A 62,252-nucleotide genomic window follows, 5' to 3' on the forward strand; every position below is an offset into this window, starting at 1 on the left:
GGGGGTACTGTATCGAGTATGCGTAACTCAAATACGATTAGCAGCCTCACCTCTATTCTTTTCATGCGGTTCAGAACCTCTCTTCTCTCCTTCTCCTCCTCTTTCCTTTTCTTTCTTTTTCTAACTCTCAGGTTAATACTTCAATAGTTTATATTTAAATCTTTTTGAACCTAGTATTAAAATATTAAATTGTAAAAAAAAAATACAAATTCTATTAGAATTTAATTCTAGTGGTTTGCAAGTGTACTAAATATTTTAAAAAAATTTTTATAAATATTTTATAAAAATTAAAATCTCAACTATTGAAATATGTTAATCTAATAATTAGGAAAGGAAGAGGCGGAAAGAAGGCGGAAAGGAAAGAAGAAAGATTGCAAACTGCACTCTAACTATTCAATCACAGTAAGCTGTGTTTGCTGAATGCTTATTTATAGGCCGTTTGGCCAGCAACAAATTTTGCATGCAAAGCACTTTTTCCTTATCTAAGCATATACTCTTCATCTTGCGCTGCCCTCTCCTGCTTCCTCTTTGTCATGGCCAATGTAATTCCCTACTCAGCAGATTATTTGGGCAACCTTAAATCTACACCATCTTCATCAGTTCAGTCATCAAATTCAAATCCTTATTCTGCTTCTGACGATGAGATACCGACTGTTGATTATTCTCTGCTTTTCTCTGATGACCCTCTTCAACAATCTGTGGCCCTAGAACATCTAGGCCAAGCGTCCTACAACTTCGGTTTCTTCTACGTGTGTACACCTACACCGATTTGATATTAGTTTCTCTCCTTACAATTAAGAAGTCACAGTACACGTAGTTCAACTTATTTAATTTACTTACATATATGAAATTTTGATTCTTTTGTATGCATGCAGGTGGTTAATCGTGGCATTCCAGACAGAGTGCTGGATACTCTTTTCAAACGAGTGTCTGAATTCTTTGATCCGATGAATTTAGATGAGAGAAGAATGTATCGGAAAAATGAACCGGGGGAGCAAATCAAATGGGACATACACTCCTCGAGATCTCATGGAGAAGACAGGGAATATCTAAAAGTGATGACGCATCCTCAGTGTCACTTTCCTTCCAATCCGTCTGGCTTTAGGTACATGCACAAATTATATTTATTTATTTAAGTCAGTCGTGATTTAATTTTGTATCCTTTCTAGCTATCTCTCATCCTGAACGATAGTCTAACTACATATATCCATTTGGAAACGGGGTCAATCAATGATTGGTGAATGGATATCAGTGGGGTTCTGAATGAATACCATAAGGAGATGAGGAATATAGTGGTGGGATTAGCAAGAGCAATGTCCAGGACCTTGGGGTTTGAAGAGAATTATATTGAGAAAGCATTTAACTTGGAATCAGGATTTGACGTGTCGGCCATGAACCTTTATCCACCAAACCACGCATCCAAAAGTCACTTTGGCGTCGTTGATCATATTGATCCTGGCTTCATCATAACCCTCGTGCAAGATGTGAATGGAGGTCTCCAAATACTATCTCACAATGGAAAATGGATCAATGTTTGTATTCCCCACCATGCCATTCTCATCCAACTCGGCGACCATCTTGAGGTACTTTATCCACCAAAATAACTAATTGATCCCTTTAATGAAGTGATATTTTTGGTCGTCTGTTAACTAACTTGAATCCCTAATCGCGTGTGTGTGTGTAGATCTTGACTAATGGGAAGTACAAGAGTCACGTGCATAGAGTTGCTGTTGGAAACAATAAGGTGCAAAGGTTCACGGTGGTGACGCTGCATGGGCCGTCGATAGACAAGTTTGTAGCACCGGCTCGGGAGTTTGTGGATGAAGATCACCCACAGGCATATCTTGGAATGACCTATAAGCAATCCTTGGAAGCCAAGGGCCACAATGAGATTGATGTGAAATCATCGCTTGATAAAATCAGGCTTCCGAATGCTTAGGGAGTGTGTTGTGTCTCCTCATCTGTTGCTTAATCGATGTTCTATTATATCACGCTAATAAATCAGCTGGCGCTCAGCCACTGACCTTCAAATGCATGCGCCCAGCTTAGATTACGCTTTGGAAGACATGCAATGAAGGAGGAATTTGCATATGTATTGTTCTGTGTTGTCATGAATTTTATGTTATAAACCTATAATAGCGTTTGCTTTCTGGTTAAACTGCTATTGTCAGCTCATATTTTATGGTAACTAAATTAACTAACATTCTCACGCATCATCGATATCTCTGTAATACCAAATCGCCAAGCCGCCAGAGAAAAATGGCTCTTCTCCCAAAATGCTGTTCACATAGCCATTTAAGATAATATGACTGCCTGCTTTAGCATTGGGCATGCGTCTCAAATGGCAGAGAAAGGCAGCCAAAGATTGTACCAAGGGAGAGGTAGCAGCAGGAGGCAATGGCAGAATGAATAAGAAGACCTGCATCTCTCCAACAAGGCTCCTCACTTTATCTGACGTTTGGATCACTATAACATTTTGAAATACCAAGTATTAGTTATTAGAACCTAGAAGAGCTTTCCAAAATGTAGTACCACTATCTTTTCTCACTTCGTCGTCTGACATATATTGGCATAACGGTGTAGTAATTAGAAAAAGTTTTGATGTTTTCTCTGAAATTATCACCTTGTCATCAATTAAAAATGCAGACTTGGAATTGGAATAAATATCAGAAACAGTAAAAATAAGTCATTTATATATGTGCAATATATATGCACGGGGCTTTGAGTGGTCAGTGATGACTAGTAAAGCCAAGCAAAATGATTGGTCGTCGCCATTATAAGGGCCAGCGGAACCCCCCCCCCCCCAAAAAAAAGAAAAAAAAAACTGAATCTCAGTTGAAATAATCAAGTAACAGGGGGCCGGCAATGTTGACAATTAAATAGAAGATGGGAGTTAAAATTAATTTTAAAATTTTGACAAGCAAAAAGTCACTATGAAAAAAGAAAATGGTACAAAAGGAAGTTGGAAGCGTAGGGTTAGCAAGCACCTCGCTTCACCCACCTTGAATCGGTCACTGCTGACATATCTAAAAAAGCTCGTCATGATCCAATTCCATTCTATATTTCTTTTATTCGATTGGTTGAACTTGTCTTTTTTAATGGTTTGTTGCATGTGATCTCTGATTCTCTTACGGCTCAACCTCATTACGCACGTACCGCTTCTGAAATAACATGTGTTAGTGTGTCTCATTAATTTTCCATCATCTTACGAGGCAATGTAATAATAATATTAATCACCAAACATCAGTTTGTCGTTATTAGGGAGTAAAACTTCTAGGAGGACGATAAGGGGATAGGTTGCCCTAATTAAAGAAAACTGATGAGATGCGCGAGCTACGTATACCCTGCATGCGTATACAGCTAATATACGTCAATGTGAACTTATAATCTAATTAACCACAACTTGCACAGTATAATAAACCATATTATTACTAATTAAAAATGACCATAACACTTGAGGTCTTCTCTGATACTTCGCCTATAAATTTATAGGTACACACACTAATTTGTGCCTGCATCTCTTATCATCAAATTAAAATTAAAATACATAGATATCTTCATATCTCGGATATTTCTCAGGCTTGTTCAGTTTCCGATGGCTGAAATAGCTTCACCACCATCCCTTAAACCCTATACTGATGAGTCTTCTCTCACAGGTGAGGCTGAGTCTTATTCGGCTAAACTTGTGGACGATGAGATTCCCACAGTTGATTACTCCATGCTCTTCTCTAATGATCCTGATCAAGCATCTTGGCTATAGAACACCTTGGCCAAGTATGCCAAGACTATGGCTTCTTCTACGTAAGATATATCACGCATGCACGCAGCACCAAGGCTCTATGATTTTGCACGGACTATATATATCTGCGTGTGTGTGGTGTGTAACTCGCATTATGCATGTCTCAGTTGTGAAACGTAATGTTCTATATGTGATATATTGCATGCAGCTGGTAAATCATCAAATCCCAGATGAGGTGTTGGACACTCTTTTCAAGGGAATTTCTGAATTCTTTGATCCAACGACGTTTAGAGGAGAGGAGGACATACAGTAAAAAGGATCCAACGGACCGAATTAGGTGGGGCCTAAACTGTTCTTCTGGAGAAAATAGGGAATATATAAAGGTGATTGCACACCCCCAGTATCATTTTCCTCCCAACCCATCAAGCTTCAGGTACACTTTTTTTTTTTTTTTTAAAACTTCTTTCGATCGTGTTGTCCAGATGGTATATATCGTAAATGTTTTATCGATTAATGGAATGGTTTTATTTTTGAAATGGGATGTTCTCCCATGGCAGTGACATTTTAGGTGGATACCACAAGGAAATGAGGAAGGTAGTAATGGGATTGGCAAAGGCAATATCGAAGACATTAGGGCTTGAGGAGAGCTACATAGAGAAGGCATTTAACTTGAAATCAGGTAAACAACAATCATAATTAATAAACCCAGTAAATATCTTATTTAATGAATCAATGTTTGTAATGAATCAATGTTTGTACCTTGTAAGAGAAATAATTATATATAACCCTTCTTTCTTGAGGGTGATGACAAAATCCCAAGTATTTCTTGAGGTGACAAAACGAGAGGGCGTAACATTAATTCATAATAATTAACCTTCTTTCGCGTCTAAATAACATTTTTTAAGATCCCATATATGCATTCATTCATGACTAACTAATAGTCATCTCTGTCTAATTCGCCCTTTCAAACACAGGGTTCGATGTATCGGCCATGAACCTTTATCCACCAAATTATGTATCGAAAGGCCGCATCGGTTTGCCTGATCACACGGATCCTGGCTTCATTGTAACACTGGTGCAAGATGTGAATGGAGGTTTACAAATATTGTCTCACAAGGGAGATTGGATTAATGCTTATATTCCCCGTCATGCCATCCTCATCCAGCTCGGTGATCACCTCGAGGTGCATATATATATATATATATATATATAGATGCTTTAATTTCCTCAACCATGCCCAGTTAGTGAAAGCGAATCCAGACTAAACTTACTTCTCATTTGCTGAGTCATTATGTATGTAAATTAATGAATGGTTGATCGTGCAGGTCTTAACGAACGGGAAGTATAGGAGTCACATTCACCGGGTAGTTGTTGGCAACAACAAAATGCAGAGGATCTCGGTGGCCACACTTCATGGGCCATCGCTGGACAAACTTTTGAGTCCAGCACCAGCATTTGTTAACGAGGAACATCCACAAGCATACCTTGGCATGACCTATAAGCAGTCCTTAGAAGCTAGCGGAGCAGACGAGATTGATGTGCAGTCATCTCTTGACCAAATCAGGCTTCTCAAAGTCTAATCTGTTGGCCTTACGCGCACTTCTGTGTGTGGTGCGTGCGTGCGTGTGTGCATAGTATAGCATAGTAATTGCACTGCATTAATAATATCCACCGCCCTTGTTGCGCCGTGTTGTGTATGATTAATTATCATGATAATTAGTGAATGAATCAATTAGCGTTGTCCTAATTGTATGTTATATATATGCACCTTCCATATATAACATATATGCATGAGAGTGATCTTGAAACATTAACCATTTGGTTGTCTGTGTCTGGGCGTGTTTAATTACCTAATTAATCTTCAACTCATGCGCTTGCAGACCATTTGTGTCCTACTTTAATAATCCAAACTACACGTTGGACGAAATACTTAATGTGTAGCAATAACAGCAGATGCATACTATTCACACAAAGTTGAATTTAAAAATTCAATCTTTTAATTGTATGAACGAAACTAACGAACTTGATTTGACCCAGAAAAAAGAATTCGAGCACGCCACGATTTATACATGGCGCTAATTAATATTAGACCAAAAAGAAGGATTTTGATTAATATGTCATCAATTAGGCTCATGACTTATTAAGTAATGCAGTAGTTATAAATTAGCAACTTGAGCACACGCCCAAGGATATGCTTCCTCAAACTGGAACGAAACAAAGATGTTTATTACAACATACTCTTCGGTCCTAAATATAAGTTACTGCAAAAAAGATCTTATATTTAGAACGAGTATATAATTCAAGAGAGCGAGAGTGGAATATTATATATTTGCGTGCAGTCTAAAACAAATTTTTTTAACGATAAAGTCAAAAATGGGTTAAGATTATCTAAACTGGGGGACATGTGAGTTTGTAGATGGATGAGATGTTGCCACGTGGGAAGCTTTCCCGACCCATGCATGTGCTTCTTGATCCCGCAGGCGATCAGGCGCTGAATTTGGCGTATGCGTCTTGGGGCAGGCTGATGAAGATTCTGGTTTGTGGGCTCTTTGCAGGCCTTTTAACTTCCATTAGGCCAAGCCCAAAACCTTCCCTCCTCCCACCAAAAGACAATAAGATTAAGATGTTAGCGAACCAATATTTAAATTTTTATTGAAAAAGATGTTTATATTTAATGCGTGATGATATCTCAAATAGAATTATTTATAATAGAATGATACATGTATTTAGGGGGAAAAAAAAGAATGAGATGCTCCAATATCATCAAGGCTTGGTCTCATTGGATCAACCTTTTGACAACTTTTTTTTGGTTAAAGTATAAGTATCCTCCTATTAAAAGTAATCCTATTCGAGACAGTGTCGGCATTAAATATGGACACCTCTCTCTGCAAAAATTTGAACATTAGTTTGTCACATCGTGAGAGACTAGTTTTTTTACAGCTTAATATAAAAAAAAAAAACATGTGCATCATCACAAATTAATGGCCAAAATTGCCAAAAAATGAATAAACGGAGGAACAAGCGAGTGTGTGTTCGATAACCCATATTTTAAAGGCACAATTATATATAAAAAAATATATATTTTAAAGGTACATCAAACCGTCGATTTGATGTGGATGGTGGAGGCTTTTATTGTTTAAGCAAGCAGTGCAAATGTTAGTTAGGCGAAAGATAAATGTTTGCTCTCCAGTGTCTATCAAAACTACAATTTGGGGAATAAATAAACACAGCTGATTTAATCATAAAACCAATCAAATTAATATACTAATTACACTAATTCACGATCAATTTAAAAAATTTGGAAAATGATGGTTCACCCGTTCATTCATTTTTTATCAGTCTAACAAATGCACCTCATTTTCAAAATCATAATCTTAGAGACTCTGTTATCAATCATTAAAAAATTATGACCTGGCTGTTATTTTACAGGGAGAAAACTCGGCGTCTATTGGCCAGAGAGAGAAGTCGGTGTTAAGAATTCTTATCGCGGAATCAATCAACAAAGTGAGCGAACTTCTGTTTCGCGCATGTTGCTTCCTCATCATAAAAACTTGCTGTTTGGACCTCGGAGCTTCATATTTCAGGAGATAGTACTGATACATAAATATACACATACATATATATGTATGTATGTATTAAGGGGAAAAAAAACTGCTTTGTTAAGGCTGTGTTTGTGAAATTAAAAAGCAAAGCATACTGTTCACTTTGTAATTTGCTGCGTCTGTATGGGCACGGCCGAGCTTCTTTTCCATCTGATGGATGCCATATCCCTTATTTCCGCGTTAGCCTTTTGGGTTTGCCAATCAGAAACCAGCAACTGCCCACGCTCCTCTCTCTCCTGCATCATTATATCCATCCCGTTACTCAATCATCATTAGCTGTTCATAACTACAATTAATTTGTTAAATGTTAATCGCCTTCACATATCACTCTGCAGCTCCCAAAGTCTTTTCTCTCAACAACTCTCCTTCCTTTCTCTACCAACCACTTTAAACTGACCCTCTCTTTATCCACCCTCACCAATTCACTGTGCCATTAGACTTTGAGGCACAAGTAGTCCGAGGGGAAAATGACCACTCTCTGTGAACAGTTCGGAATCTCTCATGAATTTAAGAATCCATACGCAAAATTTCCATCCTCGTAAGCACTCATGTTTCCTTTTTTTTCTTTTGATCTAAAGTCCCCCCACGATTAGTAACTTCTGAAATTTAAAAACTAGATGACTACATCATTAATGGACGAAGAATGAAAAGGATTCTCAGAATTACTTCCTCAGTTAAAAGATGGCTTTAGGCCAGTAAATGTTTCACAAGACATTAGCTTTCTGTTATAAGAAAGCTTTTTAATGATCATTTCTGAATCACCGATAGAAAACAATGGAGTTTTTTTTCAATGGGTCCGAAATTACCTGCTGCTGTTTCTGCTGCTGCCGCTGCTACTGCTGCCTGAGCTTTTAGTGCTTCCGCTGTTGATACTGGTTGCGCCACTTTCACTATCCCCGGAAGCTGCTGAAGGGCTCTTCTTCCACCACTCCTTATCCACAATACCTTTCAAAGATCCTTCAGATATCGATGGTCTCAGAGTCGCCTTTGAACCTTCGTTTCCCGATGACTCGCTCTTCTTCTTCTTCTTCTTCGTCGTCGATCCCAGAGATGGAGGAAACATCATCATCTTCAAATAGAACCCTCCACTCTGAATCTTTCCACTTCTCATCGCCGCCGCCTTCTGATCAACCTTCTACCACTGCTACTCCCACTTCCTTCCCTCCTGTAGGCGTTTTTGTTGATTAAATTCTTCTCTTCTTTCTCATTTTCTTCACCGGCTTGAAGCGTGGGCTTCTCCACCAGATCTTTCAGGGTGAGCTCGTAGGTTGACTCGGGCATATTCCGAACCATTTCCATGAGCTCCCTTTGGCCTCTGGCAATGGCTTGTGTTCTTGACGAAGGCGACAGGCTTTGATAGTAGTTTTTGTCAAATTGTGGGCTTCTGGTGGGCTCGTCTTCCACAAAGGCGGCGAACAAATACCAGAGTCGTTGTCGTCGTCATCCACTTGTTTTGAAGCCCAGAAACCAGAGCTCCTTCTATCTTCCCATCTGCCATAACCATGGATACTACTTCCGGTTCTGTTCGGTAACTGACTAGAATTTGCGGGTTGATGTCTTGCTGGATCAAGCATGGCTGTTTCTGTTTTTTCTCCCGGAAATTTTGGACCAGAGAAAGAATAAAAATAAAAAGTGTGTTGTGCGTGGTTCTGTCTAGAAACCAGAGGAGGAGAGTAATAAAATGAATATCTTCACCGGCGTAAGCCTTAAAAGTGATCAATACTGATAATTTCTTGTTAACTAAGATTTTAATAAGCAAATGATTGAGGTCGAGGATATGAGGCTCCTAAAAGTCAAGGAAGTCTAGACGGTGGCTGTTAGCCCTGTATTTCTTTTTTCCCCTTTCCTGGTCCTTCAACGTTTCCTGTCTTCAAGTTCAAAATATTTCCACCTCAAATGTTCACACTTGGACATAAATATATTTCATATATTTGTTGAAGCCTTATAAGAATCAAAAGGTTCAGATAATGGAGAGGGGCACCAGGAATGATTAGAAGGGCATCAAAAGCCCCACGTCAGGTGCCGCACCAAGTGGCGAGAAGTGGATCATAAAGCCATCATTCTCGTCTTTGCCTTTCATTTATTATCATTGTGTTGATCATAACTAATCATATTGGATGTCCCCCCAAGCAACCAGCACATCCCATGATACTGATGTGGTTGTTGGGAATTACTAATTTAATACAAAATGAGTGTTTTTTTCAATCCTCAATTTTGAGCTGTAGAGTAACCAAGAAGCTCTAAAGCCTATACAAAGTGGCACACTGATCCATAGGGGTAGTTTTGGTTGGTAAATGTGACAATCAGTCTCTCGCAGTCCCAGTTAATTGTGCTCCAATCCTTGACAAACTTGGCCTTAAAATACAAAATCAAACGACGCGTTTGAGGGTCCTTTGCTTCTAAAAAAACACCATTTGGGTGCTTCTCAATGGATCTTGAAGTCAGCTTTAAGTTTTGCATTCTTAAATAAATGACTAACAGCATTAGTTAAGGTGCTGTCATCGGCGTAATATTTTGAGGGAGGCGGCCGGATTATTGAGCAACAAATATTGTGAAACAGAGCATACTTTATAAGATCTGTGCCTCTCCGAGCAACTGCTGTACGCATAATGAAAAGTAGAATGAAAAAGAGTAGGAGTGAGAGAAGAGCCAAAGAGGGAAGGCAGAAGGCACTAATTAATTAATAGCGGTAATTAGTTGAGTGGGGTTCCATTACTACTCGTGATGCTTTGATTTTCCACCTCAGCAGTACCCATCAAATCACGTTGATTCTGTCCTACTCAACATCCCCGTCAAAATCAAACGCTCTTGATACGTTAGGCACTTGTACTCATAGTTATAGCCATCTACTTTTGTGGTTATGCTTGGTGCTTGATTCATGTAATACTCTAACGAGTAACTGCACTGTGCTGAGGATTGAAATGCAAGTTTTGTTTTGTTTTGCAAATTTCCTCCTTGCTTTCTAGAAGGGGGTAGCGTGAACATTCCAACCAGACTTCTTAATGGAACCGGAAAGAGAAGATCTTTAACACGCTTGCTTTGGCAAGTCATGGAAAACAAATTGCTGTCCACAAATATGATACCCAACAAACAGTTGTAGAAAGTCATGCACGGCCTCGATGCTTTAAACCCCAAGTGCACAAAGTCAGCGTTGTCTTCAAAATTTCTCACGTCAGATTAAGAAAATTATACTGCCCACGCGTTGCACAATTATGCCCTCACGCATACCTCCAACCGCTGCTTTGTCTGCATCTCATTTCTCATCATAAATGCCGGGAACGACATTTGTTGCTTCCCCTTACAAAACTAGATTTGTTAGCTTGATTATTTTTTTCCCCGCTTTAATTTTATTCTTCATTTTATTTTTTAAGTGCATATAAAATTGCATAAAAAAATCATTAGTAAAATTACACCACTAAAAAATTAGGTGATAGGTGCATCTGAGAAATAAGGTCATATATAAAATTACACTTTTAATCTTCTTTAAAATAAAGAATAATATTTTTCCAGCTTAACTTTGGGTTATGGTGTCAGTTTCTTTATTCTTAATTTAATCAATTTCCGTGAGATCTCAGCATCGGTAACATTAAGATATATTATATTCAGCTAACATTCATTAACAAAATTTTATTAAAAAATTAATAAAAATATTTATTAACATCAGTATCATCTTTCGCCGACTACCTATACCAATACATAAAGAGTGGGACTCTGGACTCACTTAGTTGTGCAAATATTAAATAAGATAGCAATCAAACAAATATTAAATAAGATCAATCAAACAAATATTAAATAAGATATTTATTCACAAAAAATAAATAAGATATTTCACTTCTTCTATTTAATTTACCGAGCCCATCAGATTTTTCTTGTCAATTTCTACTTTTAAAATCTTATACAGTAAATATCATTAAAAACAAAATATTTTACTTCAAATAAATTTTGAAAATAATATTGTGTTCCCTCGCCGCACCTAGAAGCGCCCGATTAAGATTAACCATCTACTGTCTATTCCCGCTTGCGGACGCGACGATGACAGTGGGAACGGTGCCCACAAACACTGATCTGCTACAGAATATGATCTATCTTCCTAGTATTCGAAACCTATGAGCAACGGAGTTGCAACAATAGAAATTCCAGGAATGTCCCTTCAAGAATGTAATGCATTATGTTTTATCTGAAGTTCGGCGTTTAATCGCCTTCCGTCTCATAGCATATGCATGTACTCATATTTAAAGCAAGGACAAAGTCCTCAAAATTCAGTCTCTTGGTTTTCTGCTCTTTTAGACTATGCTTATCCGACAAGTCTCTAAAATTTAACAAAGTTATCCATGCCCAGCTGATAAAATTGGGTTTCCATGTCTACACCTATTTGGGTAATCGCTGTCTCGATCTATACTCCGAGTTTGGTGGGGTAAGTGATGTCTTGAAAACGTTTGGTGATATTAGTTATAAGAACTCTACATCCTGGAATGTCTGCTTAAAGGGGTTGCTTCGAAGTGGTCATCTTGAGAAGGCCAGCCGTTTGTTTGATGAAATGCCTGTGAGAGATGTGGTCAGTTGGAACACGATGATTTCAGGTTATTCTTCTCATGGGTTTGGTGATCAAGCTTTTCAAATTTTCCTTGAGAATGCAAAATATTGGCACGAGGCCAAGTGTATTCACTTACACTATCATGGTGTCACTTGTGTCAAGTCCCTGTCAGGGTAAGCAAATTCATGGAAGGTTGATCAGAAGTGGGATGAATTTCTCAAATTTGGTACTTGGGAATTCTTTAATAAATATGTACGGGAATTTTGGTCTTGTTGATTATTCTTTTGGTGTGATTTCGACCATGAAGCAGTTGGATATTATATCTTGGAATTCTTTGATCTGGGCCTGCCATAATGCAGGACATCAAGAACTGGCATTAGAGCAGTTCCATCGTATGAGAAGCAAAGAGTTGTCCCCTGACGAGTTTACGTCTTCAATACTGATTAGTGTGTGTTCTAACCTGCAAGATTTAGAACAGGGTAAGCAAATTTTTGCTTTCTGTTTCAAGGTGGGATTCGTTTGTAATAGCATTGTATCAAGTGCAGCTATTGACCTCTTTTCCAAATACAACAGATTGGAGGATTCCGTACAGCTTTTTAGAGAACAATATCAATGGGACCCAGCTCTATGCAGTTCCATGATTTCAAGCTATGCTAGACATGGTTTAGGAGAAGAGGCATTAGGACTTTTTGTGCTGACCTTGAGGAAGGATCTTCGGCCTACTGAATACATGGTTAGTTGTCTTCTGAGTTGTCTTTCCAGTATGTTACAAGTAGAACTGGGCAATCAAATCCATTCTTTGGTTCTGAAACTAGGTTTTGAGTCAGATGCAATAGTTTCCAATTCACTTGTTGAAATGTATGCAAAATTGGGATTTATTTATGATGCCTTGGATATCTTCAATGAAATAAGAAGAAGAGATTTGATATCCTGGAACACCATATTGATGGGTCTAACCTACAATGGTAAAGTGTCTTTGGCTATGGACCTTTTCAACGAATTAATTAGCGAGGGTATACCCCCAGATCGAATAACTCTAGCTGCAATCTTACTTGCATGCAACTATGGAAGTTTGGTTGATGAAGGAATTCAAATATTATGCTCCATGGAGAAGGAATATGGGGTTAAACCAGGGGAACAACATTATGCTATTGCGGTGGAGTTGTTGTGTCGTGCTGGTAGGCTGAAGGAGGCTATTGATATTATTGAAACAATGCCATACAGAACTGCTCTTATTTGGAAGTCAATCCTCTCTACATGCACAATACATGAAGACCTGGTATTTACTGAAAGGGTAGCAAAGAAAATAATGGAGATGGAACCACAATCATCCTTACCTTACTTGGTCTTGGCTCAGGTATATCAAATGAGGGGCAAGTGGGAGAGCATGGTTCGAGTGAGAAAGGCAGTGGAACATAAAGGCGCCAAGGAGTTCGCAGGATGCAGTTTTATTGGGATAAAAAATCACGTGTTCTCTTTTGAGGCAAATAAATTACATCAGTATGGAGGGAAAGATCTTTATCTTGTATTAGAGTTACTGCAGTGGGAGATGGAAACTGAAGGTTATGCCTGAAAAATGTTTTGATAAAAGAAAGTAAAAGTTGTTGCTATCGCGATGAATATTGATGGTGGGCTGGAAAAGAGTGATCACCTGAGATTGTTTGTTGCTCGGTAATGGTTGAGACAGAGAAGTTATAATATGCGTGGCTGGTGCAGTTAGATAAAATCCCTTCACATTATGATCTCAGGACGTCATTTACTGGTATCTAGACCGAAAAATCAAGCGTTGAAGCTATACGCTATACAGGATACATGGTTTACTGCTCTTAAATTCAGTAAAAGATTTTCTAAATTAGGCCAATCTTTGATTAGTCTAGTGCCTGTGACTTGCGAGTTTGCACTGGCAACCTGGTTACTGGGAAAGTGGAGAACCTTAACAAAAGCCGGCCTTCTCAATCAAAAGCTCGTCATCCATTACATGTGCTTCATTTATAGTGCCATTTGCTGAATGTGGCGACACACCTCGGGCATTACTGGGTTGCAAATCATCTACATTTTGCTCCTCAGATCACGAAACCGCCTAAGCTAAGGCACAGTTTGACATCAAATCAGCGCGCACAAAGACGAGGACAGTCAAGTAGCCATATTAATTTCTTCATTAAGTCTGTCTTTTACAGGCTTTTTTATTTTTTACTTTTTCAATCATTACTTGGGGTTGAAAATGGCTAGCCAGAGAGTTCATTATTAAGCTCTATCGGGCTTACGTGTCATTGAGGACAAACAAAACAGATTTGAAAATCTATGATCGATCTCGATGCTTATGTAATAGTTTTAATACCCTCTTCAGGGGACACTAAGATTGTTTACCGTTCAGTTTGGTGCTGAGTTCGAAAGGAAGAACGAGCCGTTGTGCCGTTTCAGAACACGTGCTGCTAAAAGAAAATGGAGAGTGAACTAAATCTCTGTTAGAGTTGTTTCTTTTTCGTGCCAACTCACCAACCGGATGGTTTGTTCTGGTCGCGCGTGTTGCGAATGGACAGATTTTGGATTCAATTGTAATGGTCTAGGACGCTTGAAATCTAAAGTCTTTAGCGTGACTTAAACTTGTCATAGCATATTTTTAGGTTTTTCTTCCCTGCCTACTCATATTTTGCCCATACATAAATATTATATATTAACTTTATTTAAATATTATATCTCAATGATAATTCAATACATTATGTACTTGTTTAGAGTTGCTTACTATAAGCATATTTGTGTAAATTGAGATCAAATTTTCTTACATTCTTATTATATTTTGTAAGTTATAATTGAAAAGTTACTTTAAAACTCCAAATGACCAATTGCAATTTAAACTAGTCGTAATTTTATTTTCAAACTACAATCTTTTTACTCTGTAATAGAAGTTTTGACATACTTCTCAAATTTAGAAAACGCATTATATGTGTGTACGCGCTAATGGTGGCTAACTTATCAATTGATTTGATTTGATTTTCGGCTTTTTTTAATTACATAAATATTAAAATCTTGCGACGTCCGTAAAGTATAACGGTAGGAATAATGTGCATGATATTCCCAACATGTCCTATCAGAATTTAGGGTGTCAATTCATTAAATTACGTAAATATTTCAAGATTCGGTTGAACTTATTCCCGTTTGTTTGTTTTTTTTTTTTTTTGGCTATATTTTTTAATACATTTTCTTGATGAAAATTCAGTTCAGACTTCAGACGGCTGTGTGGCATTTAAGGCGGCATCACAGAAACAGAGAGGCGTGAATGGGAGCTTGCGCGGGAGTAACGGTTAATTGAAAATGATTAGTTTTAGTGTTGACAATTGGAAAATAAGAGAATCTAGGATCTCAGGAGGCATGTCAGGTCTCGAAACCTCTTCGTCGTCAAGTTCCCCATACTCTTCCTATTATCACTGTTGAAGACGGCAAATCTCCTGCCATTTTTTTTTTTTCCTTTTAGAGAATATCCACAGAATATTATTCTTGTATTGGTCGAACCTTTGTCGTCGGTATAGGAATTCGGATAGGGAAGAGGAAGCTTCTTTGCAATTCCACAACACCTCAACTGGATCAAAACTACAAGCTTCAGACTTGGTCCTCTCATCAAAGGCGTGAAATTAAAATAATTTGGAGCAAAAACATGTTTTTTCTTTGAAGACTCATTTGTTGGTTCTCTCAATGGATAGCCCTCCTCCAACGTCTCATGTCATCCTCGCATGTGATGCTACTAAAGATAGCAGTGAGCATGAGATCAAGTCCATTCTTGATCACGTACGAAGTAGCAGTGGCATTCTATATGCAGGTTACAAATTGTTAGTGCTCGGCGTCTTGCATAAAGTGCCACACCCCAGTAAGTAATACACGAATTGTGCCAATGGATATCCTTGAGGGTACTACCGATGCCGTTGCAATCTTTTAATTCTGCTCGGTCCCTTTTTTTGCCCCGTCTTGGCTGACAACTTTTATTTCACATGCACACTAATTACTGCCCTGCCAAAAGAATTTGTAATGTTTATGCCGGATTGTATAGATAAGATGTTTCAGCATTTTGATTCTGTGCTATGACGAGTTGAAGACTCTATATGTGTGTTGCATTTTCCAGAAATTTATCAAGATTCCATGGTTATCTGATTGGTTCTGATAAAGCAAAATTTTATTATGTAAGGATAAGTTTTGATACTTATGAGTGCGACTTGACATTAAGATTTTATTCTATCATTATTAACAAGAAACCATCATGATTTTTTTCTCGCTTGTTTTCTTTTTACAGTTTATGATCTTTGTGAGTATAAGTACTGAAGAAAGGTCACTTGCATAATTTTTTCTTTAGCTTGTGGTCCACTCACCATGTCACTCTTCTGTTGCCTTTTTTGGGATTAACAGTGGGGTACCAGACATTACCGTGCCCTGAGTCTTTTGGTGGCACGAATTTTCGTGCAATGGATGAAGTGGTTGGCAAGAAACTTGATTCATATGCAAATATGCTTTTGCCGATATATGAAGATTGGGAAAATGCAGGGGTACTAAACTTTAATGTGTTATTTTCCTCATAATTACTACATGTTTAATTACATTCTTATGTTAGAATCTAAGTTTGTTTCTTTATTCTTTTAAACTTATCCCCAGATCAGCATCGAAGTCAAAGTCACTGCAGGTTTTCCGATCAGACAGGTTATATTGCAGGAGGTTGCATGCTATAATGCAGCTTGGATTGTACTTGATAGGTATTACTTTCTCTACACTCGAAAATGACACTTATACTTTGCCAGATGAGACCTATGATTGACTACAGAGGACATTGCCTCTTTCTTTTGGAGAATGTTTATGGTTTCTGAAATTGCTTGTTAATTGTGTTTAGGCATAACGCGGCAGCGGGCATATTTAGCAGTCACCAATTGCTCTGTGAGAAAACTAATGCCTTTTCCGTTATGGAAACTCCACAGAAATGACCTTGATGGCAATCCTTACAAAGAATGCATATCAACACTTAATTAAGCTATCGTATAACTTTGTAGACAAAACGAAACGGCGAAAATTATTGGTTTCTGTTATAGTCTTCAGTAGTCAGTTATATGGAAGCTGTTCCCTGCGGAGCTTCATAACACCTTTTTCCTTTAATATTTCTAAAATTCTTTGTTCAATATGTTAGTTCCCAGAGAAGATGATTTTGTACAAGCCTGAAATCGCATCCGTCTCTTCCAAAACTGTGGAAATAGATAAATTCTGGCTCATAACATCATCTTTATCAAAAACTACAGTAACAAGCCTCAATCTCACATTTGTGGGGTGAGCTGGATGGACTCTGAATAATCATAAGCTATCCCTAAGATACTCTGTTGCGCTGGTTGTTTCTTGTACTGATTTCAGGTGTAACTGGAAAATTGAAACAGGCACCTTCGACGGGACTTGAGATTCCTTAACAAGATACCATGCAAAGTTGCATTGATTAAAGATGACTTGTTTGTGGAAATCTGGAGATCTCATCAATCACTTGAAACAGATGTCACAGAAAACAAGCTTGCTTATTCTTTGTCTAAATTTGTTTCTCTATCGGATTGTCAAAGTGTTGCAGACATCGGGCATTCTGTTTCCTCTTTCAAAAGCTGTCCCTCATCCATGGTTTCTTCTGACAACACAGGGACAGTTAGCAGTGGTACAAAGCACTCATTTGCATCACGTGAACAATTCTTCTCATCAGATCCTGGGTCGTCAGCTAAATCAGGTTTGGAGCCTGTCTAACATTTTTTATCTTGTCATATCATTTATATGCTTTCTGTGCATAAGCATTTCTTGCAGCAGTACCATCTACGATTCACTATGTTGGCAACTGAACCTTTATTACAGACTTTTCTGGGATGATTGAGCTCATAATACAAAATGACCTTCCTGTTCTTTCTTCTTTGAGCCACTACTTAAAACTATACAAGACAAAATGATCGAACTTCAGATTGAGATGAATAACAATCCAATCGTTTGCCAGGTCCCCTTACTTCTCAGATTGTCCAAAAGCAAAACAAATATGGCTTTATATCAAAACCTTCAGATGCACCAATTCTTTGTGCTGGCTGTGGGATGAGGACTGAATTATATACTAAGGAGTCGACGAGGTTCAGCTATTCTGATATACAGGTTGCAACAAATGATTTTTCAAAGGATAACTTACTGGGTGAAGGTGGCTATGGTCACGTATACAAGGGTACTCTCGGAGATGGACAGCAAATTGCTGCAAAGGTAAGAAAAGAAGAAAGTACCCAGGGTTTTTCTGAATTTCATTCTGAGGTTTATGTCTTAAGTTTTGCTCGACACAAGAATATAGTGATGCTGCTGGGGTACTGTTGCAAAGAAAGGCAAAATATTTTGGTATATGAATATATTTGCAACAAGTCGCTTTACTGGCATTTATTTGGTGAGTATGTAGGTGTTTGTTGGCTGTAACGTTTGTCTTTCTAACCCTTGCACGACTGTATCTCCACTTGAAGATTTATAACCTGAGAACCAAGAAAACAATTTTGCAGATAAAGATGCGACAGTTCTTGAGTGGCCCCAAAGATATGCTATTGCTATTGGAACTGCAAAAGGATTGCGCTTTCTCCATGAAGAATGCCGTGGGAGCCCCATTATTCATCGAGATATGAGGCCTAGCAATATACTTCTTACTCATGATTTTGTTCCCATGGTAAAATTTTGTTCTCTTTTTCGGTAACTTTTTATTCTGTTTTCATCCACTTCTCAGAAGAATAGATCATCTAGTGTTTATCGTAAAACTTGAATTGCAGCTAGGTGACTTTGGCCTTGCCAAATGGAAGACTGGTAGCGATGAGACTATGCAAACGAGGATAGTGGGCACTTCAGGGTGAGGCCCCCATTTTTTTAGATAGTCACATTAGTGTAAAGTTCACATTGCCATCAGGTCAAATCAAATATTTTCTATTCCAAGTTCATAAATCAGCAATCATGAACATACTTTTCGTTTATGTAGATACCTTGCTCCTGAGTATGCTGAAGATGGCGTTGTTTCTGTGGGGACGGATGTGTATGCTTATGGCGTTGTTCTGTTACAATTAATCTCAGGACGCAAGGTGGGCATGTCCAGTAATCCTGAACAACCATCTTTCCGTCAATGGGTATGTAAGTCTATCATTTATGTCTTCAGATGATCATAATTATAAAACTTATAAGAAGAGGTCACCTGCCAAAATAGAACTACAGTATATAAGGTGATATATGCCCAAATGGTAAAGGCTGGAAGCAGTTAATTGCAGTTCAGCCTTTCTAAACATGTGCCACAGCCCTGCTCTTTTCTTACTTTACAAACTAATGACCTTGATGGAATTATAATACGTGGAAATTTCAGGCTGAGTCATTGATTGAGAAGTTGGCTTTACCAGAACTTATTGACCCGCGTCTTGGGGAGTCATATGATACATATGAACTATACCTTATGGCAAAAGCAGCATACTTCTGTGTGCAAAGAAAGCGTGAGATGCGACCATCAATGGCAGAGGTAACTGAAAATTCATTGCTACAGATTTCAATTTTGTATAGTCTCGTGTAGAATCCGTCAATGTGATTTGTCAGTTTCCTAAGATCTCGTGTTTCTCCAGTTGATAAACATTAGAATCTAAAATGACTGGGCGTCTCTATGATTGTACACGCACCTCAATTAAGATGTGTGCATGAAATTCTGGCCATAGGCACCAAACATTTTGGAAATCTGACATGATTTTAAATTGTCATTATTATAGTACTAAACACATTTCTATGCCACTTAAAGATAACTGGGACCTTAAGTACATAAACAGAGAATTTTACAGAGAAATAACTGCCATCCTTGGTGTCTCACCAGATACTGCAGTATTTCTATCCAAGTGTCTGCTTTTACTGCTTCCATTTCTCTTTATACGATGTTCCATACCAATGAATAGCTTGTCACTTCAGGTTGTTCGCCTTCTTGAAGGACAAAATGATCACTTCCATGCCTTGGAGGATCAGTTCGTGCCTAATTACTATCAATGAAGAAAAAGGTTTGTGTCCAAAGGGGAGGAAAAAGTGAAGAAGATGTTGACTTGTAAGGAGCATATTACGATTATATTAATATTTTGTTTCTCGTTTTTACAATCTATTTTGCCTTATCCCAATTTTGGACAAGGGATCGAGTTTACATAGGGCTTGAAGCTACAGTTATGCAGAAAGTCCTTGATAATGAATGGAATGATATGTGAACTGTCTCAATTTATTACAATAAATCATTTCGAGCAAATTCTTGTTTATATCATTAATATTTTGAACATGGTTTGTTTAACTTTGAAGAGACCTTACTTTACAGTTTACAGTGATGAGTTATTTGAATTTCAGATGATTTGAATTATCAGAATTTGTTTCAACTTTGAAATGATTCATTTTCTCATACAAGTAGAAATGTTCAGATTCTAACAAATGCATGCTATAAACAAAACTATATGTGTGTGTGGGTACCATGCTATAGCAAAATGAAGACTTCATTAAATTTCTTCTACTATGTAAATAATTTCCAAACAGAACAATTCAAAAAATGATGATGATTATTATTACTCTTCTACTGCTTGTGATTATTGCCCGATAAATATTTGTTCATCTTAGCTTATACTCACTGTGAAATTAGACCAAACAACAGTGGTCGCCGTTGGTTGGTGATAGATAGATGAGAGAAGGAATGATTACAATTGCAGAAAATCTATCTGAAGATGGAGACAGAATATGGATTAATGGGTTGAACCATTAAAAGTGCGTGGCAATCTCTTCCCTTTTATCGTGTTCCCCTTTTACCACACAATTAATCAAGTCTTGAAAATGGAAAGAAGAAGATCCCTACACGCAGTTTATTGCGTTTGCTGATACCCAATCAATCAGTACCAATATTTCTATCCAAAAACACAGTTCATGAGGTGACAGGATACACACATACGTACTGTTATCAAGTAAGCTGAAGGGGATTTTATGTGGAACAAACTGAATTTGTGAGATTGGTTGAATGCTGCAAAGTCTTCTCCTCCCAAATGTGGGGAGCAAGAAAGATTGAGATCCTTATCATTGTTTCTTTGGGTTGCTCCTCCACTTTTGCCTTTCCCAACCACTCCAAAACACTGCTTTATTTTCGCGCTCCAATGACCTTCCTTTTTAATTTCTTGCTATCGTGACTTCTTTTGGTTCTGATCTATTGGTCCCTGTTTTCTACAGTCACAAAATGGTTTCTTTTTTAAGAAATAGCCAGAGGGAGGGCACCAATTAATTACAAATGAGGAAAACTGTTTGGGGGCTTGAATTGTTAATGTTGGGTGGATTGAAAGGGGCATCCAATAGTTATAAATATGTGATGGGATCTTTTGTGAAAGCAACTCAACCATTAATTCAACGCACATCTCTTTTTGGAGTGACATTGTCTTCATTAGCAAAAGAAAGTGATGTGTGGAAATTGAGCCCCCCCTGTTCCGATTATACTAGTTGGATTTGGATTGAATAATCTACAGTATTTAGCAACTTCCAATTGACTGCTGCCATGCGAGTCCTATGAACTAGAGGAGAAAATAACGGTTACGAGTTTGCAAGTAATTGCAATAACTAATACTATTTCCAGTCCTAAGTATAAAAATTAGTTGATTAATTTAAGTATATTAAAAAAAATAAGTTAAACTAGTTATTTATAATAAATAGACTTGTCTCTCTTAAAGTATCTTTATTAATCAAATTTATTGGCTAGAACTACTATTATTAGAAGGACTATCTTGAAAATAAATAAATAAATACAAAAAATAAAGTACATTGAAGTTTTATATTTAAAACGAAAATAAAAATAAATAAGGCCTTATATTAGAGACATGAGGTAGTATTACCTTCTATTCTAGATATAAAATTTATAGTTAAGACAGGAGGTAGTCGTAATTTTATAAATTTTCAAAATAATTAAATCATCATTAATATTTCTTGAAATTATTACTATTTATATTACTTGGGATGTGACGCTATGTTCTACTTGCGTTTTGTCACCGTCAGAATACCTCGGTCTAGACATTTTGCCACCAGACAGAGAGGAGGGCAATATGATCAGCTTGGTCGCCTTGGCATGTATGGGGAAACGAGGAATCCCGAGGGAGTCTCAGGGTGTGTTTGGATTAGCGATAGAGAAGTAACTTTTTTTTAATTTGACTTTTACAGGAGTCAGATTAGATAAAAGCAGCTTCTTTAAGCTTATTGTGTAAGGGTGTATTTGGATTAGCGGTGGAGAAGTAACTTTTTTTTCAATCTGACTTTTACAGAAGTCAGATTGGAGAAAAGCAGCTTTTTTGAGTTTATTGTATAAGTCCGTTTCAATGACAGAAGTCAGATAGCCCCACCGCAGATCCAAACATGTAAAACCACAGTCACATTAAAAGCCAGATTGGGACGCACGTTTGGGGGTCCAAACGTGGTCCCAAACGGACCCTAAGTCCGTTTCAGTGACAGAAGTCATATTGCAAAAATGTGATTCCAAACACATCTTAAATAAAAAAAGCTCCTTTTGCCAGAAGAGAAGTCAGTTTGAAGTTCCAGATGTGATTCCAAACACACCCTCAATTTTATGTCGACCTCTAAAAAAAAAAATCCATGGAAATAATGGCTCTTTTAGAATCGACAACTATAATGTTATTAATTTTTTGAAGTGTTCATAATTCCTTTAAAAAATCCAGATGTCATTTCTCCTTAATTATGAAGCGCAAGGCTTTGTCATGCACACATGATCTCCATCTCTTCCCCCGGAATAAATAGATAAGTAATCAAGGAAGAAGAAAGAATATGATCCCAGTACTTCCTGATCTAATTATAAGACTTTATTTATAGACCATAAATATTATCTTATAATTAAAATCCGGAGTAGTATTTAATAAGCTGAAATAGGCAACCTGTGGTTTAAATACTTAGGCTCGAAATAAATAATTGATTAGTATAATATTAAAAGATCAGCACTGATTGCATAGGTCAGGCTCTGGGTGAAATTCCTGGAAATTTAATATTTCCATCAACCTGTATTAGATTCACATTTTCAATTACATTACTACTTGTATTTTATTAAATTTACTTGTATGCCGGACTAATATAATATCAATATAAAGCGTGAATACTTTTGCCTACATTTATGTGGCGGACAACGTGGAGCAAAATAGTATTACACTATATTCGGTTCTTAATACAAGATGTTATTTGATTTTTATTTTAATTCTAAATATAAGATTCTGATTCACTTTGTTTTTTATATTTATTTATTTTTTTAAAGATAGTCTTTATAATAATAATAATAGTTTTAACCAACATACTTTATTAATAAGGATACTTTAGAAAAAATAATATTTATTTATTATAAATAACCAACTTAACTAATTTTTTTAATCTACTCAAATTAATTAAATAGTTTTATATTAAAAAAATAGTATTGTATCTCATATTATTAAGTAACGATTACTAATATGCTTCTCGGCAAGCAAAAGGGTGAGCCAACAAATATTCTTTTCATAAGATTTATTAAAATATTAAAAATAAAGCAGTATTTTCTAGTTTTCATTATAATTACAATTACAAGGTTAAGATGGGGTAGCATAAGAATTACTCCCTCCGTTCCTTATTATAAGAGATAAATAACCGAATTACGTTGATCAAAAAACAGTTAAGTTAGTTAAGAACAATTAATGTATAAAAGTATAATTTTTTTCCAAAAATGCCCTCATTAATAAGGAGAGAGAGCATGAGAGAGAATAATTAAATTATTAAAAGAAAGAGAAGTGGGAGGGAGAGAGAGTGTGAGTTGGAGATAATAAATATGGGTAAAATAGTAAATCAACACAAAAAAATAGAGACAACTTGTAAGTGTCTCTTATATATAGGAACATGACATAAGCATCAAGTGTCTCTTATAATAAAGAACGGAGGGAGTATTAAAAAAATAAAATCAAACATCATGTTTCAAAAACTGAATCCAAACAAACGCTAGAGACGATGGCCACGCCCACGCGCAGTAGAGTAGGGGCAGAACTCAGGCGGGTGTTTAGTGAGGGACAATGACACGTCAATAACATCAAGGGGCGTCCGAGGATACCGTGGTCATTTCAGATCGGAGGCTGGCGTCCAATGTCCATAGTCCGTACCCGGATGAAGACGACAAGCCCAGGACAGGCCCGCCGCACCTCTTCCTCATGCCCACCCCTACAGCACACAGCGAGAGTGCAAGTCACGCTCTCCGTGGACGCTTGCCCTTTGTTACCGCAATGCCTCACAACCCGCCATCTCATCACGGGGAATGAACCTTCCCTGATTCCTCGACGCAAAATCCACTACCTCACGCGCCACCTTCTGCCCACTGAAGCCACCTCAACCACACAAGGGCTCGGCCGCCGACTCACATTCGTATGTATCAACATAGAATCTATGCATGTTCCCGTAACTAGAATTATCACTCTATTGCATGTTTAGATACATCACTTTCTTTTTTATTTGGGCCCAAGTTTATCTGCAGCACTTGGACGCCATGATGATATTTTTTGAATTTTTTTAATATTACAATTATAATAAAAATTTATAAAAATGAATTTTGTTAAATAATTAAATTATACGACCACTCCCGTGTTCCATTTGGCATTTATTCTTGAGAGAGAAAGGGGGGGAGAGAGAGGTGAGTGGGATTCCAACGTCGAAAGCAGAGCAGAACAGGCTGCTTCTCACAAAGCGCCCTGTTACTTCCTCTGATATTTCCATCTCTCTCAGGGTGTCGTCTATATAAACACGTATCTGAAGTCTGTCTATGCTCTGTTTCCAGGACGTGAGAGATTGATCTGTTGGAATCCTGGAGGAACTTTTCACGGTTGCCTGTTTCGGTTAAGGTACGTCCTTTCTCTCTATCTTCTTAGTGAACTGCGATTGTGTTCTGGTTATTAGGATTAGCCCCGATTCTTCCCTAATCTGAAACTTCTCTTTCAAGCTCCCCTCCTGTGCTTATTTTCACGTCGAGCAAACTCGTCGCTTCCATTAATTCATTTTCCTTTATCCTAATAATCAAACAGTTTCATCCCGCCCATCTTTGTTTTCGTGCCGTTCGAAGAAATTTCTGTTTCGGAGGCCGTGGACCTGGAACCTTTTGCTCAATCCCTCTCTCCCCCCCCCCCTTCTCTGACAGAAGAATAATACATATCACTGTGGCGGAATGAAAACGCCGTCTCCCCTTGAAATCGCGCAGCCATTCACTCCTGGATTGGTTTTCTTGTATTGACATGAGATTTGAAGATTTGCGGTTCGGCTTCAAATCTTCAATCCTTGTTTCTTCTTTGGTCTTTCGGCTATCATGCACCTCCCACCCTACGCTTGCTCTCACATGGTTCTTATTATTAATTAGTTTGCCGTTGACTTGTGTCTATTTGGGCGGAAAGTGATTCCATGTCGAAGCTTGCAATTCTTTTTTTTTTTTTTTTAACACAACAAGTGTGGTTGACAATGTAAAATCTAGTTATCAAAAGATTTTTTTTAAAAAAATCATTAATCTTAAAGCTATTTAGTACAACTCTCATTTTTTTAATATAAGATCTCATTTGATTTTTATTTTGGTTCTAAATATAAGACTCTAATTATTTTGTCTCTCATATTTATTCATTTTTTTAAGATAATCTTTTTAATAATAATAGTTCTAGCCAATAAACTTAATTAGTAAGGATATTTTTGCTCAAAAAAAATTAGTAAGGATATTTAAAAAAAAAATCTATTTATTACAAATAACTGAATTAATTTATTTTTTTAATCTATTTAAATTAGTTAATTAATTTTTATACCTAAGACACGAAGAATTACTTTGTGTCTTCTGTTTTTGGAAAAATTCACTCTAGTCTCACGATATGCGGCACGCGCGAGCGGGAGAAATATTTTCTTTATCTTAAGATTATCTTAAAATGGAATTTTCATATTATCAGTAACTTAATTAACTCGAATAGTTTTTTTTTTTTTAAAAATCAAAGCGTAGCTAACTGTTATTATTATTGTCCACAGAATACTGAGCTATCATTATTCCGTAATTATGACGCCATTGCCAATTTAATACCCAAACGCTGATGATTGTGGAATGTTACTTTATTTTCTTTTTCATGATTATTTTTCCTTTAAGAACAATAGGGGAAGATGACCTACAGACTCGTTTTCTTTTTTTTTTTGCTTTTCTGTTTTCCCAAATTACTACCTCTGGTCCTTAATATAAGACTCTAATCTATTTTGTCTCTCATATTTATCTATTTTTTTTTTTCAAAATAGTCCTTTAATAATGACAATTCTAGATAACAAACTTGCTTAGTAAGAATATTTTAGGAAAAACAACACTTATTCATTACAAATAACTAACTTAACTAAGTTTTTTAATCTCTCCAAATTAGTCAATTGAGTCTTATAATTAAGACCGGAGGTAGTATATTTTAACGATCATGTTAGTATTTTACGGATGCCATCGGTCACATGGAAGTCCCTTTGTGGCTTTATGTGATGGTTAGGGCCACCAAGACATAGTCATCTGGGAAATCTCAAAACAAAAGAAAACCACAGAAAGAAAGTGAAAGAAAACAAGTGTTCTGTTTAAATCGGAATAATATCATGATCCATGTCACATTCAGGTCTCTTTTGGTCTCTTTATTTTATTTTATTTTTTCTTTTTTCCCTCCCCGAGATTCTTGCGTCGCGGACCGAGTGTTCGCTGTTTTGTTACAACTTACGGGTGCGCAAGAAAGTTCCATCCTTATATTTCCTATCCAATTGCATCAGACCAAAATGGAATCCAAAAGCATTTCAATGCGGAATTGCCTACTGTTTAACACTACTTCCCTCCGCCCCCTTCTTGTAATTACCAACTAATGTATGCTCAGTTGCCAAAAATATATTAATGCTATAAATAAGGATATAATTCACGTCTGCTCGAATCTGGCTGCCTGTAAGATGTATGTCTAGACGCTCAGAAGGTACAGTTAGCACCCACCCAGAAAATCAACCATTTTGCGTTTTCTGATCCAAAACATTTCATGTTATGGGATTTTTTAGGGATTTAGTGCCTAGCTCGAAACTCAAAAGTAGATGGTAAGGGAAAAGTTTCCTTTTTTTTCCCCCTACTACTCTAATAAACTTTAATGGGTTTAGTGTATCCCTTTAAATTTTACGCCGAAAATGTCTCCTTTTAAAGATGATGCCTTGATTCTTTGGGCATTATTTATTCTTCTTTCTCTCTCCCCGCATTTCCTAATCGACTGGACACGGCGCGTTCAATATCTGCCTTATTTCTTAAAATCTCGGTCAAAGATCCTTAGAGGAAGCAGATTCTGCAATGGCACCATAATTTAACTGGTGCTTTAAGCTTAGGCATTGGCCACGTGAATGATTGACACCCGCAACATAAAAAAATTAGAAATTAGAAATAGTACTAAAGTCATATCATATTATGATGTATTTAGTGAAGGAATCTGTGCAACAGTGCAATTACTTGTTTGTTTACTTATTTTGTCTTCTCTGCTGATAATCTGTACCATGGTCTAGTGCAGCAATTTTGTCCACTAAAGTTGTATGAAAAACCTTGGACCAAAAGAAGCAAATGAAAAATTAACATTTGGATCAAAATCCTTTGTATAGTCTGGGTGTCGGTTACTCGGTTTCTTCTTTGCATACGTGGATGCTGGGGTGATGTGAACTGTTTTATCTGAAGTAAAACAACTGCAAAGCAGGTAGCAACACTTATTCTAACTAGGAACCGCTAGATTTGGGTAAGCTACGATATTTGAACTCCACAGTACTTCAGTACGGAATCGTAATGGTTGTTAATCAGACAAGAATTTCTACTTGTTGCGGGTAAATTAAGGCAACTTGTTGACTGCAGAAATTGAACTTGCGAATGGCTACAGTTTGCTGGCCATATTTTGATCCTGAGTATGAGAACTTCAGCAGCAGAATCAATCCTCCGAGGTATGCTATTCCTTCCTTTGATATGATGCTTTTTAACTGTGAGCTGCAAAATTAAAAGCCTCTTCGGGATAATATATTAAAGGAAAAGGATCTAAAATCGTACATAGCCTTAATATGCCTTAAAGTAAATCCTTACCGTCAAAGTTCATGGATATTTAGGTATATTTTACAGTGTTAGTTAGCTTTAGTTGAACTTAAACCCTAGCTAGACCCTAAAACCATAGCTATGAGGAAGTGATCATTCACTCAATTCTTAATGAGTCAGAGACTCGGGTTGAGTGCCTTGATGAGGACTTTGGGTTTATATTGGAAATTTTAAAAACCCAAATAGAAGTAACTTGTTGATGGTAAACTATGTTTGCACTTCGCAGGGTCTCTGTGGATAATGCTAGTTGCCATGATTGTACACTGATCAAGGTATAATTTCTCAAAATAACAAGTTACGAATTTTCATGGCTCCCATTGTCAGTCCTGATCTGGCTTCCTGATCTTTTCAGCAACCATAGCATCTTCAGCTTCAAAAGTTACTTGAACACTAAAACCTTTTTTTCCATATCGAATTTAGTATAATCTTACATGAAAAACGAGATTTTACCTACCCTCGGTGAATTCTGTAACCTAAAGAAAGGCTTTGGCCAAATTTAATGTGATCTAAGAATCCTTATTGCCTACATGTTTTTACATAAACTACTACTTAGCTATAGCATCTTCCTTTTCTCTATGAATAAGGCTCATGTAAAAAGAAGTAGGTCTTTGCTTATTAAAAAAATAAAAATAAAAAGTAAATGAATGAATAAGGTTCTGTATAGGTTGGGAAGAGGAGAAAAAAAAAATTACACATTTATACCCTCTCGTTTCTTCACCCGTCTGCCCCTTCATATTGCTTTTATCTCCTGAGACTTTGCACTCGTTTTCCTAGTGTAGACCTGGCCCCAATTCTCACCAAGCAGTTTATAACACCCCTCTGGCTGTAGACGAGGCCCACTCTCACTGGGGCCATCATAGGCGCAGTTTTTAGTCAATAGCATCTTATACATATGTAAATCCTGTTAAATCCTCATCTTGCCGGGGCTATACAAATTTTTTATTCCTTTTCGGTCATGCACAACATGATGCTACCCCCACAACATCATCATGGCTCATATACTCCATATTTCCTGGGGAAAAAAAAATCAGTACTGTTGTTATTATTAGATGAAATATGCTGATGGTGTGATATCAGCCTGCTTTATTAATGGATTATTATTTCGAAAAATTGCAGGTTGATAGTGTTAACAAACCTGGAATTCTGCTGGAACTGGTGCAAATTCTAACAGACCTTGACTTCATCATCACTAAGGCTTACATATCTTCAGATGGTGGATGGTTTATGGATGGTATGTTTCTAACTATGATGAAACTTAGTAATGCTTTGACAATGAACACACGGATATACTTTACCCATTCATGTTATTATAATCCGTATTAAAATCAGTAGACTATAGTCCATAACATTGGTTGTTATCAGCATTCTCTTCATTATTATGATACAATTATTGGCTAATTTGAGTTTTTACATGAAATATTTTGTGTCTGCTTTTGCATCTCCGAGCCACAATAATGCAACAATGCAACATGAATTTGACTGAGTTTACAGCCAAGCCAAGCCCCATATCTCCATTCTCTCTCTCATACCCACACATGCATGTACAGTTAAACACCCCCATACTTTCACTCGCATAAAATATCCAACCATGTGCATGTCCATGTGTGCCTGATCACCCCACCTTGATCAAGTGTTTAACATGTTCAATTAATGAAATTAACAGTTTTTCATGTGACGGATCAGCAAGGAAAGAAGATAACCGACATCAAAACCATAGACTTAATAGAAAAGGTATAATTCTTCTTTCTCCTCTATATCTGGTATTTTCTTTCACCAGAATCTGACATCATATCTGTATAACAGCCAAGTAAAGGTTTTCCATTACTGATTCATTTAAAATGCTGAGATAATAGAAAGCTTTCTTGGAGAAATGATACCGTTCGTTTTGTTAGACAGAAGGGCATCTATTGAGCTAAAACTGCGCATATCAAACACTTAGAGCTAATGAACCGTTTTCTTTTCTTTTATTTTTTCCCCATCATACAATAGGCTCTAGGACCCAAGAGCCAGAGCACGGAAGGGGTAAAGAGTTGGCCTGCCAAACGGGTTGGGGTGCACTCCATTGGTGATCACACAGCTATTGAGCTCATAGGCAGAGACCGCCCAGGTCTTTTGTCTGAGATCTCAGCTGTCCTTGCCAATCTCCAATTTAATGTGATTGCAGCTGAAGTTTGGACTCATAATATACGTATAGCATGTGTTCTTTATGTCAACGATGCTGCCCCCAGGGCCGTTGATAACTCAAACAGATTATCTCTTATGGAGGAGCAGCTCAAACACATTTTACGTGGATGTGAGGATGATGAGAAAGTGGCTCACACCAGATTCTCTATGGGTTTCACCCATATGGATAGGAGACTCCACCAAATGTTGTTTGCTGATCGGGACTATGAATGTACTGGAGTAACAGCTGAGATGGATTATCCTCCTTGTTTTAGGCCGAAAATAATGATAGAACGTTGTGAGGAAAAAGGGTATTCAGTGGTTAGTGTCAGGTGTAAAGATCGGGCAAAACTGATGTTTGACATTGTCTGCACTCTTACTGACATGCAATATGTTGTTTTTCATGCCACAATTTCATCTGATGGCCCTTACGCATCCCAGGTATGCCGTATCGTCTTATTTACAGCACTCCATTCTGGGAGATAGCACTTTGCCATCAAATTTTGCCTGTTTTGAAAATTTTCTGAAAAGCAGAGGAAATTTAAAATTGTCTCTGGAGGATTTCCTCTTCAGACTTAAAATAGACCTTAGAATATAAATCATTCTTCTTTAGATGAAACTAATGTCTTGATCCTTGAAAGCCTCATGATTTCTCAACTCCCTTGCATTAGTTTTCTTAACTGAATTATTGTTGTATTTGCTTCATGCACCTGATCCTTATACAACAACAATTGTGAAGCATCATTTAAGGTGTTCATAGAACAAGAGATTTTTCATTTTTATGTTGCTGTCCGAAGTCTGAACTGTGTGCGCGCATTAGGAGTACTTCATTCGGCACATGGATGGATGTACGCTTGATACTGAAGCGGAGAAGGAAAGGGTCATTAAATGCATTGAGGCTGCTATTCAAAGAAGAGTAAGCGAGGTATTGCGTTTAAAATTGATTTCTATGTTCTTCTGTGATCCTTTCAAAAAGAGAAGTCGGGGATGAAACGAGCTCTTGAGTAAGTCTCACCATACTAATGATAAGCAATTTCCTAAACTGTCTAAGCCACTGATTTCTGTTATCCCCTTGGCATGAATGTTCCCCTGGTCCCTGGACTTTCTTTTGACTCCATCTTTTCTTGTTTCAGCCAGTTTTCTTTTCCTATCTCTTCCTTAGGGATGTTTTTTTGTCTTCTACTTACAGCAGCAAGCTTTCTGAGTTTAACCGAATTAATGCATTTTGGATCTGCAGCTATCTACTTGTATTGTTGCAATGGTACGGCAGATACATGGGGCTAGGTTTCCACTCAGATTGTATCTGACCATCATATCCACTAATCAGTGGCAGTGGTCTTTTGCCTTCAATAGAGCTTAAGAATCTATATGCTCCATGTAATATCATCCACATCCCTATAATCTTAAAATAGAAAAAATGCAAATGAAGGAAGAAGCTTCTTCTGTAATTTGCGAGTGATAAATTGATCAGTTGATTATCAGTCATATCGTATGCCGGCTCAGCAGATTAAATTAAGTCTACTTCATTTGGTTCTTGAAGAAACACAAAAGATTTTAGCACTGATTCTGTGATTTATGGACGCAGGGTGTGAGCCTTGAGCTGTGCGCAAAGGATAGAGTGGGGTTGCTATCTGAAGTAACTAGGATTCTCCGAGAGAATGGCTTGACGGTTTGTAGGGCAGCTGTATCCACCATTGGAGAGCAAGCACTGAATGTGTTCTACGTGAGAGATGCTTCTGGAAATCCAGTGGACACGAAGATTGTTGAAGCACTTCGCAAAGAGATGGGGCAGACCATGATGGTGAAGTTGAAGAGAGTACCAACCAACACCGAGGCGCCTGAGCCCCGAGGGTGGGCCAAAACAGGTTTCTTCTTTGGGAACCTGCTGGAAAGATTCTTGTCGTGAACAATTGCGTTCCCTATTTTTGGGAAGGAGGCACATCATTATATATATAAGAATAAATCTGATGTGTACTGTCCTTTGCCACTTTCTATCAGACCTATGCTCTGTAACTTAACCTTCCTCCAAAGTCCAAACCTTGCCCGCCTTTCATTTATTACTGTTTCTTCGTTTATCTCATAGCCCCTTATTTTAACATCTGACGCATCAACGAAAAGATAATCAAGAAAAATAACGCCCACAGGCATTAAACCACCTGATGCGCGCTCGTGTCTTGCCTTGCGACCACACATTATATAGTAGGTGGCATTAAATATTATGAACGCCTATATGAAACAGACGTACAATCACCATCCGGCGTTAAAAATAACAGAAGAGTTGTGATAAGAAGCAAAGTTGAGCCGAAAAATTGCATTGGTGAATGCAAGGCGATGATATAAGATACAAAGATAAATAAGAAACTTGGGAAGTTCCTTGAATTAAGGGATTTCCGCAAACAAGAGTTAAAAAAAAAATGAAGAAAAAAATTGTGCAAAACAAAATGTGCAAGCAACATAATACGTTACTTGTTTTAGGTTTAATGATTATTATATGCTTTTTAAACATATTATTATATGTTAATCGAATACGTTAGAGGTCACGACTGGATAATACTGGATTGAAACGCAAGACAGTACAGGTAATGGGCGGAAACACCAAGCAAATGAATTTGACTCGAGAACGGATTTCCTTTTCTGGGGAAAAAAATCCCACAGCAAATAAATTCGTTTTACGTAGTTTATAGTGCTTGGTGATTTTTAACTAAATATCTCGAACTTGATAGAATTGGAGCCGAAAGGACAAATGTTTGAAAAATTACTGGCTCCATTGCTCCGAACAACGACGACTTGAAGGCGATCTTTTTGTCTGCTGTTTCAATAAATAATTGGGATGAGCCACAGTCACAGTCGTCCCCAGCTGGTTCTTGTCAAGTAGCAACCAAATTGACCCGAAAAGCTTCATGGCCACAATAAACCAGATAAAACTGAGAACTGCATTTTTCTTTGTTTGCCTCCGCTTCACGAAGTTGCATATTTGGCTACTAGGGAAAACTACAAAATCTGATAAACATAAAAGGTTAAGAAGTCTGAGCTGGATGAATGTCAGCAGAAGAAAAGCACGGGAGGCATTTTTTGTGCGTTCTTTATGGATAAAATTCTCTGATAAGTGATAACACACATATAGTGTGTGTGTGTTGGACAAAAAGTTATAACACAACTAGTGCCACGTTCACATCACACCTCAGCTTATACTGTTTTGGTCTTATTTATAAAGCAGAGAGATAAGATATTTTTTAGTTTTAATTTTTTTTTAAATGGATGTACAATTTTAGCTTTCTTTTATTATTATGTTAATTTTATTTACATGAAGTATAACATATATTAAATAGGAAAAAAATTGATAAGTTATTGAATTTTAAATGAAAGTTAACAAAGTTTAACATTTTTCTTAATTTGTATGAAACATATTGAAAAGGATTTATAAATAGGATAAGAAAAGTATGCGTAGATTTTATCAATTCAACCCCGCCATCAGTGGGATGCTTTTTTTGAGATTTCATATCTATTAAAATAAAAATAATTAAAAATATAAAAAATAAATAATAGTATTAAATTTATAGCATTCATTATTAATGTGAACATTTTTTGTTTTGGTTTGCCAATATTAATGTGAACAATCTTAGACATTGAAAGTTTGAAACTCTAACCAAATTAATGAAAACACTGCGAGGCAGGGAGTTTGATTTGATAAATGAACGCTTGAAGAAGGCAAAAAAAGGTTTAGCATTCAATTAAATTTATTTCTGTTCGTAAAAGCTTAATATTTTTCAGATATACTCACTCATTCTTATATTTATAAAATACTTTGAATATATTTCACACAAGCTAAAAAAATTTTAAACGGTATGAACTCTTTCTCAAAATAATAATTTTTTAAATTTTATTTATATTTAACATATATATTTTTCAAAAAATAATTATACATTATAATAAATAAAAAATAAAATAATATATTCATACTAAAAATTTATTTTAATTAAAAAAAATTTCTGTCTCATAAATATAATGAGATGGGAAGTACACAAATATTTATCACACAGGTAACGACACCAGCTCAACAAAGCATTGATGATTTAGTCGTGTCAGATGTTTGATGATGATAGGAACAAGGCGTGAAGTGACATTTTTCCCGTTATCCGTTTCGCAGTCTTCAAATACGAAAACTGATTATTGATTAATCCCGGATTTATTACTTGATTAATAACATTAATTGCCTGAAATATATATAAAAAATAAATAATTAATAGAGCCCTCATTGCGGGGCTGTGAAACCGCTCCGAGGTGCGGTTTCGGATCTAAAGAATAGAAACTTCTACACAGTTCTTTGGTCATCACCAGTCACGACCTTTATTCTCGTCCCTTCCCTTCCATCCACTCCAATTTCTTCTCTCTCTCTCCAGATGTTCTTCTTCCACAGTTACGCCGGTTCCGTTTTCCTTTGTTGTTCAAAAATTATTTTTACGTTTATGCCCCCATATTTAGCTTAAAATTAATAAATTAATTCAAATATTTTAAAATCAATTTTTTTTCTCATTGCCCGTTTTTCTTGTTAATTTTCTTTCTGTTTGTGAAGAGTTACTCACGAGAACCAAATTGTAAGCTTAAAAAAAAAGATCTTTTATGACAAATTTTTAGTATCCAAGAATTTTAAATTTATTATGAAAAGCCTCTCTTATAAATGATAGACAACAACTTGTAAATTAAAGAGGTTTTTTTTAATTTGTACAAAATCACTTGTAACTATTTCTCATAAAAGAAATAAATTTTTTTCCCCTCTTTAAAAGCCCAGAGGGATTTTGATCCGTTGGCCGGGGGGGGTTTTGATCATTTTATAATTATAACTGTGCCTCATTTTAAATTAATTTCTAGTAAGATCATTATGCAAATTTATGGTTCTTAGTGGTAAATGTGGTTATTATTTATTCGTCAAGAGCAATTTCCCTTCTTTCTTTTAATAATAACTGTGCCTGCATTATGGTACGCCTGCAGAGGGGACCCACATAACTGCTGCATCACTCAACACGTGGCCTAGCACGCGTCGTTCATCCTTGCTCCCGCAAGGTGTCATACGCTTCTCCTCGGCTTTTCTCCCCATCGCGTACGGTCATTGATCTTCTTCCCTCTTTTCAACATCTATTTTGCATTATTTTATATATCAGGCCTAGCTCTGTGCTTTCCTATTTAGCTTTATATCAGGCCTTCTCCTCTTGCTCTTTGCTTTTCGATCAAATATATTATACATAGCCTTCGCCTTGCACGCAATTGAACTGTTCGGGGTATTGGCAGAGCCGGGCAGTATATTGTCGTTGTTTCTCTTCTCTGGCTGTAACGGTAATGATCTCAGCTTCACTATCTTGTTTTCTCTCTGATTATCTGTTCCGAAATTTTTTCCCTTATGTTGATTGGCAACTGCTAAGGGATATATTGCTCCATTTTTTCCATTTTCGTTTCCTGATCTTTTGGTCCTTATCTTCCGGTGTTATGCTCATGACTAAAAGCTGCGATTTTGTTTTGCTCAAGCATGCTGTGATCACTCATCATCTTCCCTAAAAATTAGAGCTCCTTGATTAATTGATTACTCGATTTATTCTATCGTTCCAAATTTCATAAAGGGGTTCTCTTTCTGGGAGGAGTTTGATATTCTCTCTGTTTTTTCTTGAGTCCTTTGCAATCTACAGCTGAATAGCCTGTGTCAAGTTTTGTACTCTGCGAGCACGTAATTTGGTAATTGGAATTTTTTGAGATGGCTATGTATGTAAGGTGTGGAATTATCCTAATCAGATAGGACACTTACAAAAGAAGAATCATCCTTGGTTGCTTTCTGTGCCAACTTGCATATTGCCTTGGGCCGTGAACTTTCTCGGTTTTTGGTTATCATCGTTTTGCTACAGCTGTTTCTTTTCTGTAACCCACAGTCTGAAAATTTTGTTATTCCTATATGAATATACATAACTTGTAATTTGGAATTTCTATGGTATAACTTATACTCAATTTGGTTACGGAAACGAGAGGCTGAAACACTTATCTGCTTGGTGAAGGGCGGTTGGGCTAAAAGTTGAAATGATTGGCGAGGAGAACTTAAGGACGGCGGACTTGAACTTATGCTTTGAGCAACTTATGATGGTTGCAGGCGGTGGTAACGGTGGAAACAATACTGGAGGAGTGAAAATGGAGGCCGGGGTGATCACCGAATGGAAGGATATTCCGGTGGAGCTTTTGATGCAGATTCTGTCCCTTACTGATAATCAGACTGTGATCGCAGCTTCTGGAGTCTGCCGTGGATGGAGAGATGCTATATGCTTCGCCCTTACCCGCTTGTCACTCTCATGGTATATCTCTATTTTTCCCTCCCAATCTTTGTTTAAGAGTGTGTTTGGATGAAACCAAACCGTGGTTTTAAAAAGTGATTTTGGAGAATAGATTCTGGAAGAATAAATGTTATGAAAAAGTGATTTTGAGAAGTGAGAGTGCTTGAATAGTTGTTATCAGAAGCACTTTTTATATATATAAATTACTAAAAAAAAGACATAAGTTAATATGATAATTACAGAAAAAATAGATTTTATGATATATTTTAATTTGAAGGAATAAAATTGTTAATAATATATTTTTATTAACATAATTAATAATACATAATATAATATAATTAATAAATAATTAATATGTATATATATTTTAAAATATAAGATTAAATATGTTTATAAAAAAATATGTTTATAAAAAAAATAACAAGATTCATATCTTATAAGCTCTCACACTCTCTCTTTTTTCTCCAAAAGCAAAAAATTTCTGCTTTTTTCAAAACCATGGTTTTGGAACCAAAACTATAGTTTTAGTCCAAAACCACGGTTTGCCCAAAACCAGTGGATGTTTGGGTGACTTATCATCCAAACTATGGTTTGGGGTGTCACCCAAACGGAGCCTAAATTAGGGTGCTTTAGTCTCAACTTCTTTCTGAAGGATTACTCATACTGAACTGTTAAGCTATTAACAAGGCTGAGAAAGTCGAAGTTTCCTAGGAAGTAGGAATCACTAGGCTGTCAGACTCTGCACCTTGGTGTATGTCGTGGGACTCAGTTTCAGATGATGAGCACCAAATATAGGCCGTCCCTGTTAAAATTGGATAGTGTTACTTTGTTTTCATATTTTTAATAGTCCTTTGTTTTAAAAGATGCAGACTCTAAAAGAAAGATAATATTTTAACCGTGACTCTTAAAAAAATGAAATTTATTATTTAAAAAATTGTAAATTCTAAACTTTAAATTTGGTTGATTTCATATCTCTGCGATAATTTCGAATCGGACCTGTTAGCTTTGTAACATCAATTCAGAGTTTATTAAAATTCTTCTCTTTCTTGTAGGTCTTGGTTAGCCTTTTATGGGGTCTATATTATACTAGTGATCGCTTTGTTGAGAATTAAGTATCTTTACTAGTTCCTTTCTTTTTCCCCTCAGTGGTCTCGTCCTCTCTAACAATCTGTACAATTATTGGTTTTCCAGAAGTTTTATTATCTAGTTACATGTAAGTTATGACCATGTATTGATATTATTTTGAAAAAACTGATATATGCTTTTTCCATTGATTTATTTTAGTTCGTGAGATGACTTCCATCATAACAACATGATTACTTAACTCCTCTTTCTTCAGGTGTAGCAAGAACATGAATGACTTGGTCCTATCGCTCGTGCCTAAATTTATAAAACTACAAGTTCTAATCCTCCGTCAAGACAAACCTCAGCTAGAGGATAATGCTGTTGAGACTATCTCAAATTGCTGTCCCGATCTGCAGATGCTGGACCTCAGCAAAAGTTTCAGGCTTACTGATCGGTCTCTGTACGCCTTAGCCCGTGGATGTCCTGATCTTACAAATCTGAACATCAGTGGATGCTCGGCATTTAGTGATGTTGCTCTGGCATACCTAGCCAGTTTCTGCAGAAAATTGAAATGTTTAAATCTTTGTGGATGTGTTAGAGCAGCATCAGACGCAGCATTGCAGGTATAATTTAAGACACCAGCTGCTTGCTGTTACCATTTTACTATTTAAAACCAGATGATTACCAGATTCCATTAGATGTTGCATATAAAATGCAGGCTATAGGACATTATTGCAACCAATTACAATCCTTGAACCTTGGATGGTGTGAAAATGTTGGTGATGATGGAGTGACAAGTTTAGCGGCTGGTTGCCCTGATCTTAGAACACTTGACTTGTGTGGTTGTGTCCGTATAACAGGTACAAAAAATTCTATAAATTCATCACATGGATTATTACCTAATGTGATTAATTATGGTATTAATATATCAGTGTCTCTGCTTGGCTTGCTTTGCGATTCATTTCTCAACATTTCATCCTTTATCTCTCCTTATTGAGGATATCTTTTTTTTCCCCCCCTACAGTCGAAGCGGGTATGCTCTTTAAGATGTGTATAAAAGCCAATCCGATAGTCACGTGGCCTACATATTTAGCTTTAGTGATGGTTTAGGATTCATAGTTACCGCAGTAAGCAGTTGCTTTATGTATGCAGTGTTAGCGAATGAGGATGGGTTGAAGGCTTCGACGTCTCCTTAATAACACAATTCTGACTTTCAAATGTTGTCATTGCAGATGAGAGTGTGATTGCTTTGGCAAACGGGTGTCCCCATCTGAGGTCCCTTGGGCTGTACTACTGTCAAAACATCACAGATAGAGCAATGTATTCATTGGCCCATGGCAAAGTGAGTAATAGGATATGGAGATCTGTGAAAGGAATTAATGAAGAGGATGGGCTAAGAACTCTCAACATTAGCCAGTGTACAGCGCTTACACCCTCTGCTGTTCAAGCCGTGTGTGATTCGTTCCCAGCTCTTCACACCTGCTCCGGCAGGCATTCACTCATCATGAGTGGCTGTTTGAACCTCACTTCTGTGCATTGTGCTTGTGCTGTCCATTCACATCGAGCATTCACCTCCCTTCCATATCAAGCTCATTGAGCAGAGCTCCATGGGCTATACTTGGATGTTCCAGGAAGTGCGCTTCCACGGCTCAGAGAAGTGAACATTCCTCTTTTTGTATATATTTGTGTGGAACTTTATAAAATGTGAGAGACTTCGGCCGCAAATTAGCAGCCTTATGTTGTTGGAACCTGCAGACTATGTAGAACAACTTGAACTTTGTATCTGAGTAGTTTTAGTTTCCAAGATATCGTGGAAAGCGTCTGACATTTTGACTGCAAGAGCTGGGGTGTTCCAAATTGGTTGAGAGACGGTCTTTCATGCGCTGTTACGCTTTTAACTGAAAGGTTTATTTCCTGTAAGTTTCTGTCCACCTGCCTATTAGCAAAATGAGCTTATTATTATTGTTGTTATTGCTGCTGCAACTGTTACTACTAATTGGCGTCATGGATTCGCTTCTTTACGGCTGTGAGAGATGAGGGACTTGAAATGGTAACAGAGGAATGAGAATAATATTACGTATTTAACAAGGAACGGGGTGTGGTTCTGACAGTTTCTTCTGACTTGAAATGCTTTATGGAACACGAGTGAGTGCGACGTGGATATTCGGTTGGGGAGATGGGAGGCTGGGCAGTTGAATAGAACATGACTGCTCCGTTTATTGGATATGAAAATTGGACATGACGAATCTTGGAGAACGTACCACGCAAATAGGGACCGCTATTTTCCGTCTTTCGTTTTTCTAGACATTTCTCAAGACTCGAAATGAGATTCCTCATGCCCATATCTCGTTGAAGTTTGATTTGTTCCCAACGCATTCGAGTATATCCCCTGTATACGTTTCAGTTGCTTGGCACGTACTGTAAGCCAAAAAATATGAATGCTTTTTTTAAAATTAATATTTGAATAAGGAATAAATTAATGTTTTATTAAATAACTCCTCATTTTATCTCTTACATTTGCTCGTGATCTACTCCCTCCCCACTTCTCTCACCCCACACACACACACACACACACACACACAAGATTAGTTTGAGATAAAAAAGACTTGAAGAAAAAGTAGTATGATGAAAACGATGCGTTTTTAAATGATTACACCAATGACAAATTACACATGGCTGGCACCACAGTTCCTCCGAAACTCTGCAAGACAGTATGACCTTTTACTATAACTATCATCACGAAAGCAAAATGCAGAACAAGGGCTGATATTCTTGTTTCACGAACCTCAGCGTCAACATCTGGCATGCATCATTTGCTTATGAAAACTATCCGTCATCCTCATCAAATGCTGGATTACAGAGGCATTTGAAGAGCTTTTCTATACCCTGCAGATCATGGGGAAAATGAATTTGTAGATTCCGGTAATCAACGTTTCTATGCGAGGCACAAATTAAGGATAATAAAAAGGCCAGAAGGCGTGCCAAAAAAGGAAAGTGATCTATAACATGCCTGATTGAAAAATGAAGCTCTGGGTGATTCATCATCAGATGAATCAGAACTATTTCCTTCATCATCAGAATCAGCGACAGTTTTCTTCTTTGATTTTGTACCTCCTTTCGATTTCTTTTCCTCAAATCGTAATTATAGTATTCATTTAGAATATAAAATACACAAAAGACTTCATTCTGCAAATAAATGTAAGTAAGCTCGAGCATATGTACTATGGACAGGAAAAAAATAACAAAAATCTGCTGACAAATTAATTTTACTGTCATGGGGAGTAACTATAGCGATACTGAGAATGCAATTGACAACCTGCATTAAAAGAACGAAAAGGCAAGACTATTTCTTATCGTGCACCTGAAATATCTTCCCGAGAATTTTGAGGGCTCTAGCCCGAGCTTTAAGTTCTTCTTTCTTGACATTGTTTTCCTTAAGGACCTACACAAAACAAATAATCAAAATCTCGTTAAGAATTTCATTGCCATTATTAAGTGTCCTACCTAGTGATAAAATTACCAGAATCTCAAGTGAATGTGGCGAAGCAAAGTAAAATTAAAAAATTTAAAACGGATAGTGGGGCCTTCAGACATTTCCAACTGCAACTTCTACATAATGGATTCCAACTTCTATAAACTACCTCCACTTCTTAATATAACATTTAATTTGTAATTTAATTTAAATTACAAACTAGATCATATATTAAGTACATAGTATTTTAAATTAAAAACTCACCATTTGACACACATGTACTAGTGTTACTTCTATGTCGACCACATTTAATTTCCACAAGGAACTCATCAACGTATCCTTATTAAGGCGAATATGGGACTCAACATTAATTTCAGCGCCACTACCATCCATTTTAGATTGCTTGCGGACGTCCTCTTGAAGCTGCGGTAACTGAAAAGAATCTAAATTTTGTGTAGTAAGTAAAATTAGATACGAATGACAATGTGGAGCACTAAAATATATGAATGAGTGCCTACTTAAGGGAAAATAATCTGAAAAATAACCTTAGTATCACATGCATTGGGTAAAAAAAAAAAGCCATGTTAGTAGAGCTTCCTCCATTTGGATTCTAATTTGACTCGACTTTGCACTAGATGCAGATTGTTTATTTAAAGAATTAAAGAAAGCCAAAGAAGAAATGGATCACCAAAATCAAATCATCACAAAAAGCCCAAAGAAACAGCTAGTAATAAAAGGAAGGATCACTAACAGTTGCCCGTAAGGATACCTTTAGCAGCTGTGGATTGTGCCTTCCAACACTGTCCTTTGTTCCGAACCCATTCTCCTAAAAATGGCACGCCAAGATATATAGCCTTTTTCCCTAGTTCTTGCGCTGCCTGTCTGGAGTATATATAACCGATAGTATGTAACATATCAACTCCAAAAGCTGCATATAAACAATGGCGACGATTTGGTATCGATTTGATCGGGGCGTAAAAATGGCAGCAATTTGGTGACAACATTTAGTGTGCATGCAATGACATGCTACCAACCAAGTTTCTCAATTGCGAAGTCGTTATTTTACCCTTGTGATATATTCAAGGTCTACAGGATGAGAGGACCAGAAATATCATACAATATTTAATTTCTTAATATCATAATCAACTTCGCTTAAAATCTCAAAGCCGCTGGGTAAAAGATATTCAAGAATCGGATTCCGTGTCATGTTTCTTTTAAGTGGCATACATTGAGCTATGGCATGTCATGATGAGCATTTGCATGTATTTGCGGTGGGAATAAGAACTTCGATCAACCTGCATTAGAGAGTCGTCTCGCTTCAGATTCTGCACGCTGGAAAAATCCCTTTTTATCACCACGGACATACTGACTGAGAAACTCTTTCAAGAATCTTGCTAGTTCTTCCTCTCTTTCTCTTTGAACAATCTATATAAATGGGAAGCAAATTATACATGAGAAAAATGAGGATGGCTTTTGTTTACTCATTTCCAGAGGTAAATAAAAGTAATATGTCATGGTAAACGTCATCTCTTCTGCACCAAAATGTATATGCAATGCACAAGATGTTAGATAATTTGAGCATCATCCCTACCTTGACACCGAGGGCTTTCCGTTTTGATTGTACGCATTTCTTTGCATTGGATCGCTCAAAACTTGATAAGCTTCACCCAGAAGCTGTCAAAACAGAGAGAATCATACAAAATAAAGTAACGGTTTCAACTTAAGTGTCCTCCCAGTCCCATCATGCTGATCAGGATGTAGAATGTGTACTATAGTCTATGGGGAAAATTATACATCGCTTTCCTCAACGAGCAACTTCTAAAATTAACTTCCACTCAAATCAAAATCTGCATTACTATATAGAGGAGACTTGCCTGGAACTTCTCCGCAGCCTGAGGATCATTTGGATTTTTATCTGGATGAACACGCATCGCCTGCAGCAGTAGAAGCAGCAGCTCTAGCTCTGAGATAAGAGAATCTAGAAAATCTAAATCTCATCCAGAAGAAATAACCAAAGAGGAGCGGGACTCACTCATAATCTAACAGGACAAATTTTAGGGGGGAATACACGAAGGAAAAGAACGTATCATGAAAACCAAAGCAATGGAGTCAAGATCAGATCCAAACCTTCTGATAATAAGCCTTGCGAATCCCCTGATCGGAAGCAGAGGTACTAACCCCAAGAATATCATAATACTCTGTTTCCTTGACCATTGTGGACAACGGAGTAGTCAAGTGAGCTTGGAATATGGGGAGATAGGGAGTTTACTAAAAGAAGAGGATCAGAAGAAAGTGAATGACTGAGTGAGAGAGAGAGGGAAAGAAAGAAAGAAAGAAGAAGAAGAAGACGAAGACAGAGGTTTGAGGCCCACGATAGTCGCATACCTTTGCCTTTCCAGTTCCTGAGACATTTTACTAATTCGGGGAAACCGCTTTGTCGCGGGAGGGGACACTATTTTAAGTAACTGATCTTTGCGCTGGCGCTTTATCGATCCTATCATTTTCAAATTTCAAGCCCCTTTTTTTTGGGCCGAATTCCCCCCCCCCCCTCCCCGGGGGATTGCGCTGCTTTTCCAAAAGAATTCAGGGCCTAGCCTGCCTCTTTGGGCTTTTTTTCTTAGTTTGTACTCCTAAACAAACAATTTCAGATATGGTACTATTTAGGGGATATTTAGATATTATGAGAAGTACTTTAAAATTATTTTTTTACAAATCAATATAAACTTCTTTATATACTACCTTCATATATAGTAAAATTAATTTTGAAATTATGATTTGGTTTACATCTAAAACTTATTTATTTTCCTTGTGTTGGTTTTACTTTTGACCCCAAAAAAATGTCAAGTTTCCTTTTCTCCTTCCATTTCTTTATTAATATGCTCTTTAGTAGTTCAGGTTCAGAAGAAAGAAAGAAAGAAAAAGTCATGACCCCAGGGGTAAAGTACCTACTAGAGGAGGCTTGAATTATATAAAGGGATAAAACTTGGAATTGAGGGTGATCACTTTTGCCAATAGAAGGCACCTACGGCAAAACAAAAGCAAGAGGTCCTACCGGGAGTCGAACCCAGGTCGCTGGATTCAAAGTCCAGAGTGCTAACCACTACACCATAGAACCTAGATGACACCCGGCGGCAATTCAAGTTATGTAGTTATTATTTTAGAGGATACACTGCCACAACACGACGAAACAATGGACTGTGCTCGAAATGTTGAACAAAAAGAAAGAAAGAGGAAATATCCTCTCCTTTTTATCTCTTTTTTCCCTTTTTTTTTTTCAGTATGTTGTTTGACCACGCTTGAAATATTGAACGCCCTAAAATTGATGCCATCTCCATCTAGAATTAAAAAATGATTTCATCGACAGTTATAGGAGGTCATAAAATGAATAATTTGACAAAACAACTTTTTAAGTCACACTACAACTAAAGAATCTGGATCTTGCTCCCGGGCCCAAAAATAGCATTGATATGATCTTGGCATACATGGGTAAGTCAGTTATCTAAAAATCCATTTAAAATAACTTATAAATAATTTTTTAATTGTTATTTACAGAATATAAGATAAGTATATAAAAAAAATTATTTTAATTTACATAAAACTTGTTTATAACTGATTTCTAACGTCACGCGTCCTAAAATTTTAGTGATGGCTTTTTCCCGAAACAAAGGCAGCATAATAATGACTCACGTATTTAATGTTAGGAATTCTACAGCGCTTTTTTCCGACGAGAAACGGGAAAAGGAAGGGTGGGAATGATGGCGGGGGCAGTTAAGCAACGGTGCTGCGACATTCACGTCCTCTGTTTTTAACTCTCTGTCCGCCTTCTTTTGCCTTTTGATTTATACTACTAACTAAATAGCCAAATATCATTAGCTTTTAGCTGTTTTAAAGCAGGCATGCATTGTATAGTATGACATCTAAACAACAGCATGGTGATGATTCGTGTTAAAAATTAAAGAGCTTTGATATAGACGCATGGTTTCAGCACCAAGAACGGAAGCGCGGCATGCATTCCTGATTGACTATTCACTCACCCTATAACATTAAGACGGAAATCTTTTCAATGTGGACAAATTCTCAACAACTTTCATCATTTAATCTAAGTTATACAGGCTCCAATGAAATTTGATTACACTAGCATTCCAAATGAGACCGAAATGTGGAAAGTTTAAACCCGTACACAAACATTACAATCACCAAGAACAACAACCACCACTTGGTGAATCAGATTGTGGAGGTTTCTCCTTGAAGATGTTCTTTTTCACGCCGGACGAGCCCTCAGCCAAAAGGCTTGGCGTTTCCAAAATCTGCAGATCAGCGGTGGAACCCATGTCAGAATTCGCCATTCCACTAATAGAGGATTGAGCATTTGGTAAATATAGAAAAGAAAATAGGAGAGTAAAATCTAAGCCCAATACTTTTGCCAAAAATGGTAAAAGATATAACGAGCATGTTGATTAGATTAAGGATTGCAATGGTCAAACAAATGCAAACTCTACAGTAAGTATACAAAGGGCCCAGAAGTATAGAGCCAGGACAATATTGAGCCTTATTCTCCACCCCGTGAAATTTTGCCAGGTCATTGCTTGAAACTCTTAACTTTGGGTTTGCTATTGTGCTACAAGACTCCTAGAGAGAGAAAGGGGTTTCCTTTAGCCATTTTTTTCATGAGCTCTTAATTCGTTTCATTTATCAGTGTCAGTATCTATGGAATGGGAACACCAAAACATTAGAAATCACAGCGTGCATTTGTCCATCTCAGAGGGGAGTAGAGGAGTCCGAGAGTTGCATGGGTCCAATACCTTTAATACAAGCTCCTCAAAACACTGCTCCACATTGACTCGGGTTTTTGCACTGCATTCAGTGAAAAGGCATCCATATTCTCTGGCGAAGTCTATCCCTTCCTTTTTGCTGACGACCCTTTCATTTTCCTGAAATATGAGACAATTTGGTTGCACATTCTTAGACCAATAATTTAACAGCTACCAATGGAACCATAATAACTTGTCGATAAGCTCATACAAAAATACAAATTCTTGAAAAGCATACCTTATCAACTTTATTGCCTACAAGCATCTTGATACAATCTTGATTTGTCGAGTATAAGTCAATTTCCTTAGCCCATATATCAGATAGATTTGTAAAGGTTTCTCTCCGTGTTACATCATATACTGTATCATATTGCAGATTACCGACTTAATAAAAAGGTGTATAGTATATAATGTGACAAAAATGCAGCTGCCACAGATTAATTAAAAAAACTGTAACTTAATTTCTTTTAGAATAGAAACAGGCCATTGCTATCCTGTTGTAGCCAAACTTATGGTCTAAGAATCAGTACAATATTCATTGAAATCTAGAGATAACACCAAATTTAAAAAAATAATTAAAAAAAATGCCAGCGACAAATAAATGAATAAAAACAGAAAACTGCGCACCTATAAGCTAATTCTATCTACCCTAACGGCATATAGAGTGAATCAGATACTCAAATTGCAACAAAATTTAAGCAAAAGTAAATTCTGCTCTCAAGGAAATTGTCAATTCTCACTCCTCAAACTTTCAATAATTCCAACTTGAAGGTAACTACCAGCAAGTTATTCAGATTTGAGGTCATTAGGCTTAGTTCATTAACACGAGTAAAATGGCCCACTGATCATGGGCGAACGCAGAGAACCTTGATCTAATTTTGTCTTCAGTGATGCCAGTCATGTAGGCATGCTCATTGTCTTCTCAACAGCTCACATATTTGGGCTCTAGCTTGCAGAAACTTCGGTTCAATCCACATTTTGTGACTTGCCCAGTCCCCTCCAAGTCCTAATTAAGCATTTCACTTGGTGTAGCAGTCAGTACCACCAATATTGGAGTTGCATTCACATAGTCCCCCGCCTTCACTAATACATCCCCAGTCCTCTAATCTAGGACTCGTAATTTTAATATAATTTCAGATTCAGCCATGTTATCAAATTTTGCCATATGACGGCATCCCGCCATGAATATAAGAATCACGGAAAACATCCATTTGAAAAAATGATAAAGCAAGAATCTTCTATCAGCAGAAACATAAGATAGAAATAGAAGCACTACTAAACCGTCATATAATGTGATTCAAATAAACAAGCTGCAAAAGTTCAATCAATTTCTAACAGATGTGCAAATCATATTCAAGAAATATTGATGGGAAATATAGCTATAAGAAGGAGAAAATCAATATACCCATAATTATTCCTTGAGCTCCTCTGTAATATGAACTAGTAAGTGTTCTAAACCTTTCCTGCCCGGCTGCTCAAATAAGAAATACAAAGTCATTTCAAAGATGGTTGAGATACCTCTCATGCTTTATTCATAAAATTTTGCAACAAAAAGGACCCAAAAAAAGGGATTTTATTTCTGCCAAACTCTCGAGTCTCAAGTCTCAACTTTGCTACCCACCAAGTACTTACAATTCACCACCTAGCGCACACGTTATATGAAAATATGCTAGAGCTCCGCCACTCTAATGACTTGAATTCATATCGTGTGTGTGCGTGTGTGTGTATGTGTGTTTGTTAAACTAATATCAAAAGTCGGACATATTAAATGATATATTTTTCAAGTACGAAGGGATGCAAAAATACAGGGTATGACAAGGAAGCTAGAATAGAGAATATAATAAATATTCACTTCAAAGGACTTATCATTGACACAGTAAATTACCTGTGTCCCAAATTGCAAGTTTCAACTTTTTCCCGCCAACTGTAACATACTTGACCTTGAAATCAACACCTGCGTAATTCTCATAAGAATCAATACTTAATACCTAAGAAAAGCACTCATGTCTGGCATATAGTTATGTGAATACATCATAGTTTGTTTGGCTAAAAACCCCTATAATCAGTTTTTAACCACGCAAAGTCAACGTCATCTGATGATCATCAAATCAAAGCAACCGGTTACCAAGAATCTGAGAAGACAACAATGCAACCGAAAGGCACCCATTTTCCTTGTATGGTATACAAAAGATACTGCTTATAGCGCAACATAGAACTTCGTCCTACTTAATTCAATGGTCCAATCATCATTACTAAACAGAGGTTTTGGTTTATGTACCGGGAGAATAAACATTATTGAATCCAGTACAGAACCATGTGTGTTAGAAAGACTTGCTCTACGAGGCAAAGGCAAGTGGTACAAGACCTATAAGGAAGGATGGGGAGAAGTATCCGAGGAGTGGAGGTAATGCGAAAGCAGAACTCACCGATAGTAGGGGAAAGATCTTCGAAAGTATCGGACGTGAAGCTCAAGAGCAGCGTGCTTTTTCCAACCCCAGAATCCCCAATAAGCAGCAGCTTGAAGAGGTAGTCAAATTCAGGCTGACTGGACGAGGAGGAAGAAACCTCCATTGAAACGTCAGTTATCGTTACGGGAAAAGGGGGTCGACCGAGTACTTGGATCAACGGAGATGGGTTTGGAGCAGAGAAATTCTTTAGTTTATTAACACCTTGTGGACGTTTATTCGTGGGGAGAGAGTCGTAGAGATAAAGCAAAGTAGAGAGCGCAGAGAAGAGGAGAGAAGAAGGTTGCCGAGATGCAAAGAAATCTCTATAAAGGTCAGACGAATTCTTGCCGCAGTGGGCGTGCCCGTTTCCCACCGATTGCTTCACTTGGATTCTATTTCACGCGCAAAACATAATGAACTATTTCGCCAAAAAAAAAAAAAGTAACGAGCTTTGATATTTTCACTTGGGAATTAAATTATCCATCTTAAATTATAGTGATCGGGGAAGAAAAAGAGGAAATTTGGCTCTCAAAAAATGCATACTCGTGATATCCATCTCTAGCTAAAGTTAAACATTAATAGCTGTCAAAAAAATTAATAATATTATTTTTGGTCAGAATAAAAATTAATAATATTATAAATTTATTGTAAGTATCTTAAATCTTAAAATGCTAAAATAGTCGTGTGTCGTTGGCAAAAAAATCGTCATGGGTCGGTTCCTGAAAGCGGAAAACAGCTGGGGAACTCCTTTTTTTTTTTTTAACCTCTGCGTCATTATTATTGAGTTTTCCGTACTTCCTGGGCCACCGAACCTGAAACTATATGGGCCTATGATGATGGTATGGCCCAATATTTCTCTTTTTATTTTGTTATGGAAACTTGACGTGGGCCTATTTTTGATCGAGCTCATTAATGAGGCTTCAGTGGGACCTAGTTTCCGCAATCTTGAAAATTAGAAATCAAACATGAATGCCGGAACATAAATCGTCTTGACGGTGTTCCATCATGTCTGGGAACTTAAAACTTTCTATATAGGTAGCTCTGTATTAATTTTTGGATAATCTTTAATTTGATGGACTGAATTTGTATTTTGTAGAAATTACTCTGTCTTGCTTTCTACAGATTAAGGTCAGAATGAACTCATTCACATGCTACTCCTCAATTTCTGTAATAAAATCTATTTTGTATTGTAATTTACACTATAAAATAAATTTTAAAAAAGTACTCCATACTTATAAGAAATAAAATATAAATATGTATTTAAATACATTATTGAACGCTGCAACCACGTCGTGTTGTACTTGAGTACTGCCATCATAGTCGTTGAGTCTGCTTCCTGGCAGAATAATAAATGATCGATCGTTGATCTGTTAGGCCGGAGTACATAAAAGAAGATGGAGGAACTTAGCACATGGCCAGCTCTAAAGTCATTTGTTTCCTGTTGGGCCAAGTACCGATCGGTTCAGGGCTCGACCCGTAAAGCCTCCCGCATTGCGAGCTTATTAACGCATGCCAATATTAATTCTGATAGAAGGAGCTCTCATTAATTAAGGACTCAGTTTGGACAGATTTGTAAATGACTTTTGAATTGTAATTTATAAAGTACAAGATAAATATATAAAATAATTTTTATTTTGATTTACGTAAAACATGTTTATAAACATAATGGGCTTGTTTAGGATAGCAGTGAAAATCCCTTATAAACACGTTTCACGTAAATCAAGATAAAAATCCCCTCACATGTTTATCTTATATTCTATATATTACGATTGAAAAGCTATTTATAAATTGTTCTAAACAAACTCAATGTCAAACGGGCTCTAAGTACAAGACTCTAACCTTTATAATGCCCCAAAAAAAAAAAAAGCTACTCCTGATTGAGCTAAGTGATAGTTGAATTTGGTGCCACGCAATTTTCTCTCGATTCCCCGTCAACTAATACGGACAACTCATTTATCAATTTTTTGATTCATAAATTGAAACTATGTTTAACCTTGTAATTAACTGCTGCTTAATATTTTGGAGACTCGTAATATATACCCCCTTTGGTACAAAATATATGGTTCATCTAAAAGTTTTCATTCGGTCTTAAATATGAAGTTCAATTTTTTGTTATTTTTCATATCAACCATTTCTTCCTTAAAATATTCCTATTTATTGAGGTATTTTTATCCTTGCAAATTAAGTTCTAAATATGAAATGGTAAGAATATTTTTGGGAAAAAAAAATCATAAATTCCCTATATTATTATTTTTAAAATTAACTAAAAATGAATCCATATAAAGGATTGAATTAGGAGGAGTATCCAGTGAGTAACTGCCACTACCTCGACTTCCTAGAGGGAGATTTTGAAGAGAGTAATATAAATGAGACCCACGTGTGCGGCAGGTTTCATTATTCTCTCCGTCCCGCCAGAATCTAGAAAGACTTCAGTTCAGTGCCCTCTAATTAGGCCACGTCCTGCAACCTTGTCTCCCAGCCCCTCCCATTACGAACTACCTAATCTAACTAACATGCACATGCTGGATTAGCTCTCTAAAGGGTGCGCCACTGTCAAAATGCCCCTTACTTTGCACCTTAATTAAATGGCCAAAATCCATGAGATCACACCTTCGCCAATCAGCTCTCGAAATCTGGGCTATTTTCAATCCTTTAACTAGTCCAAAGCCAAGAATTAATTATATACATCACTGACCGTATGGAAGAAAACGTCAAATTTGCTAAAGGCATTTCGCTTTCATTTGCTGGCCAGTATAATCGCCATTAATTTTGACGGATCCCAGAGAACCACCAGAAAAGCAAAAAGATAAAGAGAGAAGAGGATTTTTCAGTGACAATCCAGCCCTGGGGCGGTGCGAATCTGACGCCCCTGACGTTGATCTGCTTAAATTATGCATCTTCTTGTATAAGCTCCCGCCCCCATGAAAACATAAAGGTAATTGCTTTTACTACTTACAAGAAAATATTTGACGTTCCTGCTGATTGAAAAGTTGTGTACAGAATTGTTGATAAGTCCAAGTTGTCGGTTTCTTCAGGCTAGTCATGGTACAATCGAAGTTGTTACTTCTTACTTCTTACTTACTTACCGACCTCCTCGCTTTTAATCCCCGAGTTCAAATATGGTGGCTACCCACAGCAGCTAAAAGCCATCATTCAATGGATGCTGCATGTTAAAACAAAGAATTATATATGCATCAGTACATGTAAAACCGAGATGGAGTTGATTTTGAAAGTAAATTCTGTTGTTTTAGTCAAACTTTCAATAATGAATGCTAAACTGTGTCTATGTTAGTTTGGCTTAAGGGAAGTAGGGGCCATATTTTCACTTACAAGGACGCCAGCTCTCCGATTAGTCTCATTCTTTTCTTCCAGATCTTGCGAATCGATAGGAGCGCGTCAAAGGGTGTTGACATTTTGTTAGATGATCGCATCACAAATATCTCATTCTTTTTTTCAAAGAAATATTAATCAGCAGATTCCTACTTCTTATTTGTTTCGCATGATTTTTAATTAAATTCTTGTTTTTGTTTTTGTAATTTTTTGTTAGGTTTTTGTGATTTACTCGATCAAAGGCATTACTCTTCATTATTCTGTTGATTATGACTGATACGAATGTTGATTGAGCAAAGCGTAAATTGATTTGGGGGTGTTGTATTTTGGATCGTCTAAAATATAATTTATAAATACTTCAAAAAGTTTATCCGTAAGGTCTCCTCATATAATATTTCAGATTCAGTTATACTTCCTCTGATCTTTAATATAAAAGTTTGTTTGACTTTTATTTTAGTAATAAATTTAATACCTCAATCTACTTTGTCTGTCATATTTATTAATTTTTTTTCAAAGTAGTTATTATAATAATGTTAGTTCTAATCAATATATTTTATTAATAAAAATATTTTAGGAAAGACAACATCTATTTATTACTAATAACTAATGTCAACTAGCTTTTATACTAAGCACTAGATGTAACATAGGGAAGTGCTTGCTCACCACATACAGTTTTTTTTTTTTGGGGGGGGGGGTGTTTCAGGCTCACCAAATACAGTTTAAATGTGTATATTTTATGAATGCGTACGCATGTGTCCAAATTGACAGTTATGACGTCAAAGTTTGATTCCAGTGGCCGTTTTGCATCACAATATCTTCAGTTCAATTATATCACATTGGAAATTAAAGGGGAGTACGTATAGCTGCCCCGTATCCACGCCATCTATTGCCCAAGCTAAGTAACACCTCACCCGTCCAATACGCTTAATAATGCTTCTTCAAGCTCTGCCCAACAACAACGCGTTTTGTCATACTATTTCTTTTTTTTTCTTTCCCATCTGTTATATCATTTTAATTGAATTTATACACATGGCAGCGATCGATTCCCAGTTTCTTCCGTTGCTTCGTGTATATATTTTTTTTAGGAAAATGGTGGAAATGAAGCTGAATTTGATACATTTAAATCAACTTATGAGTTTGAGTGCTTAGCATAAAATTTTAATTATTCTACTATTTATAACATGAATAATGTAACTTTTCGTACATTTAATAAGAGATATAATATTGATTTAAACAATCAGTTTAGGATTCGAATTAACATTGCAAATAAAAGAATCATGTTAAAAAAGATAAGTCCCATCTGACACAGCAAACAATGTTAGAGCATGATTTAATAGTTTTTTTTTTTTGACAACAGTATAATAGTATTAAATACAAGATAATTTACCTGTGTACTAAAAAAACAGTACTTCTATATATTCTTTTTTTTTTGGTGGAGTTCTATATATATTCATCTTAATTTGAATAAGTGAATTTAGTGGAAAATTAAAATAGAAATGATCGTCATGGATAATTAATAAAATTTAACCCCTTTCAGGAAGTTAGCATTCATTTCGGTTACTAAAATTATAATTTTAAAAATATTTTGACAGTATACAAAGTAAATATATAAAAAAATTTGTCTTAATTTATAAAAAAAAATTTCTAAAAAATATTTTCACGGTTACCCAAGCACTCTTTTAAATGTTCTTCCATTCCGTAGAGAGGGAAAGGCGGGGCATGGTTTGAGGAGGTTTGACGGACTGCCTAAAGCCTACCATAACAGGTCGGGTCAGATCGAATCGGATAGCACGAGGAAAAAGACAAAAACAGGATTACAACCGGAATGAAAAAACTGAAACAAGCTGATTAATCACACGCTAAAGAAAAATAACTTGAGATCAAAACAAAATCTCTTGCCTGATGTTCATCCTATGCTCATTTATTTTCACTCACTTTCCCCGCTTTTTTATCTATATCTTATCTATCCTCTCACGCTTCCCACAGCACAGACGCCAAACCCCAGAGAAACACCAGTTTCCATAATAGCATTTCGTTGCGCCCACGTGTGAGCCTTCTCTGGTCCTCGCATGAAGGCTAAAGGTCCATGGGAACGGTCCTCCCAAATGACCCTTCTCTTTTGTGAAAACAACTCAAGTCGATGTCCTATGTTAGCTTTGCCTCTTCATGACCAAGCAAGTTCCAAACATATATCCGGCTTCTAGTACTTGTTGAGTCTCCCCGTGTTATTCCTTTGCCTGAGTTTTTTATTAGGTCCGACCTAATCCATCCTAAATTTGATTTCACTAGCTAGGATTGTCAGAATGAGCCGGGTTTCGGGTTTGACTAGGTAGCTTGTCAAAAGAACTGGGAGGTCAACTCGCGCAGATTTCTAATATATAGATAAATTCTTCGATAAAAGCCATGGGGTTTATTAGCATTAAACCTCATGCTCTTCACAAGTAAAAAGTGGGCATTTGTTTTTGAAACTCCCAAATCTCGCAACAAATGTGAAACATGATCATAGTAGATTTATCAGGAGTAATCGTGCGCATAAGTAGTAGTAATTTGACACGCATCAAAGACAACAGCGACCAAGTGACAATTATCCATTGAATTCAGCAATGTACTGCGTACGCTGTTGTATGGCAATAAGATCTTTCATCACCTTTTTCTTCTTAGTCCCAAGCCAGCACGCGCATGCAGTAAAAGCATTAATTTCTCATCGAACTAGTGCTTGCCGTTGATTTATACACGCAGTGCAATATTCTATCACGACGACGGAACAAGAAGAGACCTGCTTATAATATTTCATGCAAACGAAAAGTTTGGGTTCCTGACTACGCCCTGCACGCAGGATCTAGAAAACGAGAACCCTTACATCCTACATGGCTTACAATTAAATTAATAAGTCCACATGCATATTATAAAAAAGAGAGAATGAAATGCTCAAGTTACGTAATCAAAACTACGAAGCTGGTCTCATGTTTCCTCATGAACTTAACATATACTGTACTATACTGCTTTGTTATGACGAAGAGACACCCACGCCAAGAAAATCAATAAAAGGAACTTCTTTGTGTTCAATTGGTTCGTGATCTTCTTGCGCTCGCTGATCCGTAGAAGCACGTAACTTGGTGAATGCTGTGCTATCACAGAAATTGGTAAGGTCCCTCTTTGTCTTTCCATCATCATTGGAACCAAAAAGACCAAAAGCACTTGATGGAACGACTCTCCTGTAATTTGCTGAAGAACTCGGATAAATTCTGCAATGAAACCTATCGGAACCTTTGGGTATTTCTGATATGTAGTGATTGGAGTGAGAATTGAAGAAATCTCTGCCTTCTCTTCTAAATGAATCCACAACAGGAGAACCGTTTGATGAGGAGGTTGCAAAACTCCAGGAAGCCAAAGAAGTGGAGGGAGAATCCGCAAATATTCTATCTTTATGATCAAGGTTACGAAAATCAAAGAATCTGGCATTCTCTAACCCATTCATTCTGGAGCTAATTAACACGCCTTGATAAGAATTTGATGCAATTTTCTTGGAGGAACTACTGTAATTAGAATCATTGTAGTTATAAACTTCTTGGAAGCTTCTCTTCCCGCATAACTTAGATTGTTCTCTTTGCTTGCGCGCCATTATAACATGCCAGTGATTCTTCACAGCGTTATCAGTACGACCTGGGAAAAGCCTTGCTATGAGTGCCCACTTATTCCCATGGATGCGATGAGCTGCCAGTAGCCTCTCTTCTTCCTCTTCTGTAAATGGCCTTCTGTTAATCCTAGGATCAAGCTGATTAAACCACCTTAATCTGCAACTTTTCCCTGGAAAAAACAAAATTACTTGGAATTTCAACACATGATTGATGATATACCACCTGATATTTGAGCGATTAAAGAAATACATGTCATATGGCTATGTGAATAACATGCTCTCGTTAATTAATTAGAGTCAAATTAATAGATATATGCCAAGTTCTGAGCTCTTGAAACTCAGCAAGAGTTCTACCGTATGAATGAAACCAGCAAAACGAAGGAGAACAAGATGAAAGGAATTAAATTATGCTTCGATTCGTTAGTTTTAAATTGAGGAAAATGTCCAAACTAAAATTTTCTTTATTTTGTCTTCCATTTTCTTAAACTCTCTGGCATATATGCATATAGAGATAAGTATTAAGCAGAAGGCAAGATGTACATGAGATGGTGGTACCTGATCTTCCTTGGAGCTTCTCGGCGATTGAATTCCAGTTCTGGGCACCGTATTGTTGAACGAGTTGCCGGAGTCTCTCATCCTCGGAGGGTCTCCAGTGACCGCGAGGGCAAGTCTTGGTGTCCTCGACTGCAGATGAAGAAGAATCCTCCATGGAAAGGGGAAGCTATTAGCTAATTGGTGTAAGAATTAAACTTGAAGATGAAGCACTGGAGAGAGAGAAGTCCAAAAGAAGATATATAAGAAAGTGGAGGGGGGCAGGGGGTTGGTTTAGGGTTGTGGATGGCAAGTCACTTTTGTTGTCTTCACACGATTAATAACCTAGCTATGCCCTTTATGTACATATATACGTGTATATAATAAGTAGTCCATTTAGCAACAAAAGACCCTTCCTCTTATGTCATTGCTGGTCCTCTATTTCCACATCAAATTCCTTTCATTTTTGTTTCTTTGTATTCGTTTTCAAATTTCTAACTAAATATATATTCTATCGAAAACCATGGTACCACGTTATATCAAACCCTCTTGCTTGGTTACCGTATAGTTTTTACTAAAGGGACGTCTCTCCTTTTTCTGAGACTGCGTTAATTAATATTCCACATCCCTCAAGCACACCAAATTCCTTAACAAGCAACTGTAATATTGTGACATTTATGCAAGTCGCTCGGATGATAATTCGGTAAATAAGTATCTTAACTTGCGCGGTCAATTGAGCACTTAATTAACCAGTTTAAATAGTGATAGGAAAATTTCCATACGAGGTTTTGACTTGCTATAAAATAGAACAGCATAAGATTTTCTAATTTATCATATATATACTCCTCTGGTCCGATTTATGGGCAAAGAGATAAGATATTTTTTATTCTATTTATAAGGTATTCAGAGAAAAAAAATTTGTATGAATATAAAATTTTACCCTTCATTTATTATTGTGTTGACATTGTTTACATAAGATATAATGTATATTAAATAAGAATAAAGTTGGAAAGTTGTTGAATTTTAAATAAGAGTTAAGGAAGTTTAAGTTTTTTTTAGTTTGTGTGAAACATATTAAAAGTAATTTATAAATAAGACTAAAGAAGTATATAATTATATTGAGATATACATATCGTAGGTTTTGAATACTCTAATTTAAAAATTAAAACGTACACATACCGAAAGCCACCGTATAGAGACTTTCAAATCATACTCTAGTTGATTATTAGTATTGATTATGATATGATTTCAGTCGCGAGGGTAGTAGAAGAAAGTGATACACAATTTTGGCTTTATTCTGGGAAATGCAGAAGAACCATAAATCAAGGGCTGAAATTCGCCAATAATTTGTAAAACAACAACTGAGAGATTTAAAGTCTGTATCAAGGTCAAGGCAATCAATTCGCCTAGAACTGAACTGTTGTCTTTCTGGCTCATCCGTCGTAGAAGCTTTTGCAGCAAATGAAAAGGCAAATGTAAATTAATGCATTAGAAAGCTGGTAAACTCAACGTCGTCATGCCCTAATTTGGAAACATGGCAATGTTAAATTTGGTGAGCTTTAAAAGCGTCCACATGCTTCCCAATATAATATCGCTGGGCTGGTACTTAGTGGTCAGATCAATGTTTGCTCTTGAATGTAATGAGTAATAATAGGCACCATGTGGGATATCAACTCCTATAGTATATTCTATACATCGATCGAGCATTAATAGATAGAGAAATTAATGAATCTCGATCGCTCTTTCGACTCCACATAATTAAATAGAAATAATTTCGTATATGCACACTTAATTACTCACATTTCAATTTTCCCTTTTTCGAAGATCAGCAACTTACATAATCAATCAAATGCCAATTCTAAATAAACTTGTAAATCAAAGGTATTTGATGTGCATGGCCTAATTAAATAATAGTAAAAATGCATAAAAAGAGATAAGGTTACAGCTATATGGAATATGGAATATTATTGCGTATACTTTTTCCGTAGAGAGTAACAACCTTTACTCAGATCAACACCCATTTCAATGCGTGTATCGTTCTCTTTTCTGATCTATGGTTAAGCATAACCAAAAACAGAAAGGGTTAATTAATGAGCAGCGATGATATATGACAACTAATTAATAAGTTGCTCAGTTTCAAATTGCGCTGTCCTGTGAAGAATTAATGCTTTTGTGAACAAAAAAAAAAATTGACCAGAAAGTTTTCTCATCCTGATGGTGAAAATGCGGACGCAACGAACGGGTGAACAAGCTGAGAGGGTCAAGACAGCCAAATCTGAAGAAACGTAACATGCATTGGATTTGGGGGGTTATTGTGATAGAGATGAAAGAACTGTCACGATCAATTTAATCTTAAGGATTAATTCAAATGCCGTGTAATTGTAGCAATTAGAAAAGTACTTCTAAACCGTCTACCTTTGTTTTCCATACTTCAATTCCATGCAGATGGCAAGTCAAGTAAAACATTGAAGCGCTTTGTGAAGTAACTATTATTCAAATATTTGTTCATTTCTTAACGGATTGAGATTTCATACCCCACGAAATCGAACAGTCTTCTTTCCCGTCTAAATAAATATACGAATTATATTACACATTGATCATTTGAAAACACTAAAAACTTGGCTTCTAGTAGTTCGTTGGTATTAAAATTATATATTAGCGATTGGTGGATCTTGCCTATACCCTACAGCATGCCGATCATATCAAACCCAAATTGGGTCTCATTTTTATTATAAATATTTCATAAGCTCGTGTGTGTGTGTGTGTGGATCCTGGGCTATGTGGACGAGGTAATTGAATTGGTAAAACATTCCATGCCTTCTGATTCCACGGAGAAATATGCTTATAGGTTTGATCATTTGTTTAATTATGGGTGCCTATATTGACTATTTGTTCCATGCCTTCGTGGTTTGTTTAATTTGTTTCATTCACGTTTCAAGCTCCCCAATCACATGCAATCATAAATTATATTTGTAATGATTTTATTTGACAAATATCTCCATATATAGGTATATGTAATTATCACATTGAATTATTTAAACAAAAAAACTACGCACAATTAATTCTAATGATGATTATTACCTATTTTTATCCATCAATGATTATTACCTAATTAATAATCCAATTTACACAAGGCTTTATATACAGCATTTTTCTAATTAAATAAGTTATTATTGTTTAATTAATACCTTAAAAAAGAAAGAGCTCGGTGAAAACAGATCTCAATACTATGCTAGCGATGACTGGCCAATTTCTTAGAACTGACTTTATTTGGTCTTATCTTGTTAACAAGACTAAATCCAGCAGTTGCGATACGTTTTGGAAAAACACTAATTCTATCAGTAAATTTATGCTTTATCATCATAAATTAACCAACCTGCAGTGTTTTGGAAGTCTAGCGATTGAAAGATCGTCCAAATTCATTTTGACGACCTATATTAACCCAGCAGAATTGTTCCTTTGGACAGATATAATGAAACTGTAAAGCCTCAAACATTGCATTCAATCTCAAATCGGTTTTCCACATCGTGTTTTTTTTTTTCTCCCCTGAAAAACCCTAATTTCTTGAAGGTGCCGAGAGTTCTCTAGGATGTCCACCCGAAATAGCAGATGAAAAAAAATATGATGACCCGTCTAAATTAACGGTGCAAGGACTTGACTAAATTTCAATTAAGATCAAAGAAAGTGATCACGTTGAGGTGATCTCTCAAATTCGAAAGTGACTGCAGGTCTACAACAGAAACTTGAAGTTCAACTCTGACGGATGAGAAATGCGATCGACTTCAAAGTTAAATAATAATTAAAAACGACACAACTTCCATTGCCTAAAATATACAAGGTTAATTACTACTGCTGTCTGATACTTGTGAATTAATTCCACCATGCAGTAATTTTCTGTCACTATATTATACGAGAACTGAAACTAATAAGGGCCCTCTAGCCTGAGAGATTGAATTGAATTAGCCTGTTCATTTGGTCCATCAAGACAGCATTTAAAGCTCTTGGCAGGTGTGCTCCCTGCGCAACAACACCATAATTAGAAACTCGGTTACATAATAAGAGCTAATTATTAACGGTCCTAATTATAAGATCTCTAATTCACTTTGTTTTCTAAATTTATAATACGTTCTCAAAAGTATCTCTATTATTAATTGTAAAGTCCATCTAATTGTAATTTCAATGTACATGATTGAATAAAAGTAATTTTGAAAAGTCAACACACATTTGTTACAAATAACCAACTTTACTAATTTTTTTAATCTCCTCAATTTAATTATCTAGCTCTTATATTAAGAACCAGAGATATATATTAAGTTTGTCTTTGACTCAAAGTGGCAGCTGAAGCCATTTGATATATATAAGACTTATAAAGTTATCTTCTTTAAATCAATCTTCAATTAGTTAGCATGGGACTTTATTAGGATATTCTGATACTCATGCCATCCAACTGTATAAGCTTGAGTTTTTTCTCGGCCACGAGATACGATTGCCTTTGCCTATTTTCTTCTTATTCATTAATATTTCCCTACTGCATCACAAATAATTCAAAGCAAGTTGAAACTCCACCTTCCCTTTATAATTTGAGCTTGGAATGGAAACTTTCCACAGTGAGCGATCATATGAACAATAATAGACCATTCGCCATAGTATGAATCTTTACATATCATCACAACACAAATACAGGAGTGATTAATCAAGCAGAAGATGGGTTCAGCTGACAATTTATTACACCAAGTGCAAAATTTGTTTTTATATGTTGTGTGTGGATGCAAGACATGAATATTAGGCCGTAAAATGATGAGCGTGGATGGATCTCCATGGGCTTGTCTGTATATGTGTATGAGGGAAGCCGAAGAAGAAGGGTTTGAGACAGCTTTCGAACAGTGAATGCAAACGTTTCGGTTACTTGCACAGGCAAACATCAATTTCTTCCTTCAAACTGTCTTTATATGAAAACCATAATACACCTTTTCTCTCACTTTCCCACGTAACATAAGCAACCCGCCACTCTCATCACCATCATAACCCCCCACACCCTAATTTGACATCAACAAGACCTCAATTTCCACAACCAACTACTTTGACTATATTTACTTATCCAGCTATGTATCTTGTACGTACTCTTACAATTCTCTCTCTCTCTCTCTGTATCACTCATGTACTGTGTGCACACACGCACATCTTTTTTTGACCAGCTTGCAAACCCTAATTTTCCCTCCGCGGCCGCTTGCCGTTTGTGTCTCTCAATAAATGAATTCTGGTACAACTGATGCTGGCTTCCTTTAATTCTTGCAAAAATGGTATTCCAAAATTCAGCAGCCTTCTCTTCGGACTTTTCACCAACACAGACAAGGAGGGAGGAGTGAAGAAACGGGCTTTTCTTATGTTACAGGAAAAAGTCTCTGACAATTTCACTTTCACCAGCCCCACTTTTCTCTTATACAAACAAGCTGATCGAGTCACATGCATGTATGTGGATGGAAATTAAGACTTGACTCTTCAACAGTTATCCCTTCATTTGAAATTAAACTCTTAAATTATTTTTGTTTCACATGCTTATCTGAATTCGCGAGATTGTTTCGAGAAATTAATTTGCATGTGCCTATCTCGTTTTAGAGCAGCCTTAGCCGAAACTTGAAGAGGATGTTATCCGACAAGGTTGAAGTAACCCGTAAGAATATACTACCTCCGTGCCTTAATAAAAGACATCATTTGATTTTTATTTTAGTCTTAAATATAAAACCTTAATCCATTTTATCTTTTATATTTATACATTTTTATCCAAAGTAGTCATTTTAATAATGATAGTTCTAACCAATATATTTGATTAACAAAGATATTTTAGAAAAAATAATACATATTTGTTACAAATGACTGACTTAATTTATTTTTTAACCTACTCAAATTAGTCAAATAACTCTTATATTTAAGATTAGAGATAGTATTTGTATTTTTATGTAATTGGGTTCAATTTCTTGCGCGCGTAGACATACAAAACCAAATTCAAATGAACCTGTCAAAGATAAATTTGTTTTTTTTTAAACAGGCGCAGCGCAAGTTCGTTGGTGATAATTAATTAGTTGGCTTTCTTTCTTGTCTCACAGTTTCAACCAAACTAAAGCGACATTCCCATATTCTGCGCTTTGATATACCTCTAGTGCCATTCGAAAACGACACTTCACCTAATGAAAAACAGCTCCCCTCTTTAATTAATGAAACTTTACAATATCAGCGATCAAATTCTCCGATCTAATTATAAACCAGATGTTTGCTCTAATATTTATATACTCATAGTCAATCACTCATGCATATGAACCAATTAAGATATGTAGCTTAATGATTATGGACCTTGATAATTGCCAATGGCAGTCCCAGGGAGAGCAATATAGCATACAACCAAATCCTAACCAACTACAATTAGACACGAAGAACTTTTAAAACGACACAGACAACACAAGTTCTTTAACTGTTGTGG

The 62,252-nt window shown here is 36.6% G+C and overlaps 8 protein-coding genes, 1 non-coding gene and 3 pseudogenes across 22 annotated transcripts; 7 read left to right on the forward strand and 5 right to left on the reverse strand.

The window, feature by feature from the left end:
• The first annotated feature begins 533 nt into the window (after positions 1-533).
• Positions 534-1,939, forward strand: LOC114737781 (flavanone 3-dioxygenase 3-like). Its single transcript, XM_028925743.1, has 4 exons — positions 534-749; positions 876-1,105; positions 1,253-1,583; positions 1,685-1,939. The coding sequence occupies exons 1-4, from the start codon at positions 534-536 to the stop codon at positions 1,937-1,939; spliced, it is 1,032 nt and encodes a 343-aa protein (XP_028781576.1).
• A 1,656-nt stretch (positions 1,940-3,595) lies between these two features.
• Positions 3,596-5,379, forward strand: LOC114737782 (flavanone 3-dioxygenase 3-like; annotated as a pseudogene).
• Positions 5,380-7,276: 1,897 nt separating this feature from the next.
• Positions 7,277-9,117, reverse strand: LOC114737780 (uncharacterized; annotated as a pseudogene).
• Positions 9,118-11,867: 2,750 nt separating this feature from the next.
• Positions 11,868-12,863, forward strand: LOC114737779 (pentatricopeptide repeat-containing protein At1g43980, mitochondrial-like). Its single transcript, XM_028925742.1, has 3 exons — positions 11,868-12,048; positions 12,235-12,354; positions 12,449-12,863. Exons 1-3 carry the CDS (start codon positions 11,934-11,936, stop codon positions 12,514-12,516), a joined length of 303 nt encoding a protein of 100 aa, XP_028781575.1. The 5' UTR covers positions 11,868-11,933; the 3' UTR covers positions 12,517-12,863.
• LOC114737783 (pentatricopeptide repeat-containing protein At1g43980, mitochondrial-like) lies at positions 12,639-13,502 on the forward strand. Its single transcript, XM_028925744.1, has one exon. The coding sequence runs from the start codon at positions 12,639-12,641 to the stop codon at positions 13,446-13,448; it is 810 nt and encodes a 269-aa protein (XP_028781577.1). The 3' UTR covers positions 13,449-13,502.
• Positions 13,503-15,565: 2,063 nt separating this feature from the next.
• On the forward strand, positions 15,566-19,978 carry LOC114737778 (serine/threonine-protein kinase CDG1-like; annotated as a pseudogene).
• A 4,557-nt stretch (positions 19,979-24,535) lies between these two features.
• LOC114737787 (ACT domain-containing protein ACR3) lies at positions 24,536-32,251 on the forward strand. Of its 9 annotated transcripts, none has more exons than XM_028925755.1 (10): positions 24,536-24,771; positions 27,451-27,669; positions 27,783-27,868; positions 28,240-28,285; positions 29,130-29,244; positions 29,677-29,744; positions 30,003-30,617; positions 30,997-31,101; positions 31,414-31,437; positions 31,762-32,251. In XM_028925755.1, exons 3-10 carry the CDS (start codon positions 27,798-27,800, stop codon positions 32,080-32,082), a joined length of 1,365 nt encoding a protein of 454 aa, XP_028781588.1. In that variant the 5' UTR covers positions 24,536-24,771; positions 27,451-27,669; positions 27,783-27,797; the 3' UTR covers positions 32,083-32,251. The 9 variants fall into 9 exon arrangements, with proteins under 9 accessions (XP_028781588.1, XP_028781590.1, XP_028781589.1 ...); XM_028925757.1 differs by having other exon boundaries at positions 27,451-27,630; XM_028925756.1 differs by having other exon boundaries at positions 27,446-27,868.
• Positions 32,252-35,356: 3,105 nt separating this feature from the next.
• LOC114737785 (F-box protein SKP2A) lies at positions 35,357-39,522 on the forward strand. 2 transcript variants are annotated; one of them, XM_028925747.1, is made up of 5 exons: positions 35,357-35,507; positions 36,307-36,505; positions 37,824-38,172; positions 38,268-38,409; positions 38,782-39,522. In XM_028925747.1, exons 2-5 carry the CDS (start codon positions 36,345-36,347, stop codon positions 39,144-39,146), a joined length of 1,017 nt encoding a protein of 338 aa, XP_028781580.1. In that variant the 5' UTR covers positions 35,357-35,507; positions 36,307-36,344; the 3' UTR covers positions 39,147-39,522. The 2 variants fall into 2 exon arrangements, with proteins under 2 accessions (XP_028781580.1, XP_028781579.1); XM_028925746.1 differs by having other exon boundaries at positions 35,370-35,507; positions 36,215-36,505.
• A 650-nt stretch (positions 39,523-40,172) lies between these two features.
• LOC114737786 (chaperone protein dnaJ 10-like) lies at positions 40,173-42,442 on the reverse strand. Of its 5 annotated transcripts, none has more exons than XM_028925751.1 (6): positions 42,317-42,442; positions 41,791-41,903; positions 41,286-41,453; positions 40,911-40,991; positions 40,560-40,735; positions 40,173-40,435 (listed from the first exon to the last, which is right to left on the reverse strand). In XM_028925751.1, the coding sequence occupies exons 3-6, from the start codon at positions 41,412-41,414 to the stop codon at positions 40,429-40,431; spliced, it is 393 nt and encodes a 130-aa protein (XP_028781584.1). In that variant the 5' UTR covers positions 41,415-41,453; positions 41,791-41,903; positions 42,317-42,442; the 3' UTR covers positions 40,173-40,428. The 5 variants fall into 5 exon arrangements, with proteins under 5 accessions (XP_028781584.1, XP_028781582.1, XP_028781585.1 ...); XM_028925749.1 differs by having other exon boundaries at positions 41,791-41,949; positions 42,249-42,442; XM_028925752.1 differs by having other exon boundaries at positions 41,286-41,444; positions 41,791-42,442.
• A 1,622-nt stretch (positions 42,443-44,064) lies between these two features.
• On the reverse strand, positions 44,065-44,136 carry TRNAQ-UUG (transfer RNA glutamine (anticodon UUG)). The gene has a single exon. It is a non-coding gene; the product is annotated as a tRNA-Gln (tRNA).
• A 942-nt stretch (positions 44,137-45,078) lies between these two features.
• On the reverse strand, positions 45,079-48,629 carry LOC114737790 (ras-related protein RABC1). The gene is made up of 6 exons (XM_028925764.1): positions 48,259-48,629; positions 47,718-47,786; positions 47,238-47,303; positions 46,071-46,192; positions 45,824-45,952; positions 45,079-45,328 (listed from the first exon to the last, which is right to left on the reverse strand). Exons 1-6 carry the CDS (start codon positions 48,401-48,403, stop codon positions 45,215-45,217), a joined length of 645 nt encoding a protein of 214 aa, XP_028781597.1. The 5' UTR covers positions 48,404-48,629; the 3' UTR covers positions 45,079-45,214.
• A 5,742-nt stretch (positions 48,630-54,371) lies between these two features.
• On the reverse strand, positions 54,372-56,072 carry LOC114737789 (transcription factor MYB52-like). Its single transcript, XM_028925763.1, has 2 exons — positions 55,802-56,072; positions 54,372-55,416 (listed from the first exon to the last, which is right to left on the reverse strand). The coding sequence occupies exons 1-2, from the start codon at positions 55,953-55,955 to the stop codon at positions 54,617-54,619; spliced, it is 954 nt and encodes a 317-aa protein (XP_028781596.1). The 5' UTR covers positions 55,956-56,072; the 3' UTR covers positions 54,372-54,616.
• Between the last annotated feature and the right edge of the window lie 6,180 nt (positions 56,073-62,252).

This window comes from Neltuma alba, unplaced genomic scaffold (assembly GCF_004799145.2).
Source record: "Neltuma alba isolate B1F8T4 unplaced genomic scaffold, ASM479914v2 tig00013497_pilon, whole genome shotgun sequence".
Lineage (NCBI taxonomy): Eukaryota > Viridiplantae > Streptophyta > Magnoliopsida > Fabales > Fabaceae > Neltuma > Neltuma alba.

Coding starts and splice junctions, on each gene's coding strand:
- LOC114737781 (XM_028925743.1), top strand. CDS start 534: ATGGCCAATGTAATTCCCTACTCAGCAGATTATTTGGGCAACCTTAAA. Junction 750..875: donor ACAACTTCGGTTTCTTCTAC/GTGTGTACACCT, acceptor GTATGCATGCAG/GTGGTTAATCGTGGCATTCC. Junction 1,584..1,684: donor AACTCGGCGACCATCTTGAG/GTACTTTATCCA, acceptor GTGTGTGTGTAG/ATCTTGACTAATGGGAAGTA.
- LOC114737779 (XM_028925742.1), top strand. CDS start 11,934: ATGGGTTTGGTGATCAAGCTTTTCAAATTTTCCTTGAGAATGCAAAAT. Junction 12,049..12,234: donor TGTGTCAAGTCCCTGTCAGG/GTAAGCAAATTC, acceptor GCCATAATGCAG/GACATCAAGAACTGGCATTA. Junction 12,355..12,448: donor CCTGCAAGATTTAGAACAGG/GTAAGCAAATTT, acceptor CAAATACAACAG/ATTGGAGGATTCCGTACAGC.
- LOC114737783 (XM_028925744.1), top strand. CDS start 12,639: ATGTTACAAGTAGAACTGGGCAATCAAATCCATTCTTTGGTTCTGAAA.
- LOC114737787 (XM_028925756.1), top strand. CDS start 27,798: ATGGCTACAGTTTGCTGGCCATATTTTGATCCTGAGTATGAGAACTTC. Junction 27,869..28,239: donor AGCAGAATCAATCCTCCGAG/GTATGCTATTCC, acceptor TGCACTTCGCAG/GGTCTCTGTGGATAATGCTA. Junction 31,102..31,413: donor TTCAAAGAAGAGTAAGCGAG/GTATTGCGTTTA, acceptor TTGGATCTGCAG/CTATCTACTTGTATTGTTGC.
- LOC114737785 (XM_028925746.1), top strand. CDS start 36,237: ATGATTGGCGAGGAGAACTTAAGGACGGCGGACTTGAACTTATGCTTT. Junction 36,506..37,823: donor ACCCGCTTGTCACTCTCATG/GTATATCTCTAT, acceptor CTCTTTCTTCAG/GTGTAGCAAGAACATGAATG. Junction 38,173..38,267: donor CATCAGACGCAGCATTGCAG/GTATAATTTAAG, acceptor TATAAAATGCAG/GCTATAGGACATTATTGCAA.
- LOC114737786 (XM_028925751.1), bottom strand. CDS start 41,414: ATGGATGGTAGTGGCGCTGAAATTAATGTTGAGTCCCATATTCGCCTT. Junction 40,992..41,285: donor TAGTACATGTGTGTCAAATG/GTGAGTTTTTAA, acceptor TGTTTTGTGTAG/GTCCTTAAGGAAAACAATGT. Junction 40,736..40,910: donor TTCTCGGGAAGATATTTCAG/GTGCACGATAAG, acceptor ATTTATTTGCAG/AATGAAGTCTTTTGTGTATT.
- LOC114737790 (XM_028925764.1), bottom strand. CDS start 48,403: ATGGAGGTTTCTTCCTCCTCGTCCAGTCAGCCTGAATTTGACTACCTC. Junction 46,193..47,237: donor AGCTCAAGGAATAATTATGG/GTATATTGATTT, acceptor AATATGATACAG/TATATGATGTAACACGGAGA. Junction 45,953..46,070: donor TAGGCAATAAAGTTGATAAG/GTATGCTTTTCA, acceptor CTCATATTTCAG/GAAAATGAAAGGGTCGTCAG.
- LOC114737789 (XM_028925763.1), bottom strand. CDS start 55,955: ATGGAGGATTCTTCTTCATCTGCAGTCGAGGACACCAAGACTTGCCCT. Junction 55,417..55,801: donor GAAGCTCCAAGGAAGATCAG/GTACCACCATCT, acceptor TGTTTTTTCCAG/GGAAAAGTTGCAGATTAAGG.